The sequence below is a fragment of the Nicotiana tomentosiformis genome, chromosome 2 (assembly GCF_000390325.3).
Source record: "Nicotiana tomentosiformis chromosome 2, ASM39032v3, whole genome shotgun sequence".
Taxonomy (NCBI): domain Eukaryota; kingdom Viridiplantae; phylum Streptophyta; class Magnoliopsida; order Solanales; family Solanaceae; genus Nicotiana; species Nicotiana tomentosiformis.
The window spans coordinates 117,217,163-117,289,251 of record NC_090813.1 but is presented as its reverse complement, the minus strand read 5'-3'; the positions used below and the strand labels follow the sequence as shown (position 1 = coordinate 117,289,251).

Genomic DNA, 72,089 nt, shown 5'->3' with positions numbered 1-72,089 from the left:
TTTCTTTTCCATTTCTTGCCTCTCTACTCACCCTCATTTGATACCTTGCTATGATATAGATCCGAATCATACTCGGGGTACTCGGGACCCTGTCCGAATATACCAACAAGTACCGAAATATAATACGGACTTACTTGGGATTTCAAATCACGTCAAACAACATTGAATTACAATTCATACCTTGATTCGGACTTGTGAGTTTCAAATTTTTCAATTTATAAAACTCGTGCCGAAACATTTCAAATGAGTCCGGAATGACTTCAAATTTTGCACACGAGTCATAAATGACATAACTAAGTTATTCAAATTTCCAGAAACAAAATCCGATCTTGATATCATCCAAGTCCACTTATGGTCAAATTTATGAATATTTCAAGAACTTCATTTTCCAACTTTTCGTCGAAATATGACGAATTGTCCTACGGACTTCCAAATCCAAATACGAACATATGCCTAAGTACGAAATCACCATACGAAGCTATTGACATCATCAAAATTCTATTCCGGAGTCGTTTGCTTAAAAGTCAAACTCCGGCCAACTCTTTTCATTTAAGCTTCAAAAATAAGAATCGTTTTTCCAAATTGATCCTGAATCATCTGTAAACCAAATTCGACAACACACGTAAGTCATAGTACCTAATGCGAAGCTGCTCAAGGTATTAAACCACCAAATGAGTTGCTAATTCTAAAAATAACAAGTCGGGTCGTTACACTTACCCCAGGTTGTGTGGTGAAATTCCTCTCAAAAGTCGCCCAACCCAAGCTCCAAAATCGGAAAAATGGGTGAAAATATCAAACCCTCAAACTTAAAGGGTTCTCCGCTGTCGCGATTTCCGCTTCTGCGGCCCATAAGGTCGCACTTGCGAGAGTCGGTTATACGGTCCGTATGCGCACCTGTGAGAGCCACTTCTACGGTCCATATGCGCACCTGCGAGAGCCGCTTCTATGCTTGCCTGGCCGCTTTTGCGGCGTCGTACTTGCGGCCTTTTTCCGCATGTGCGATTATACCAGCAACCAGAAAAATCCCAGCATTCCCTTAGTTCAAAAATAGATCTGTTAAGCATCCGAAATAAACCCAAGACCCCTGGGACCCCAACCAAACATACCAACAAGTCCTAAAACATCATACAAACTTAGTCGAGCCTTTAAATCACATCAAACAATGCTAAAAATACGAATCACCCTCCAATTCAAACTTAATGAACTTTGAAACTTCAAACTTCTACAATCGATGCCGAAACCTACCAAATCACGTCCGATTGACCTCAAATTTTGCACACAAGTTATAATTGACATTACAAACCTACTCCAACTTCCGAAATTGAAATCCGACCCCGATATCAAAAAGTCCACTCCCGGTCAAACTTCTCAAAATCATCCAAATTTCCAACTTTTGCCAATTGACGCCGAAATGACCTATGGACCTCCAAATCAACACCCGGACATGCTCATAAGATTAGAATCACGATACGAAATTATTTCTAGGCTTGAAATTCCAAACAGACCTTGATAACATAAAAATCCATTCCAACCCAAACTTAGGAAATTATTAAGCCTTCAAAATACTAACTTTTCGTGGTAAGTGTCGAAATACTCCAAGGCCACCCGATACTTGACCCAAACATATGCCTAAGTCTGAAATCATCACATGAACCTATTGGAACCTTCAAATCTCGATTCCGAGGTCGTTTACTATAAATCCAAATATTAGTCAATTCTTCCAACTTAAAGCTTCTAAATTTAGAATTTCCTTCCCGAATCAACTCCAAACATCCCGAAATTCGATTCCGACCACACGTACAAGTCATAATATCTGAAGTGAAGCTACTCAAGGCCTCAAATCGACGAACGATGCGCTAGAGCTCAAAATGACCTATCGGGTCGTTACACTACCGGGTTCCGAGATGCGAGCCTCGCATTGACTTTTGGTTGACCTTTTAATGTAAAATTTTAAGTTGACATTTTATTATCCGGAATTATTTTCAATGAATTTTAATGATGTTATACAATTAATTTGGATAGATTTGAGCTTTCCGGAGGTCAATTCAATCAAGAAGGCTATTTTAAAATATCGACGTAACTTCAAATAAAAGGTAAGTATCTTGCCTAACCTTGAGTAGGGGAATTACTCCTTAGGCATTGAGTCGTATGTTCCATTTGTGAAATGTGAAAATCCGTATATGCGAGGTGACGAGTACGTACTTGGCTTATATGTGCAAATTATACTGATTAAAATTCTTAGACACCCTTAAATATTAAATTGAAAATTTTTTGGCACTTACTTAATCAATGTATGAGGCGGTACCTCAGGAGTGCCCTTTGTTAAAATTTATTTATGATTTGGGATTACGAGACGGTACCTCGGGAGTGCCCTATGTTGATATTTCTCTATGGTTGTACTAGCCTTTGGTTATTTTATTTTTCTGTGATATGTAAATTCTTGTGTTCTTCCGTGATGTATTATTTGATTTTATTATGTGTTTAGTATTCCTTGTTGTATTGTGTTAGCTTTGGATCTTCATACGAGACTCTGAGGATTTTTGTTTATTGTTTTTACTGGTTTTTGAGGTTTGATTATTTTGAATAAAAGAAATTGCTATTATGTTTTAATTTAATAAATTTTACATCCAAATCAGTAGCTATCGGATGCTTTATTTTAATTAAAATGTCATTTTCTTCACCCCAAACGAGTTCAAAAATAAACTCATTTCTTTGTTGATTTCTTACTTGGTTTAAAAATTATAAACTTACTTTATTGAAAATAAATTGATCCTGCGGATCATATATACATTGATATTTTGGTACGTGAGTTGTTCGTGCGTTTGTAATAAAGATATGGGCATGAGGTGCCATGAAAATAGGAAAGTGGGTTGAGACCCGTATTTTTATGATTATGAAATGAGGTGTCACGGAGCGACTTTTATTTGAAAGAATTATATTCGAAAGATTTTTATTTGAAAAACTTATATGTGAAATATTTATATTTGAAGTACTTACATTTGAAAGATGTATATTTGAGGGACTTAATTAATTGGTTGTAATTGTGTTCCTTATTCGTTTGAGCAATATTTATGGTATTTTTGCTGCCTAGCTGTTTATATCACTAGTTGATTATTATTGCTATTACTGCTATTTGTCTTTCTATTATTTTATTATGCTATATTACGCAGGTTAGTTGACTAGTGAATGTCTTGACTGTACCCCATCACTACTCCACCGAGGTTAGTCTTGATACTTACTGGGTACCGACTGTGGTGTACTCATACTACACTTTTGCACATTTTGTGTAGAGCCAGGTATTAGAGATATCGGATTCGGGCAGAGGTTAGAGTGTGATCGCAAGCATTAAGGTAGAGCTACTTGGTAGTCGCAGTCCCTTGGAGTCTTTTCATTTTATTGTTCTGTCAACTCTTATTCGAACAGTATTGTATATTCGATCCTTGAGATCATCGCATGTATTCAGTTAAAGTTCGTGACTCAGTCTTGGGAGGTTGTTATAATTATTTTCGCTATTGGTTTCGATTATCTATATAAACAAAAATGGCTCGAAATATAATTGTAATCGGCTTACCTAGTCTTAGAGACTAAATATCATCACGACGCCTGTGGTGGCATTTTGGATCGTGGCAAAATGAGGGGTTAGTTTTCGGAACCCAAACTAGTTTGGGTCCCTTTCTATAGGCAAGAGGATAAATCAGATTCTTTTTAGCCCAACTTGGCAGCCTATTTTTCCCTAGAATAAATTTTTTGTTCTTTTGATCTGCCTTCTCTTTGACAGTGCATTCACTCATACAGTGATCAGTGTTACCACAGTGTGTGCAAATCTTGTTCTCAGGGAGTGTGAGATGCTTACTTTTGGGATCCCACTTAGGTGCAGAGTTCCCAAAACCAAGTCCTCTTCTGTTGCTACTATGATGTTCTTGTAGCCATGAAAATGCATCGGATGACCTGTTCCATTTACAAGTTATGTCTAGCTCATGCTTGACCTTGTTCAAATCCTCCTTTAGGACTCTTACCTGTTCATCCCTCTTATACAACTCATCTTTCATTTTTCCTACATTTTTTTCAAAAGTGAGTTGTGTGTGATCATCTATAATTTTACCTGTTCCTAATTTCAACTTTAGATTTTCATATCTAAGTTCTAGGACAGTTGTGTCAACTGCATGAACCTGGTTCTTCAACACAGTATTTTCACTTTCAATTTCACAAGCCCTAAGTTCCAGGTTTTTGTACTTACCTTTCAAAATCACACATTCTTTTGGCAGGTATTCCTTTCCATTATTCACATCCTCAGATTTATCAATTAGCTCTAATAGTAACTCAGATAACCTTTCTTTAGACAAAAAATTAATCTTTTCTTTGAAATGAAAGACACTTACCTCAGTTTCTTCATCAGATTCTCCAATGGCCATAAGTTCTCGTTCATCATCATCATCATCATCTGATCGCTTTCATCTGAGATTTCACCCCAAGTAGCGACTATAAATTTGGTTGATCCTTCGCTGTTTTTTTTCTTGGGTTGAACATGTTTCTTCGTTCATCTCTTTCATTCTTCCACTCAATTTCCCATAAAGGATAGTTTTTGATGTGGTGATCCATCTTTCCACACTTGTAGCAGCCATCATTGGTTTGCTTCTCAAGAGCCTTTGCTCTACTGTAGCTTCCACTTCTTGAAGAACCCTTTTCTCTCCTCAGCTACTTCCTGATGCCTTTGGTGATCATAGTCATTTCATCATCTTCCAGATCAGAACCTTTAGTGATTCTGAGCACCGCACTCCTTTCCTTCTTAGGTACATCAATTTTTATGGTTTGTCTCCTAAGTTCATCGGCAGTGAGATTCCCAATCGATTCATCTAGTGGGAGAGTGGCAATATCCTTTGACTCCTAGATGGCAGTGATCTTGCTTTCTCAAGTGATTGGCAAGACCCTAGTAAGTATCTTCTCAACCCTCTCTTCTTCAGAAATAATTCTTCCAAGAGATTTTAGTTCATTTGTCAGTGTAGTAAACCTTGTGTACATCTCTTAAATGGTTTCTCCATCCTCCATAGCAAAGTTCTCATACTAAGAGTACAGTAGAGTTCCTCCAGATCTCTTCACATGAGTAGTTCCTTCATGGGCCACTTGCAATGTTTTCCACATTTGCTTTGCATTGGAACAACCTTGGATTCGGTTGTACTCATCTGGGCCAAGTCCAAAAACAAGCCATTTCTTGGCTTTAGCATTCTTCTCCCACTTCTTCAAGTCCTCAGCAGTGCAATCCGCTCTTTACTTTGGCACATCTACTCCTTCAGCATTTTTCTTCAAGTTAGCCAGTGGACCATCAGCGACAATGTCCCATAGATCATAGTCCTTTCCTTGAACATGATCTCTCATTTTGTTCTTCCACCAATAGTATTACTGGCCATTAAAGAGAGGTGGCCTAGAAATGGATTGCCCTTCCCAGCTTCCAGATGGTGCACTCATCTTGATATTCTCCTAAGGTGTTAGCCTCTTCAAGGATAACCCGCTCTGATACCAATTGATGTTTTATACTTCAGTACCACACAAGAGGGGAGGTGATTTGTGTGGCCTCCAATTTTTCGCGTGCACAGACTATAGAAGGACCTAGTTCTTCTATGTGTTCCTTATACTACTGTTGCGGAATAATAAATGCGAAAAGTAAAGGATAAAAGTATTTTTACGTGAAAAATACCTGGCTCAAAAGGTGAAAAAATCACGACCCAGTATGATTTTTTCCAACACTTTACTAAATCGCGGATCCATAAACAGCATTTACAAAACTCTTTATAAACCTAAGGATTACCTTTAACCCTTTGTGGAACCCAGCCTCTAGCTATTGCGACAACTTCAAGTTAACTCTAATTTGAATACTACACTCAAAGTACCTAATACAATTGCTTCTAGATAAAGCTGAAAGGTACAACTCAAAAGTTCTACTACAATGAAACTAGAATAAAAGACAGACACTTGGAACTGGTTCTTCTATCTGGTTCATGTAGCTTCAAGTTCGCACACTTGAATCACATAAAAATTGCTTGTAAAATGCCTTGCTATTTTGCTCTCAACTCACGTTTAACTTCAGCATTTGTGCGTGACTGTAAAATGAGAGCATCCTGACATATATAGAGTTAGTAGAATTGGAAATAACTAGAGTTCTAATGCTATACTCTTCCTTGGTGGGAGAGTTCTAGTTATCTTCAACTTCTAACTCTTCCTTTATATAGGATAGAGTTCTCTTCGAGTAAGAAATCATTCTCCTTATCACTTATGCAACATTTTCATTCAGTAGATATCAGATATAACGAATTAAGTTTATCTCCTACACGCGCATATCTTGTGCTCGAATCTGCCCGTGTCTGTGTACACTGTGATGGCTCTGGTTCATGCTTGAGTTCATTTGTCAATCATCAAAACAAACTTCACTTAGGCCAACAGCTTATTGTAACCTTTTCCGTTGGATCTTAAAGACGGCATATTTTTCAGATATTTTTTTACTGAGAAATTGGTCTCGTGGATTTATCTGACCTCATTTGCAACCAACAATTTATATGATGAAGAAAAGTAAAAAAGACCGTTATTTATGTTCCAATTGTTAAAAAAATGCACTTCCCTGTTTCATTCTAAGGATTTAATTTAAGTTAGAAGCACTAGGTGAAAAAATAAAATATGGTAAAATTATTTTCAGACGAGACAAAGTAACTAATTTTGTTAGTTTAGGAAACTTCCATACTGAAAAACCTTTTCCCATGTAAGATGGGAAAAGGTTAATTTGCCTATGTATGTATATCTAATGCAATTACTCAGTGTCTTTACGTACTCATCATTACCTTTACTTTCTTTCGTCCAAAGTAGAGCTTAGGGCTTTTACTTCTTCTGCGTCGATAGTTACGTTCTCCCTAGGGTTTAGTTACGTTATGGCGATCCTTTGTAGTTCTCAGCAAAAAGTATTTGGCCAAGTCACGGAGAAACTAGCTTGTTGCAAGAAGAGGAAGATCTCGGATACCACTTATGATATAATTGATGTTAAGGAGTTGGAAAAAACAAACAAAGAATTGCGGGCTGCGATACGCCAATGTAATCTTGAAATCCCAACAAAATGTTCTTGGGAAAGTGTTTAATGAAAAAGAGATGAAAAAGAAAACTAAATTGTGGGAGAAGCAATTGCGAGAAGAGAAAGCAAAGTCACAGCGGCAAAGAGACAGAGAAGCGGCACGGATCGCCATTGAAAGCATAATAAGGACAGTTGATTTTGATGATGATATGCAAGCTGAAAGAGAACTGTCGATGATCATGGGTGCTACAAGTTCTTGGTAGTTAAAAAGTTCGCATGTTCGATTCTACTTCTTTCGTTCTGATGTTGGTATTTATTTGCATGTTTTATATCAAGTTTTTCTACCCTATATAGAGAATAATAGAGTCACTCCAAAGATCTCCGTTAGGAAAGCCAAATATTTAGGTTGTTTAGACTTTGGATCCTCGTAAAATAGTTACCTGAAATAATTGTAATAGTCTATAATATTTTTATTTTATACACAACTTTACGCATATTGTTCCATTTTTATCTCCTGCTGGATTGCTGTAATGCTTCTATATACTAATTACTAATTAGAGCTCAGGACTGTTTCGCCTCATTGAAGCGTTATTGACTACATTCGTAGCTGTTTTTATGTTGGTATAATATATCTCGTACTTTCTCTGTCCCAATTTATATGACACTTTTCATTTTATCGAGATTTAAATTTCTTCATTTTGACCGTGAATTTGGACATCCTATCTTTAAAACTTTTAAGATAAAACTTACATATTTAAAAACTACGTAAAAATTGCTATAAGTCACAATAATTAATTAATAAATTAAAATATTTAAAAGCACATTAAAAATCACGGTCAAATAAGGATTCATTTGTTTCTCTAAATTCGAACATATTCACATGAATGGGGACGGAAGGAGTATCATACTAGCTAGCTACTGATTAAAATCATACTTATTTCTTTTGTGATGCATTTGGAAACATAATATGGAAATTAACCGAAGAAGACTTTCCTCTCCAGCTGAGAATTCTGCTTCACATTCCACCTGTCTTAGTCTTCAAGCTCTAATTAGGCTAGCTACTTACCTTGTAAAAAACAATAACATGATCTCTATTACTGTCCTGTTATGTTATTTCTACATCCCTGTGTGCATTTAAAAGACTTGGAAGAACGAAAGGTGAAAGATAAGGTTTGAACTATGACATAATTAGTGGACCTGACGATAAAAATGACATTGTATAGCCGCTCTCAAAATAATAGTCGAAAAAATATATATTTTGTGTATATATACATTATGTATGTTATATACAAAAATTATACAAATTTTATACACTTTTTCGACTATCGAATATAAATAATTTCTGACGGGGCTAAAAATGAAAAAAGCCCAAAAACATACAAACATCTCTTTTAATTAGCTTTACTTTCAAAATTATAAATCTCACTTTTTATTAAGGATGTGGTATGTAGATATTTTTTAGTTGACTGATAGTGTAAAAAAATTATATGTGTAAAAGTTAAACTCACAAGGAGCATCAGATATCATGACTCAAGAAAAGTTTTAGAGATAGGCTAGCTTCTCTATAGATACCAATACTCAAATTAATTTTAATTATGAATTATTAAAAGGTTATCCATGACTTCCTACAGCCAATATAGTTTCTAGATAAAATTATACATTAAATAAAACGTTATCCGTAACTTACTATATCAAGTATAGCTTGGAGACCAACAATAGATGTTGCATCCCTGTATAATGGGAATCCAATAAAAATGCGTAAACTTTCTATGATTCAAATGCACAAGAAAAGAATCTGCATGCCTTACATGCAAAAAGATAACTCAAATAAAGGAATGCTACTGTGCTTAAATAACCATAATACAGACTAGATCAAGTACTCTTTATATATTTCTGTCGAAAGGGAACTAGAATCAGGTGCCACAGTATATTTCCTTTATGTCACGACCCAAAATCTATTTAAGGTCGTGATGGTGCCGGACACCGCTGTCAGGCAAGCCAACATTATATAATTAATTAAATCTTTTTTTAGTATTTTGAAATCAAAATTTCTTCAATGAAATAATAAAGATAGAATTCAAAGAGTAAATGATAAATATTTTTAGCAACTAAATTTCTAAACAATTCATAATCATTCTCAAAACTCGGTGTCACAAGTGCATAAGCATTTACTAGAAAATTAAAAATAAAATACAGCATCTGTCCAAAATACAAATTAGACAGAAAAATATAATAACTTTGAAGGATACTCTGTTGGCTGCAGATCGTAATATAGAATGCAGCTCACTTATGTCCTCACAATTATTAACCAACCTTTGCGCCCACAAGGCCGCTAGATATATATGTACCTGCACAATAAAATGTGCAGCAAGTGCAGCATGAGTACGAAACAACGTGTACCTAGTAAGTATCAAGCCTAATCTCGAAGAGGTAGAGACGAGATGGCCGACTTTGACACTCACTAAGAGTTAATAATAATAAATGAAATAAAGATAGCAATGTCTAGATCAATATGATTTATAGAATTTACAATGATTTTCTTTACCCAGCAGAAATAATTAAAATCCTTCAATTTCAATAAATTTTTAATTTATCAATTAGCCTCATTTACAGGAATAACCATAATTTCCTTAACAATCAGAGATAATTAATTTTTTCAATTCCAATAATTTCAAATTTATCAATTAAATTCCTTCAGATGTAACAATTCTCAATCTATTAATTAAATTCACAAGTTACAATTAAAATAGCAAAGTATCGTGTAATTTTCATTATTAGGCACGATTTCTGCCGAGGTCGTACGGCCCGATCCAGAGTGTCGTGTACACTGCCGAGGGACGTGCGGCACGATCCATAGATGCATCTATCCTGCCGAGGCGTTCGGCCCGCTCCACAAGAAAGGAGGATATTTTTTTATGTACCTCCGGAATGAGAGTATATTTATTATAAGATAAATTCAAGAGGAAGAACAATTTCTCTTAACAATTAATTAATTTAAACAGAAAATCAAGCATATGAGATTTCCATCCTTTAATATTTTTATCTAACAATTCATAATATATATATATATATATATATATATATATATATATATATATATATATCATCAAATAATATTAATTAAACAAAGAATATAATTTACACAAGTAATTCATGCTTTGAGTCCTAAACTACCCGAATTTTAACATTAATAGTATCTACGCACGGACTCTCGTCACCTCGTGCGTACGTAATCCCCCACAATTAGCAACAATTATTACTTTAATTACCTATGGGGTAATTTCCCCCTCACAAGATTAGACAAGAGACTTACCTCAATTTGCTCCAATTTAACCCACTAGAAGGCATTTTTCCACGATTATTCAACTCTGTCTGGCTCGAATCTAGCCAAAATAATTCGATACAATCACTAAAAAAATATAGGAATCAATTCCAGAAGAAAATACTATATTTTCAATAAAAATCCGAAATTAATTAAAAAATGTCTGTGGGGGCCACGTCTCGGAATGCGGCGAAAGTTATGAAATTCGATGACCCATTCAATTACGAATTCATCATACCAGTTTCACTCAAATCCGACTCTGAATCGATACCGAAATCTCAAAAATTCGTTTCTATAAGATTTCTAAAATTTCTCAAATTTCAATCTCAAAACACTAATTAAATGGTGAAAATAATGACACATTCGTGTATATTGACCAAATCCGAGTTAGAATCACTTATCCAATGTCTTTCCTAGAAAATCTATCAAAAATCACCTCTGCTCAAGCTCCAATTTGTCAAAAATGACGAATGGGACGAATGCCCTCCTTTATAAATCTGCCCAGGCAGCCCTCGATCCTCGGCCTCGATCGTGGTTCGATCATGGTACTCGATTATGGCCTCGATCCTCGGCCCCGATCATGGCCTCGATCCTCGGCCTCGATCATAGCCTCGATCCTCGGCCTCGATCGTGACTTCGATCGTGGCCTCGATCCTCGGCCTCGATCGTGGCTTCGAGCCTTTGTCTTCGATCATGGCTCTCGATCATGACCCTCGAGCCCTGCCTTCGATCATGACCCTCAATTATGGCCTCGGTCTTGGGTCTCGATCCTGAGCCTCGATCTTGGGCTAAAATTTCCAGTAGAAGAGAAAAATTGCAGCAGCTGTTTTAAGTGCAACTTTTGATCCGTTAACCATCCGAAACTCACCCGAGGCCCTCGGGACCTCAACCAAATATACCAACAAGTCCTAAAACATCATACGAACTTATTTGAAACCTCAAATCACATAAAACGACGCTAAAACCACGAATTATGCTCAAATTCAAGCTTAATGAAACTTAAAGTTTCCAACTTCTACATTCGATGTCGAAACCTAACAAATCAAGTCCGATTGACCTCAAATTTTATACACAAGTCATAAATGACATAACGGAGTTATGAAAATTTTTGGAACTGGATTCCGACCCCTATATCAAAAAGTCAATTCCCCGGTCAAACTTCCAAACTTAAATTCTTGTTTTAGCTATTTCAAGCCTATTTTAACTACGGACTTCCAAATAAAATTCCGAACATGCTCCTAAGTCCAAAATCACCGTACGGGGCTATTGGAACCGTTAAATCCCGATTCCGGGGTCGTTTTCTCAAAATGTTGACCGAAGTTAAACTTAGCATTCTAAGGCCAACTTAAGGAACCAAGTGTTCCTATTTCAACCCAAACACTCCCAAATTCCGAACCAACCGTCCTCGCAAGTCATAATTTATAGGGAGTTTTATTTAGGGGAATGGGGTTCTAAAAATCAAAACGACCGGTTGGGTTGTTACACTTTATCTTGTAACGCCTGCACCTAATTAATGTGGATCACAAGGCAGGTTTGCCTAGATTTTGCTTGGATCCAACTGATGTCAATTTTCTCTGGATTATTTGCTGTTGCAAATGATTTGTTGATATCTGCATGTGGACGAACCCAATTACTACAGTGCTTGTGGTGTGTAATTTCCAGACTTATTTTTCCAACAGTTTTCGTGTATATGTTTAACCCCACATGTGTTAGCTTGTTCGCATTTCCGGTCCTAATGCTTGAATAAAAGAGGAGGGATATGGTAGGTTGGCGGTCAACGTAAAAATTAGTAATTTTATGAATAATCATCACAATACCAACTATATCACTGGGACGAGCTCAGCTAGGTACGCGTCGCATTAACTTTCGACCCCAACTTGAGTTTGGGATTGAAACATAATTATTGTTGTTGTTTTTATTTTCTTCACATGTTTCTAATACGAGTTGGAATTACCCTACCTGCCTAGGTATCCTCCACACATGAACACAAAGTTATCACTAGCTGAAGCACTGCACCCTGATGGTTGGTAAGGTTTAATTATTTTAATATGAACTTACAGTTATAGTGGGTAAGGTCTAACAACTTTATTGTTATAGTAGGTAAAATTCAATTAATTTCATATATATGACAACAAATAGTTGTGTATCTTGTGTTTTATAGTGGATAAAGTCAATTGATCATTCGAAATTAACACCTTAGATAATGGTATTTGTCAACAAGCTGTTCTAATTTGATATATAAATATTACAGAAAGATTTACTATTATGTATAATATTAAGAGTTATGAAAATTATAAAGAGTTAAAAGAATATCACGTATTTTGGAATACATCCAAAAATGAGGGGGGAAATAGTCATAATATTGGAAGAGAGTATTATTAACCAAAGAAGAAGGTGATCGAATGATCAAAATAATTAGAGTCTTAATTGCAATTACGTCCCCATGAAACCTCTTTGACAAGAGAAAATAGAAAATCTTGTCAGGCTATATAACAAGGAGAAGAAAAAAAGGTTTGGTTGATTCGACGGGATTTGGTAGGTTTTAAGTTATACAAACTAAAACTATATGGGTTTTTTACCGTATTAATGTAGTTTTAACTTATGATAATAGATTAATTACTATTTTTATTAGTTTATCAATTCATATACATATTATTTTTCTCATTTAATATGGCAATTTTTCTCTTATTCCTTACTGTCATGATTAAGCAGAGAGTAACTTCGATATTTATCATTAAGTATAATATCAGAAACAATTCATACATTTGAATAGTTCAGGTCCATTTTTAAGTAAAAGCATCTTTGTACATGCTTTTTCTATGAAATAAACTCATTTTTCACTATTAAATAGAATATTAATAATTTCACACATTTGAATAACTCAAACATATTTTGAAGTGAAAAAATAAGTTGATCCACTTGGGGCTGCTACACCTTTGGTAACACACGCTCTCTCTCTCTCGCCACTAATAAGTTTAAACCCAAGACTTTTCTATTTATGAGTTCTTTAGTCCTAATCAAAGAATTTGCCCAGACCGTTTAGTTATTATTTGAATTCCTTAATAATAAACATGATAAGTGAAATTTGTTACCCTAAATTTAATTTGATGAATAGCCGCTAACATATTCTTTTAAAATTAGCAGCTCATGACATTGTTTTAGAACGAAACATCATTACCGTTTTGGTTTAATTTGTTCTCTAATTTAGCTTTTTTCTTTTATTATGATCTCAAGTTTGATGGATAGAATATAGCTTTAAAGAGTAATAACAAAATTACCGAACTGCACTAACAGAAATCGGAAATAAAAAACCAAACCATACTGAACTTAAAACCGTACCAAACCAACGGATAGAACGCCCCTAATTCAACATAAATATGCAGTCGTAATAAGAAACAAATCCATCACTTAAATTTTAGTACAACATATATTCGGATGGTGTAGAGAGTCATGAATGCCAAATCCCGACCAAAAGACATTCTTCTACTATTCTTCTGCGGCAGGTTGGGTCAGTCCAGACCGCACCAACATTGCATTCAGAGTTTCAGGTGAGCATGCTTGATACTTGACTTTCCCATTAGAGAGAAATACCTCAGCAAGTTCAAGTTTCTCTGAAGTGAGACTAGTGCTGTCCATCGTCTTACTAAGCACTTTAAGCGCGAGTTGAACGGCCTCTTCCCTTGTGATATCATCCTTGTAATCCTGCTTAAGTATTGACTGAGCAGCCTGGTTGTTTGCTCCGATTGCTGCAGCTTTCCAACCACCATAATTTCCACTTGGGTCGCTCATGTAGAGTTGGAAGCCGTAATTTTTATCCCAACCTGCAAAGAGAAATGAAACACCAAAAGGGCGAAGTCCACCAAACTGTGTGTAACCTTGCTTGGTGTCACATAGTGACTGAACAAGTTGTTCAACTGGCATGGGTTCTTGATAAGCGAACGTATAGCGCTGAGCCTGGACCCTGGCCGTGTTGATCAATATGTTGGCATCAGACATAATTCCAGCTACGGCACACGCCACATGATCATCAATCTTGTACATCTTCTCACTTGATGTTGAGGTCTGAAGCAGCTTAGATGTTACTTTCTTTTCACCCACCAGAACCACCCCATCCTTGGACAAGATGCCTATAGCACTACCTGCGTTTCCAATAGCCTCCATGGCATACTCAACCTGATAGAGACGACCTTCGGGGGAGAAGATTGTTGTACGGCTGTCATACCTTCGTGACATTGTTTCTCAACTGCAGTACACCTGAATATTTTTCATCATTCAGTGAGTTTGTTACATAAAAATTTCAAAGCATGAGAAACTTCGTTTATTCTATTGTACCCATACCATGAATAAGTCCAAACAACAAGTATGCAAGCAAGAGAGAGAAGAAAAAAGGATGTAAAAATTGAGTGAGAACGATATAAGTTGCAAATGAATTGAAGCTGAAAATTGCCATGACCTACAACCTCGGGGAATTTCCTTCTGTAAGGCATAACTTTGGACTTTTGAAGCATGTGTACTGCTAAATTTAGATTTTGAGTTCTAGAATCAGTGACTCTTAAAATTTTCTTGAGGTTAACTCGATGTCCTACTTGTCTTATAAGTACTAGAAGAATAAAAAGTTCTCAACCATCATTTCATGGAGCCCAGAAGGTAGAGGAAAGAAGGCAGCTTAGACACATGAATATTCTTTAAATTTTAAATAAGTGAAGGATTTAATTTTAGATTTGCAGTACTTTTGGGAAGATTTAGTTAGCTGTAATGCAAACTCAGCATTTCCTCCTACTGGTAGCTTATGAACCATAAGTCAAGGGTTGTGTCACATGATTTCTGGACAGTTTCCTTTTCCTTCCACTACAGTTGTTCACGTTAGTGTTAGAGTTTTAGCACCTGCGCAGCCAAAACAACCATAGGTTCTACTAATTTTTAACCTAAACCTCTCTCTTCCACTTCATCCATCAAGCCTTTGATCTCCACTATTCTTATGACAGTTCCAAACAGAAATCACCCTATGAAAAAATCTTTTAGCTATGTAGCAAGTGAATCCCTCATTTATCGTAAATCATGGATGCTTAAAATTGTTTTTGTAATAGATCTAACTTTGGGATCAAGCTTAATGCTTAAACACTTTTCACTAATGAATAATACTATATGCAACCACAATTATGTCTTTCGCTAGAGAGGACGTCCTATGCCACTTTTATTTTCACTAATGAATACAATCATATGCAAACAAGAACATGTTTTCCCTACGGCACTTTTATTTTCACAGAAAGCCAAGGTTCAATTAGTTGTTAACCAAGTGATAGTGGTCAATCAAGGCAGGGTAGAAGGAAGTTGTAATGAAAGACCAACAATCTGTTGAAATCCACTTAGCGAAAAAAAGAGCACAATGAAAGAAAAAGATCTATAAACCTATCAGTTGAGATAAAGTTTAGTCGTGTTAGTACGTTTTCTTTAGGTCCAATGTTTGCTAGGAGTCTTTTGGTAATATTAAAGGTTTACATGCCAGTAAATAACGTAAAAGAACTTATAGTGCAAGAGAAACTAATCTTCTTATGATATTGGAAATAGACGGGTTAAATGGAGCAATGTAGACAATGAGGATTCATATCGACCCCAAGTTGGTTGGGATTGAGGCATAGTTTTTCCTGTTGTAAGTCATAACTGTCAAACAGATAAAACAGGTATATGCAAATAACCCTTTGTGCTTTCGCACAAACAGCAATATTATCTGATTACGCATAGTCCAGCAAGTTACTCACTCTCCCACCTAAGTAGTATACATTGTTTTGCAAGCCATCTCAATCTATGGAATGTATTATCCACTCTACTTGTCTGGGGGAACCTCAGTACAAATTAAACAAAGGGCATAAGAAGAATTTGGTGAACGAATTAACAAAAGGCAAGCCTCAAGTATAAACAGCGCCAAGAGTCTATGCTAGATTGCCAGTAATTGCAAACCAATTCTCTTTCTTAATCAGTTCCTAAACCTAAAAAATGAATACCATTCTGATCTCATGACATTCCACAGCACACACCATATCCGGGGGAAAAACTTCAGACAGCAGAGACGCTTTATTCTACACGAGACGATAAAAGTATCAAGAATATGGATAGAATGCCATTAGCTCATGGTTATTAACACTATGTCTAGAAAGAGAAGAGACAAAAAGAAGTTCTAGCGTTTTCCTTTCCTCTATCAAACGAATCAATATCTACACCATTATATTTCATTGTGTTAACCATTCTCTGGGCATCTCGAAACAAACTAAAAGTAAGGTTAGCAATGTCATGTTTCACGTGGGTTACATACATTTAGAGAGGAAAAACAACATTTACTATTAAGACACCATGGTGGATCAAGGAAAAATTGAAAGACTTCATCATTCAGATGGCAAGAAAGAATTGTCCAAGAAAATAACCAGAAAGGTGGCAGAGGAAATCTTAACTGAGAAAAGCTTGAATTAGATAAGGAGCAGCAACAAGGATGGCCAGAAGAGAGGTACAGGTATAAAAAGTTATTAGTTATGGCACAGTTCTCTTTTCTTCTAATTTTCTCCACACTTGAGGTTGGCCAATCTATATCGTTTGCTATAGATAGGCCTCAAATGTCTATTAAACCAAAGAAGCTGGTTGACAATGGGAACTAAAGACACAATGGGGAGCAAATAGAGCTAATGCTACAGATTGAGCAATGATGATTAGGAGGATTATCTTCTTGATCAAGTCCAACACCTTTGAGGTCCAAAAAGGCAAGGATCCTTCTGAATATCCTGTCCAATTTGTGGAAATGGGAAAGGAGAGAGGATCCTTAGCTAGGGAGGTTTGTGGATAACGATCTCATGATGCAAGCTGTAGATGAGAGAGACTATTTAAGTCGGGGCCAAAAGCCAAAAGGCAATAGGACTAGGGACATTATGGAATTTATGGTACTTCTTAGCATTTAGACCCAAAAAGGAGAAAGGAATGAGCATGTGCACTATTGCTTATGAAGTTCCAGAGGAATTGTGAAAAACTTGGGAGGGAAAATTATTTGTGGAGAAGAGCTCTACTTCGAGTGACAGCAGACTCACGAAGATTGTAGACTCTGGAAGCACCTTCGCCTGTAGGCCATAGCAAAGTAGAAAAACCACATCGTCGTGGGTCTTATTGACAGAGTTAAGATGTGGTTAGAGTTGCCTGCTAGAATAAGATGGCTACAATTGTCAGACTGAAGGTTAGTACCACCAGTATCTGCTTCATTTCTTGCAACCAAACGATTTTAAGGATTGATCAATTGTCCACTAATTGGATGTAAATACATTTCGGACTTGGTAAAGGGACCTCCAGAAATTTTTCAAGAGAAGAGCTTAACGTTATCCAAGGTTTATCATATACTAGATATCATTTCCAATAAATAAAACCATAATGATTAGGCAGGGGACTCTTTAGTAAAGCACCCTTACTGGATACAACACCTAAAGCATTACAAAAAAGAAGAGATAACGAGAGGAACTAGAGAATTGGGAATTAACTAAGCCAAGTGGGTATCTCATTTAAACTCAGTAAAAAGTGCTGCAATCTTGCAGCTTTGATTTGACATGCCTTCAACTGATCAGGCACTATTGTTTACTACTAGGGGGAACAATCACTGTGGACAAACACTAACTACATCTCTCTCCTTTTCAACACTTGAAGCTCCAAATGAGGTCAGTACACATAATTCAATACATTATAACCTAACTCCACACTCGGAGCCATCCTAGAGAAGACAGACTTCATGGACATCTCAAATGAAGAAATCTTTCTAAATTGGCTCGGCCATTCAAAGCCCTCATACGGCACATGTGGTGCTAAACATGATTAATCTTTTAGATTAATCGCCAGAGACCATGGCTTAAATACCTAAATCAGGTAATACAGCCCTTTGAATTTTCTTAGACATCCCTAGTCATATTTTGAGTCTTCTACTTCATAATATCCACCTATGACCTAACTTCCCTACCAAGTAATTCCCAAAAGCTAAACCGCTTCCATTGTTTATCTTAACGAATTTTGACTCTTTTTTCTCCAATTAAATCAACTCTTTACAACAAGAGCTGCTCGAAAGATGTACTTATTACACTATTAGTAAATAATTTAACCTTAATTTGAAATATTTTTATCCTAAAAAATAAAATAAAGGAGAAAGAAGAGTAATGCTCGGAATAAACTAAACTTACTATCAACTACATGCTTTCCCATGTAAACCCTCCTACCATATACTTCGTAAAAAACATAAATCAAGAACTTCAACTAATTTACTTATCTAATAACACAAACCCATCATTGATTTCGTGCAAAAAAAACTCAGGAAAAACATACCTTTACCATAATTACCAAGAAATTTGGGGGAAAACAATTCAACCATGGCGTAATTTCTCGATTAAATGCATAAAATTCACGGTAAAATAAACAACCATGTTGCAGTTTGCTTAAGTGGGTAACGAAAGGAAAAGAAAGAGAGATACCTGGGATGTGAGATCTAAGAGAAGCACAATGAAAGAGTCGAGCTTACTGTTGTTTCTGTATACTTTAGTACTAAAGCTAGTCTTTTTGCGCAAGCTTTTGAAACGGGCCTGAAAGGCTATTGGGCTCATTGACCCAATCAAGATATAGCCAGTGGCTGCAATAATGGGCTAAAGCTAAACATTTTGAAAAGAATAACGATGAATTTTCATAAATCACTATAGTTTAGAGTCTAGTAGTTATAGTTTGTCTAATTACTATTCTTAACTATTGTTCAATTATTACTAACTTGTATCACTTGTATTCAAACGTGCAATTCGCTAACTCAAGACATTCGCTAACTAAATGGGCGCTCTAATCAATTGAGCTACGAGAGCTTGTTACTCTCTTATTTCAGTACAAAATAATTAATCTCTTGTTTTATGAATTAGTTATAAAATTCAAGTATATCCATGAATGGTAGATTTGCTGAAAGTATAGCTACGAATGATAAATATATTGTATATGTTTGATGTGTCGCGTAATTTAAATAGTCATCCACCCAATTGTCGCTTTAATTAAAAATAACTAATGAATATATATATATATATATATATATATATATATATATATATATATATATATATATATATATATATATATGTATAATCATATATAATTAATATATAATCTATGTATACCTGTTAGAAAAAATAAACAGTGAATCCGACTAGCTATATGCAGTAAGATCCCTTCTAAGAACAGGAATGTCCTATTATAACACATTACTCCCAAAAATTTTAAATATTATTTAAATTTTTCTTCTTCTATGTTGGTCTAGTTTTAAAAGTCAAGGGGCTTATGTACAAACTCACAATCAATCAATGTACAGTTTTATCTTATTAAAAGATATTGGTTTAAATAGGATGGATGGCAATTGGCAAGCCTACTTCGAAAATTAACTACCGTTTGAGACTACAGTCTGCAAATTGGTGCATAGAAAACAAATGTTTTTATTTTTTGTTTAAGGTGTCAACTTGGTTAGTCTATTAAATACGCCTAGAAAGTCTATTGGCATGGCATTGGCCATTGAGAAACTCAAGCAAGCCAAATCAGTTAATAGGTGCTTTAAACTTCAAAATCAGGCCAAGCTCTTTTTTTTTTCTGTGTGTGTGTGTGATAGCATTAGTTAAGAGATATGTCTGTCATAAAACAAAGAAATATATCATTGTATTCCACAATAATTACTACTACAGTTGAAAGACCATTTGATGCTAATTGTTTGTAAACAATTTTGCATCATCTAACAAGATCTATATATCTCTATCAATTTCTCTCACACTTGATGAAGAAAGAGATACACAACAAACAGGGCAAAACTCTATTGGCAATAAGATTTCACGTGACCCTCCGAATTGCTTAGGTCTATTGCTTTGAATGCCGTGACTAATTCATAATTTAAATTTGATGGGTTCGAATTTAACGATTCTTAGTACTGGGATCATTGTATGATTATATGTTAAAACTATTGATAAAAATAATTCATTTCAAAAGATATTTTGGACTAGTATGTATCTTCTTGCATGAAGTCATATGTCTATGTGTCAATATCTTCAAGGAAACTTAGCCAATTTTCATGCTAAATAACAAGTGGCATATATGAGAACAAGTGTCCAATACACTTGTCTTATTTCTAGCCATCCTTAAAGCCTATATATAGGCTCATCAGTAGACTTCCAAAGATAATCAGAAATATTTTTATTTCTTTCCTTCCTTCCTATACGTTTTGTTAGTATGCTTTCCAACCAAAGCTTTATTAGTAATCTCCCTTAATCATTAGCTATTATTCCCTAATAGCTAGCTATTGAAAATTATAGAAAACCTTTATTCTTTCTTTAAGAAATTCCTATTCTAATTAATCCTTAAGATTTGTTGGTGTATTATATTTGTTGACTCAGGTATCCTCTTAAATTGAGGCTTTGAGAAAACTCTACTTGAATCCATTTAAATTTTTTTTACCGACAAACCTGTGAAAGGTCGCTTGTTTAATCTTGGGGAAATATTTTAACATTTCATATTGCTGAAATAGTTTCTTAGGACAGTGTCCAACACACTCAAGCCAATTTGTGTTTGCTCACAAATAATATTATTGCACTATTATCGTTATTTCCTCGTGTCATTTTCCTACAATCTAAAAAACTATGGCAAGTAATACTACTACAGAAATTTTTTATGGTGCTACCAATCTTGATGTTGTCTTCGCTGCTACTACATCTGAAATAATATGGCCAATGTGAGAGATTAGGTGATAGATTCTGGTGTTACTAGGTACATTTGTGCAAACAAAAATAAATTTTTTCTTACATCCAAGTTGAAGAAGGAGAAGAAATGATTTATCTTGGTGACTCAAGAACAACTCGCTTTCTTGGAAAAGGAAAAATTCTTCTCAAACTCACCTTTGGTAAAACTCTAACATATACCTAATATCCAAACTAATTTGGTTTCTGTGGGATTATTAAGAAAGGTTAGAGTGAAGTTTTTCTTTGAAAATGATGAGGTCGTACTGAACAAAAATAATATTTTTATGGGCAATAGATATTGTAATCATGGTTTATTTTTGCTTAATATTTCTAATACTAGCAATGAAAATGCATTTTCTTCTGCCTATATGGTTGAGTCTATTTCTTTATGGCATGCTAGACTAGGACATGTTAATGTCGCATATATAAGAAAAATGCAGTCACTAGGCTTAATATCTGGTTTAGACTCAAATAATATTAACAAGTGTGAAATATGTGTTGAAGCTAAAAGTATTAGAAAGACTTATTTTTCTGTAAATAGAGAAATTAAATTATTATCCTTGATTCACACTGATTTAGGCGATCTAAAGCATACTATGACTAGAGATGGTAAAAGATATTATGTGACTTTTATTGATGATTTTTCTAGATTTACTAAGTTGTATTTGCTTAAAAATAAAGATGATGCCTTTAATACTTTTATTTCTTATAAAACTGAGGTTGAAAATCAACTTAATAGAAAAATCAAGAGAATTAGATATGATAGAGGAGGAGAATATTTATCTTTGAATGATTTTTGTGAAAAGAATGGAATTATTCATGAAGTAACTTCACCTTATTCCCCTGAGTCAAATGGAGTAGCTGAAATAAAAAATAGAACACTGAAAGAGATGATGAACTATATGTTAGTTAGTTCTAATGCTCCTGATAATTTGTGGGGTGAAACTATATTATCTACATGTCACTTATAAAATAGAATACCACATAGAAGAACTGGCAAAACTCCGTATGAATTGTGGAAGGGTTATAAACCTAACTTGGAATATCTAAAAGTGTGGGGGTGCCTTGCTAAAGTTCTATAGCCTGAACCCAAAAAGAGAAAAATGGGTTCTAAAATAGTTGACTGTATGCTTATTGGATATGCTGAACATAGTGCTGCATATAGATTTCTTGTTTTAAAAAGTGATGTCCTTGATTGCAATACTATAATTGAGACAAAGAATGTTGAGTTCTTTGAATATATTTATCCATTGTCTAATAAAATTTCTCATACACTTGTTGAAACAGATAATAAAACTACCTCTAACGAGGAACTGAGAAGGAGCAAAAGGCCTAGGAAGAAATATTTTTCTTATGGAAATGATTTTTTAACTTTTCTTGTCGATAATGAACCATCAAATTATTTTGAAGCTATATCTTCTTCAGAAGCTAATTATTGGAAAGAGGCAATAAAAGTTGAAATTAATTTTATCATGAAAAATAATACATGGATTTTAACTGATTTACCTCCTGGTGCAAAAACTATTGGTTGTAAATGAATTTTCAAAAAGAAATTTAATCTTGATGAATCTTTAGATAAATATAAAGCTCGGTTAGTAGCAAAAGAATTTTCTCAAAAGCAAAATATAGATTATTTTGATACATTTGCACCAGTGACTAGAATATCTTCTGTTCGAGTTTTAATTGCCTTAGCTTCAATCCGTAAGCTTTTTATCCATCAAATGGATGTCAAAATAGCTTTTTAAAATGGTGATTTAGAAGAAGAGATTTATATGGTTCAACCTGAAGGTTGTGTCATTCCTGTACAAGAAAATAAAGTTTGTAAATTAATTTATGATTTTAAACAAGCTCCTAAGCAGTGATATGAGAAATTTGAACAAGTTTTACTGAAAGACAATTTTTCTTCAGTTGAGGTGGATAAATGTATTTATACTAAAGTGGTAGACAATGATTATGGGATAACATGTCTATATGTTGATGACATGCTTATATTTGGTACAAGTTTAAATATTATGCAAAGTACTAAATTATTTTTGTGTGCTAATTTTGATATGAAAAATCTGGTAAAGTAAATACAATATTGGGAGTTAAAGTTATAAGGAGTGAAGATGGCATAATGGTATCACAAGAACATTATGTTGAGAAACTTCTTAAGAAGTTTGAATATTTTAATATCACACTTGTGAGCACTCCTTTTGATACTAACTTTCAGTTGAAAAAGAATAACGATGACCCAGTTGCTCAGTCTAAATATGCTTAGATTATTGGGAGTCTGATGTATTTAATGAATTTTACAAGACCTGATATAGCATATGTTGTGTGTAGACTGAGTAGATATACTCGTAATCCCAACAACGAGCATTGGTCTGTATTAGCTAGACTAATAAAATATTTGCGAGGAACCATGAATTACGGTATCCTATATAGTGGATTTCCTTCTATTTTAGAATAGTACAGTGAAGCAAACTGGTTCTCTGATTCAGATAGACAAAATCCACTACATATGTATCATTTGTGTGTCACATATGTATCATATTTGTATCAATTATGTATCACATGTATACCTGTATATGAGATACATGCATGATACATGTTTGATATATGTGTCGCATAAGCTTTTTTGAACTCGATTTAATTACGAATTTTGATACAAAACCAGTCCAAATCACCTCCAATCTTGCTCAAATTTTGTATATTGACTTATCTATATGTTTTCAATAAATTTCAACTATACCCACTGAAAAAGTTTCTTTTTTGCTTAGATTTTTGGAATATTGTATTTTGTTTTGTATTTCATCACCTTATTTGCTACCTCATCCATGAAATTTCCTTTCTGTCTTACATCTAATTTTGCTAATCACGTTTAAAAATATAAAAGGAGATTTTTGCATGTGATTCTTTGGGAAAAAGAACCTTATTTATTTAGTTTTTTAATTTTTATATGTGTTTGGCTAATTTTTATATGTATTTTGTTGAGAAACTTCTTAAGAAGTTTGAATATTTTAATATCACACTTGTGAGCACTCCTTTTGATGCTAACTCTCAGTTGAAAAAGAATAACGATGACCCAGTTGCTCAGTCTAAATATGCTCAGATTATTGAAAGTCTGATATATTTAATAGATTTTACAAGACCTGATATAGCATATGTTGTGTGTAGACTGAGTAGATATACTCATAATCCCAACAACGAGCATTGGTCTGCATTAGCTAGACTAATAAAATATTTGCGAAGAACCATGAATTACGGTATCCTATATAGTGGATTTCCTTCTACTTTAGAAGGGTACAGTGAAGCAAACTGGTTCTCTGATTCAGATAGACAAAATCCACTAGTGGTTATGTATTCACCCTTGGTGGTGGTGCAATATCGTGGAAATCAGCTAAACAGACGATCATAGATAGATCGACTATGGAATCAGAGTTTGTAGCTCTGAGTTAGCTAGTTCTGAGGCTGAGTGGCTAAGAAACTTCTTAACTAATATCCCTTTAATAAAGGACGTATTCCCTTCTATGTCTATGCACTGTGATTGTCAAGCGGCAATAGCTATTGCAAAGAATAAATCTTATAATTCTAAAAGTCGACACATGAAACTAAGACATGATGCCATAAAATAACTATTGAGAGATGGAATAATTTCCATTGACTATGTGAAGTCAGAAATACATTTGGTCGATCCTCTGACTAAACCTGTGGGAAGAAAATTAATTCTTCAAACCTCAAAAGAGATGGGGTTAAGGCCGACATGTTGTCAATAGAGATGGTAACCTAACCTATGTGATTGGAGATCCCATGAAGTAGGTTCATATGGGTAATAGCAAGTCGATATTAGCACTGAAGTACTAAAAGAGAGTGCTTGACTGCTACTAATTGAGAGACTGAATTATAACACTTAATGAATTCATATTCCTTATGGATGATGTATTTAAAAGCAGTATACACTCGATGAATTCACCTATATGAGAGTGGAGTGAGGCGCTCCTATGAGATTTGGCCTAGTCTCTAGAGCTCTCATGAATAACCAGGCACGCGCATAGCCCCGTGGCGCAAAATCGCATTGAAGAGCAAAATTATGAGGGTTGAAATGTGATTGATGAAATCTCTAACTTACAATAAGAATTATTGGTTCAAAGAAATATTATATTTCACCAGTAATTCAGTGAGTTAAGTTTTATTGGTCTAAGTTTGGTTCATATCCCTGAAGATACCAAACCCATTACATTTAGACCATGCAAATCAAGCACGTCTTACTCTTTCCTACTTTGCATTCCTAAAATATCTTTTGATGTGGGGGATTGTTGATAAAAATAATTCATTTCAAAAGATATTTTGGACTAGTATGTGTCTTCTTGCATGAAGTCATATGTCCATGTGGCAATATCTTCAAGGAAACTTAACCAATTGTCATACTAAATGCTTTAGTAATCTCCCTTAATCACTAGCTATTATTACGGGTGTTCAAAACCAAACCGAAACCGAAAATCGAACCGAAACCAAAGCTTAATAACTTATTGGTATTGGGTTAACAGTTTAACGGACGGGGAATAGATTGAAAATTTTCTATTAACGGCTTATCGGTTTGGGGGCGGATTATTCAATTTTCTTAACGGATAATCCATTAACCCGTTATATATATATATATATATATATATATATATATATATATATATTGAGAATACATATATATATAAAATTTATTTTTATCCATATTACTGCTCTGGACAATTGTACGAAGTGCAAAGTGAATTGTACTGATTTATTTTTATCCATAAATATGAATTGATATTCTTGGATGTTGTTTCTTCTAAGTAGTGGGTTAATTAGTTATCTGGGCAGAGGTGTTATCCAAACAGGTTTTTAATTATTACTCTCATCTTGTATGTATGGCACTTTTAACTTTGACCCAACAAGCTTGTTCACTGGAACGAGTTTCATATATTGAAGAAAGGTCTCAAATGTGTTACTGCTACCGGAACTCGTGCAGATATGAAATGTTATCTTTCCGTGTCTTATATTTTTACTTCGGTTTATTACACGATTTACTAATTAAAAAAGCATAATCTAATTCGATAACCGCCCGATAATAGCTAAACTGATACCAACCCGCCTGATATCTTATCGGGTGGCTAGCGGATTAATACATTTAAAAACCGATAACCGATAAGGCGAACCGTTAAGAGTAAATAACCGCCCGCTCTGCCCGACAAGCAGCCCTAGCTATTATTCCCTAATAGCTAGCCATTCAAAATATAGAAAACCTTAATTCTTTCTTCAAGAAATTCCTATTCTAATTATTCCTTAAGATTTGTTAGTGTATTATTTTTGCTGATTCATGTATTCTCTTAAATAGAGGTAGACTTGTTTAATCCTGGGAAAATATTTTACATTGCTGAAATAGTTTCTTAGGACAATGCCCAGCACTACTCAAGCAAATTTATGTATCTGCTCCCAAATAATATTATTGCAATATTATCGTTATTTTCTCGTGTCATTTTCGTACAAAAACTATGGGTCGTACCTAGCTAATTTTTGTATAAAATCAATTTTCACATATATATATATATTTATACTTCGTCTCGAAAATATTGGGTTAAACCCGACAACTAAGGGCTTCTGAAACCCGCGGCGCAAAATCGCATTGAAGAGCAAAATTATGAGGGTTGAAATGTGATTGATGAAATCTCTAACTTACAATAAGAATTATTGGTTCAAAGAAATATTATATTTCACCAGTAATTCAGTGAGTTAAGTTTTATTGGTCTAAGTTTGGTTCATATCCCTGAAGACACCAAACCCATTACATTTAGACCATGCAAATCCAGCACGTCTTACTCTTTCCTACTTTGCATTCCTAAAATATCTTTTGATGTGGGGGATTGTTGATAAAAATAATTCATTTCAAAAGATATTTTGGACTAGTATGTGTCTTCTTGCATGAAGTCATATGTCCATGTGGCAATATCTTCAAGGAAACTTAACCAATTGTCATACTAAATGCTTTAGTAATCTCCCTTAATCACTAGCTATTATTACGGGTGTTCAAAACCAAACCGAAATCGAAAATCGAACCGAAACCAAAGCTTAATAACTTATTGGTATTGGGTTAACAGTTTAACGGACGGGGAATAGATTGAAAATTTTCTATTAACGGCTTATCGGTTTGGGGGCGGATTATTCAATTTTCTTAACGGATAATCCATTAACCCGTTATATATATATATATATATATATATATATATATATATATATATATATATATATATATATATATATATATATATATATATATATATATATATATATAATTTATTTTTATCCATATTACTGCTCTGGACAATTGTACGAAGTGCAAAGTGAATTGTACTGATTTATTTCCATAAATATGAATTGATATTCTTGGATGTTGTTTCTTCTAAGTAGTGGGTTAATTAGTTATCTGGGCAGAGGTGTTATCCAAACAGGTTTTTAATTATTACTCCCATCTTGTATGTATGACACTTTTAACTTTGACCCAACAAGCTTGTTCACTGAAACTAGTTTCATATATTGAAGAAAGGTCTCAAATGTGTTACTGCTGCCGGAACTCATGCAGATATGAAATGTTATCTTTCCGTGTCTTATATTTTTACTTCGGTTTATTACACGATTTACTAATTAAAAAAGCACAATCTAATTCGATAACCGCCCGATAATAGCTAAACTGATACCAACCCGCCCGATATCTTATCGGGTGGCTAGCGGATTAATACATTTAAAAACCGATAACCGATAAGGCAAACCGTTAAGAGTAAATAACCGCCCGCTCCGCCCGACAAGCAGCCCTAGCTATTATTCCCTAATAGCTAGCCATTCAAAATATAGAAAACCTTAATTCTTTCTTCAAGAAATTCCTATTCTAATTATTCCTTAAGATTTGTTAGTGTATTATTTTTGCTGATTCATGTATTCTCTTAAATAGAGGTAGACTTGTTTAATCCTGGGAAAATATTTCACATTGCTGAAATAATTTCTTAGGACAATGCCCAGCACTACTCAAGCAAATTTATGTATCTGCTCCCAAATAATATTATTGCAATATTATCGTTATTTTCTCGTGTCATTTTCGTACAAAAACTATGGGTCGTACCTAGCTAATTTTTGTATAAAATCAATTTTCACATATATATATATATATATATTTATACTTCGTCTCGAAAATATTGGGTTAAACCCGACAACTAAGGGCTTCTGAAAATATTTAATTCATAAGCGGGCCTATGTTTTGAGTAAAGGGATGACCAGACCTCGTTAACATCGGCATATATATATATATATATATATATATATATATATATACTAGTATCTATGAACGTGCGTTGCACGTTAATAATGTCACGTAATGATTTAAACATTTATTTATATGAAGGAAAAATAAAATTTAATTAATGAGAGAAATTTTATGTATAATAATTTAACAATCATCTAAATGTTGAAAAATATTATTACATTAGCATAATACATGAATTTAAAATAAAAGGACATCATCAAAACTTACACAAATGATCAATTTTGTCATATTAGTTAGATAATTATGTATTATGGTTTAAAAGTATTTAATGTGATGATATCTTAACGAACACTTCTTTGTGGACAATATTTTTTTGTGTTTGTTTCCTACTAATACTTTGGTTGCTCTGCCTTAACCAAAACTCTTGTTGTCGATCTTGATATCCCTCTTGAAAGTGCAACATACAGTTATTCGTAATATAGTCCAATATTTAGGATATTTGTCCCTGTGCTTTATTTGTTATATTTGCAAAACTTAAACATACTAAAAATTTATTTTCACACAAATTTAGAAGGATATACTTTAGTTTCGGAAGACGAAAGTTGAATTCAGGGATAATAATATACTTAAAAACACATTGACCAGTATCATAAGTTTTTCATACATGACGTTATTGTCAAAACTTCTATACCATTTGTGTGCTATTACATAAGCTATTCAACGTATCTATATTTTTCAGTAGCATGACGTACATTATTTTTTCAAAATTAACCTATATACAATGGAAGATCAATTTTAACTTAGTCTATTATATATACGGTGACACTAACATATGTAAGAAATAATAAACTTGACAACAAATATGTATGGTAGAAGAACATTTGGTATTAAAGTATTTAAGTATTCTTATTGGTAGTAATTATTGGTATTATTTTCTGATGAGTCAAAAACTGAAAAATATTTTATTTTTACTATAAAATTTTGCAATCAACCTTTTATTTAGTTGATCAACATATTCATTTCTGCTAGCTAAGATATCTTTTTAATTCTATCATGCGATTTGCACAAATTGCGTTTTAATCTAATGATAGAAATATTTCTCTTATTAATGCACTACTATTACTATTGGGATTAATAATCAAGTGTTCAGGGAAAAATAAATTATCTTTTATTGGATGCTCTTATTTGTTTCCGACATGAAGCAAAAAGACGCTGAATACTGGATCTGTTTTTACTTTATATTTCTTGTCAGTTGAATCTTTTTCATTTGAGGCTAGAAGTATAACTTTGGCAAGCTAGCTTTTACAGTCTCTGTTTTTGTCAATTTTGGAACTACTGGTAGTACTTGACATAAATCACCTCCCAAACTATTAATTTTCCACTAAACGGTTTATTAATATCTAATATATCTCTAGAACTCCGTTAGACACTTAGCCATAAGTGCTTCATTCCATATTATCAATTATTTTTCCTTATAAATTTAGCATCATTGCTCTGCTTTGATATACTTGTGATGGTTATTTAAGTTGTTTGAAAAGGTATATCAAATTTAAAGTGAGTGACCTCACAATAAAATCGTTGTTGGTACACCACTTGCTATTATTGCTAACAGTGTCATGCCTCTTGATATGATATTTGCAAGTAATGCATGACATAGAAATATTATTTCGATTCTGCCGGAGGCATCTACAAAGAATAATTCCGTTATAGCAGAGTCAACTCTTTATAATATAGTCTTGAAAGTTTGTTCTTGTTTTGGATTTAGTTTTGATTGTGCTTCCTTAGACACTTGTATAGCATTTTGATTCTTAATAATATATTAACCTTTTTAATTTTATTCTAACGCTCTTTTTATGGAATAAGATTATGTACCCTAAGTTTTTTTTAACTTGAATAAGAATTTTGCTCATATAATGAATTTAAAAAATAATTTAATTGGATTCTCTTGCTAAATAATTAATTAAAAGATTTAATTATTTGATTTTAACATAAAAATAATTTACTATATGTTGATTCAGAACTTAATATTAGTTCATATCTTGTTTTGAATATTTAATCTTAAAATTAATTTTATCCACTATAAATTTTATTTTCAAAGAGTAAAAGATTAATATGACATTTTACTTTTAGATCCTTATGTCTATAGAATTATTAGTAGTATTGACTCTTACTAGCCATTTGTTTCTCTTCTCACACATTTATATTCTTAAATATCTTTTAGTTGTTGTTTAATAATTGGGTATTTTTTAATATTACGCGAAAAATTGATAAAAAAATATTACTTGAGTAGAAAAATAGTTCAAATATAATATAAAAATATATTATCGTGGGGGTATTTTTATTTTCAATTTTAACTCTTTATGCAGTTCATTTAATATTACTTTTAATTTTTTTGGTATTGGACATTATGGAGTGGTAATGTATTGCCAATACAGAGGATTCTGATAAAATTGATTTTATTAAACTTTCCTACATATTTTTAATAAGATTTTAATAGATAAATTTTATTAATTTTAAAATATTAAATATTAAAAATTAGCATAGAAGGTATTGTAGTCCAAAAAATAAGTTATTGCAGTTATGCCCTTTACCTATGAGTTCTTATATTTAATATTTTAGGGCTATTTTGGTATATTAATATTATATCTATGCTTTTATAATAATATATGCTCTCATTTTTCTAAATAAATTTTGACAATATAATACATTATCAAATTAAATTAGTAAGAGGACAGTATAATATGTTTCGAATTAAATTAGTAATAGAATTTTTTAAGAAGTATATCCTAAAAGTAATAGGATTACATGACTAAAGATATTTACTAGTTCAATTTTATATGAATTAGACAACCTGAAAGTAATTATACTAATAGAATTTCTAAAGGTAATCATGTAGGATTCTAACGTGTAGTATTATGTCCTAAAACTAATAGGATTATAAGGCTAATATCTAGAATTCTAGTTATGCTCTTTTATTATGAGTTATTATGCTTAATATTATAAAATTATTTTTTGTAAGTCAACATTATATTTATGCTTTTATAATAATATATATATATATATATATATATATATATATTAAAGATGATCATATATTTTGTTTAGAACTCTTAAGATTAAAAGTATTCATTTACCTCCGCAACCATGAAAGCCTGGGTCCGGGCCGCACTAGCCCCTATTTGCATGTCCCCCTCAGATGTTCGATAACTCTTAAATTAGCATGGAATTGAAGATTCTTATCGAACTCTCGACAAATGAAATCCCAACAGATTTTGTTCCCATCCGAAGGAAATAGGATGTTGTAGCTAGCTAATTTTATGTGTAGGACCTTAGATACTTTAAATTTGGAACTATAGTATTATTCTACCGGAGTAATAGCCTATTTGACAAATCTTCTAAAATCTGTTTATTTTGAAAACTATTATTTTTTAAAGTGCTTTTCAAAAAAGTATTTTTGACAAGAATTGATTTGTGTTTGGCTAATTAATTTAAAAAATACTTTTGAGCAGTAATTAGTGTTTGACCAAACTTTTGAAAATTAGTTTCAAGTGTATTTTTCTCAATTGTGTTTCTCAGAAAAGTGCTTTTGGGGAGAAACTATATTTTTCTGCTTCTCAAAAACTGTTTATGCTTCTCCTCAAAAGTATTTTTTTTCCTTATAAAAGCTTGGTCAAACACCTCATTTTTTTGCCAAAAGCACTTTTGGCACCAAAAAAAACACTTTGGGTCCAAAATTAAGCAGGCTATAAACCTTATATAGATATATATACCTGAACGGGAAACTTTTGCCTTTCTTCTCCTCTTATCAATGTGAAATTCCCAAAACGTGCGTTAGAACTTTTTCTGTAACGAAAACTTCTTCACGTGAGACCATTCCTAATGTTAGAATTTTTTTTTACTGTACTGTGTACATTGATAATGTAAAAAAAAATCAATTTTACTGACTATTTATTTGACAAGTATGAATTAGTAACATGCAGTTACACATGATAATTGACTCATTACGATGGAAAAATTCATTTGATAAATCTTTTATATTGTCACAACATATAATTAAATCATTACTAATAGTATTCCCCGCATGACGTAATTCCTTAGCAACCGGACAGTAGTTTTGAATTTTATTTTTTGATTGCTAACATTTGGACAGTAGTTTTTGCTAGTTTTGAATTTTATTTTTTGATTGCTAACATTTGGACAGTAGTTTTTGCTAGTCTCACTCATCCTCTTCTGGTTCTTTATAGTTTACACAGATTGTTAAAGGAAAGACAAAATATAACAACAATAATAATATATTTAGTGTGACCTACAAACAACAACAATAACAATAATATATCTAGTGTGACCCACAACTGAGGTTTAGGGAGATTGATATGTACGTAGACTTTATCCTCTAACTTCTGAAAGTAGAAAAAATATTTTTGATAGACAGACGAAATATAACAGACACATGAAAACCAAAATAACCTTACATTAAACAATTAGGAGAATGTAATGGATCCATATTTACTAAATGTAACAATAATCCGATATTAAATCAAACTTAAGAATTACAGCTGATTCATGAAACAAAAAAATGGAAAATAAAAAAGAGAGGTTCCAGATTGCTATTACAAAATAGATAATGAAAAGAAAAGGCTAAGTTCTAGCTTAGCCTAACTACTACATACTCCTGCTATTTATATATTTTTCTATTTTCTTCAACACTCTAATATTTTAATGAATTTTCTCAACACGGATCCTACGATCATATATTGATATTTCCTCACTTTAACAATTGACTCAAATACCAGCCCAATAGTATAATTGGTAAAGTGCAGGTTCATAGCAGATAAGTTACAATGAAGCAGACAGCCCTAGTATTCTACTTTTTTTCAAATATGATTCTTCCAATACTTATACTTTATTGTAGTCAAAGCCACCAAGTTGGACTAACTAAACTCTTTTTTCAAATCACAGCCAATAATTTATCAATCAACTGTCCTAGAAAAACAGAAGATGAGCCATTTTCCTTCCAAACTTCCTTGCATTTTTCACTCATCTTCTTAAACCTTTGTCTCACCTCACCCTCACCATCCATCAAATTTTTAACCCCATTTGCCACTTTCTCTGATGAAACCAATGTGGTACCATCTCTATAATCCATTGTGATTTCCACAGCCAAATTTAACTCTTTCACCATCTCAAATGCATTCAAGTGTTGCTCAGCATATACAGGCCATGTCCCAATTGGCACCCCATAGTATAAACTTTCAAGAATTGAATTCCAACCACAATGTGACACAAATCCTCCAATGGCTTTGTGGGCCAAGATTGTCACTTGTGGGACCAACCCACATATTAAACCTTTCCCTTTTGTTGCTTCTAAAAAACCATATGGTAAAATTTCCTCTAGATTAGTATAATCATTTGGAAGTTCTCTCTTGTCCTTCGGTGCTTCCCTAATTGCCCACAAAAAAGGATACCCTGATTTTTCCAAACCTTTTGCTATTTCTTTCACTTGTGAAATATTAAGACTTCCCATACTTCCAAAACTCAAGAAAAGTACTGATGATGGAGCTTGATTATCAAGCCATTTCATTACATTTTCATGACCCCACAAATCTTGATGCCATTGAGCTGGTCCATTATGGTCTAGCACTGGTCCAATAGGATAAACTGGTGGTACAACATCAGCAACAGCACTTGCCAGTGAGTTTAAACAATAAGATTCAAGTTCTTGAAATGTATTTACAACAATACCCTTGGTTTCTTTGTACCTTCTTGCATGATGTAGGAACCAAGAGTAACCATCTATTTTTCTCTTTAGCATAAATGAAGGGAAACAATTTACAGGGACAGGATTGGAAAAACCAAGAATATTGAAATGAGTGGCTGAATCTTTGAACTCAGTGTTAACACTAACTTGAGCATCTAAACTTGAGAGGTGACACATGAAGCTTAAGAAAGTAGCAGGGGAAGCAAAGTAAAGATAACATGGGATGTTTAGTTCCTTAGCAACATCAATAAATGGAGTACAAAACATGTCAATAAAGAATCCAACAACTTGGCCCGAGTCTGAGTCTGAGTCTGAAATAAGGTTAACAAGTGCATCTTTGACTTGTGATGTATGATTTTGTATCAATAGTGATAAGAAGCCTATAGTGGCATCAAATTGATCGAGGGACGGCGGATCCGCCGTGGGGAGGGAGAGGAAATGGACGTTTCCGGTGGTGGCGGTGGCGGCGAGGAAGTCATTGTAGGATTGAACAAGTGGCCTTTGAGGGATGTTGATTAAGAGTATGGTGGCTGAAAAGTTTTGGTTTGTTTGAGTCAAGTGTTTAGCAAACTCAATGGTTGGAACAAGGTTGCCAAGTGCTGGTGTTGAAATGAACACTACCTTTGCTTTTTTCATGGTTGGTTTTTTAGTCTTTGATTTTTTGTTTGAAGTAATTGGAGATAAGGTGGTCACTATATAAAGTGTTGTCTTCTATCTATAGCCCCTTGTTTTGGAATCTTTCTTTAGGTAGGTCATAAATAAATGAACATCACAGTAGTACACCCTAAGAAAGTTATAATAATAAATAAATGGTGAGTTCATTAGGTAGGTCATTCTATATATTCGATTTTCAATTGGTAGTAGGTGGGACTCGCACGGGTGGACCCACATTGCATATAGATGTTCGTAACACGCAACGGAAGATAATAACAATTCTGTGAAGATCTTTTCGTGTTTAAAATTTATTTATATGTCAAAGATCGGATCTGATATGTACCTGATAAAGAGAGTCTCGTTTCAAAATTTCTTTGATAGTGCGAAGACTCTATGCGTATTCACACCGAGACCGATCCTTGCTATCAGCTCTTTGATCAATGAAACACGCGAACAAACTGAAAGAAAAATTGTGTTGAAACTTTTCTTAAAAATCTCAACACAAAGGTAGAAGAACAAGAAATATTTTTCTTGTAATTGTATTTTCTCTCTTGGCTTTGTATTGCACTCCCACTGTCACAAAGTTTCTTCTCAAGAAATAATAATAATAATAATAATAATAATAATAATAATAATAATAATAATGCTGCAATTTTTTTCTTCATCACCCTTTACATAGTATCACCTATAAACCCTTTTTCTATTTGATTGAGGTGATGATTTATTTTGGGTAAAAATTTAATTCCAAAATTAAACTTCATGGAATAATTAAGGAAAAATTTACAATCCCATTATAAATGGGAAGATGCCGCAACGTCCTTGGGGCTTTCACGTAATGTCTTTATGGACTTTCTGTCAATCCAATTTCAATTGGAATTCATAACTCTTTATCAATATTATATTTTATATACATCTCTTATATAAAATAATATTAATTATATATATCACATATATATTTCAACCAAAAGATATAATTTAATTTATTCACAATATTAATCATATTTTCTGTGCTAGCAAAGAATATAATAATATTTCATTTGGACTAATAACTAAATTTATTTGATTAATTAAATTCTTTAATTTAATCATCAAATAATAATAAAGTAATTAATCATTTAGCAAAGATCAGAACACTCGTTAGTGTGCGACCCTATAGGTTCAATACTAAGCCGGTAGTAAGTTGATCACATCAATATATTAATCAAGGGTGGCGTCTAGCAACACTCCTTAACGGCCGGATAGAATGAAGTATACAATTTACTCTCAAGAACCCGTAGAAGAATAATGTAGTAATTTCTTCTGTCCTTATAACTCTAGGTCACCCTAGGATATGGTTCAACTGTCAAATCCTGATAGGCGACCAACTATGCGTTCATGTCAAATATAATCGACCATTGAATGACCTAAGAAACTCTTTTCTTCTTTCATTCAATTGCCCTGACCAAGGTCTTAATTTGGTCGTTTATAATTCATGACAACATGGAACTTAAACTCATTACCAAGAGTTGACAGATTCCATCTTGATCAATCACTAATTTTACAAGCATTTAATCGTACCCAATATTCTTTCAACTATCGCCTTAGGGCCATAGGTGTCTAGTATCAAAGCACAATAAATAACTTGTCAATTACTATGATGATCTGAGGTCATAGAAAATTCTTACATCACATTCTTCAAGAGAATATCCTATTGACAGTTTATGGTAATTCTAACCATTAGGAATTATCCAATGAGTCGGTTCAATGATCTTATCTTTATATGCATCATCTATTTATGTGATTTAGTTAATGTGATCAATTAATCTTCATCCCATAAAGACGATTACATAAATATTGATCTAGTCGGATTACTAATGTCCAAATTAATAATCCTACGATCAAGAACAAATTTAGATTAAGTTGTAAGAGACTATACTCTCGTTATCAAGATCTCCATCACTATGACAAGTCTCAACATTTAATCAAGAACCTTATTAAATTAATAAAGCAATTAATAATAACTATGATAAAAGAATATCAAATGTCATATATTTTATATCAAATAACGTTCACAAAAATATGTTCAAATCATCAAATATGAGAATGAATCTAGGGTATATCTACTATATCCCTAACAGTTGAATCCGCTTAGTCAAAAAATATCATTATTTTTATGTGAAAATTATATTGGTGAGAAACAAATTACGTATAAATATAACAAGTTGAACCCGCTTGACGCATACAAAGAATTGGCGTGATTGCTCAAGCGGGGTCATCTTAAGTTGCATGTCGAGTTCGAGTCGCTGCTGTTAGAATTTTGCAAGCACTTTTTTCTTATTTTAAAAGTGGTTAGATTTAGTGCACTTATTGCGTTCAATTCTTCTGAACTACCATTTTAAAAGTTCCCAATTGAAGGTATTGTACAATTTATCAATAGTGATTATCTTTTATTGTTTCTTCAAATATTCTTCTGTCTTAAATTTACACCTTTTTAATTTGAGTGTTTCAAATATTTCGTACTGTTTTCCTTACCAATTCCTAGTTGTTGCTTCCTCACAGTTTCTTGTTTAATTATTTCAAATTCTTATACTATTAAAATCTTTAATTTTATGTTAGTTTTTAGTTCTATTAATTGTTAGCACTGATTAGATTATTACAATGAATATTTTAGCGCATGTTAATTTGTTAAATTTAATAAATAAGTAGATTACTTAGTATTTTGGTATAGATTGAATTGATTTGAGTGAAGTAAAACAGTTTTAAAAAATTAAAGTTTAATAAATGGTTATATTTTAAAAGGTACATATATAGATTTGTTGTTACTTTTTTTTTTTGGAGCATGGCATCAAAAGAAAATAAAGAGTAAACACAAATACTTGTTGAGGTTTGTTATGAAATAACATAAAGAGCGGAGGGTGAAACTCGTTTGTTTCTCTAGTAATATTACTTCTACTGTTAGATAAATTTTAATATCTGTCTGAACCCGCTTGCACAAAAGTTTTGGTCCGTCACTGGATGAGAGTAGAGATAAAAATTGTTGTTTACCACAATATAAGTTGAGTATGTCATAGTATAAGTTGAGTATGTCTGAGTTTTGAGGTGCAATCACCTTTAATTAGAGAGTGTTTAACTTCAATATGAGATTTTTGAACACGAATTTCAATTTAATCGAACCTTACTACGAGTAACGAATATCAAATCAGAAATCAAAACAAAATATCATGTAGGACAAAGGCTATCATCTTAATCAATGTAGAAATAAATAAATAAATAAATAAAAAGAAAAATGGGAAAGGCAAAAGTTATGCATGGGAATAGTACTCCAAGCTAACAATAAACTTTAGTCTAGCAGGCTTTTCAAATTCGATATTCCTATTATGTTTGTTTTCTGTTTTTAAGCCAAGTCATCTTTGACCAATATTTATGATTATTTTTAAAAATTAAAGTTGCTTTTGATGTTGGATTATTTTATGCGGTACTGAATGATCTAAGCTTCATTTTTTTCTTTCAAAAACTAAGGTGAGTATTGTATCGGGTAAATTATGTTATGACACGTGGCCGTACGAGAAAGGGACATGTGGAACCCAAGACAGGGGGTGACTAAAGACTGAAAATAACTGTTTCATTTGTCACCGGGAAGAATAATGCTCATAAAGATGTGATAAATGCTATTCTTCTCGTAGCATTCAATAGAGAATATTAATAGCATTAAGAGCAGTTACCCATTACAAGGAATTTATCATTTATGTTCACCGTTACATCATCATCAATGCCCCTAATAATTGACATTAAAGAAGGGAACGACCCTAGGACCTTATTCATAACTATAAATAGTGAGCTCAGTTGTCATGGTAAAGGACATGAGTTTTCTGGCAAACTTACACTATATTTTATACAAAGCTCAATCCAATATTATCTTCTGATTTCTCGATTCATTTGTTATTGTGCCCGAAAATCTTGTTCCCGAAATTGTTGCTTTGTTGTTTCGTCTATATCTTAAGGCTGAGTATTGCGTAACTCTTCAATTATTTATTTATTTCAGGATCAAATTAATTCACTTATCTAGAAACCACGTATAAATTTAACTGTACCATTTTACGGATAAACAGTTTACCACCCACCGTGGGGCCTAGATAGCTGTGTAATTAAATTGATCCTTGCCTTTTTTACTAACGTGTTTTGATCATTTTTGTCTTAGAAAAAAATCATAAGAAATGGAAGACAACACTGTTAATGACATATACAACCCCAAGATTCGAGGGGATTAGCCTCATTCCGAGGACTCAATCAGCGACACCCATAACGAAGGGAGTGACATTATACCAGTGCATAACAGGGAGTATCCTCGACATGTTCGGGGGACCACTCCCGATGACGCTGGTGAGGAGTATGTCGTCGATGCGGTAAGGGTCTTGCAAGAGCAGCAAGCGATCATTCTAGACCACCTCACGCGACAGTATAAAGTTATGACGGAGTTGAAGCAAGCGTTGTCAAGAGCTTCAAATAATATAAACAGACGAGATCTGATCCCTTCCGGGATTCCCACGAATCAAACAACGCGGAGGATCGACAACAACACTCATAAGGGTGAAATTGGTTTCGATAGGGCGGGGGGAACGGATCCGGCCTCAACAACGAGAATGATTCTTTCAAGAATGAACTTTTACGGTTCACGATAGAAGTAAACGCCTGTATGGACCAGATCCTGGGCGCGCCACCAGTGCTGAAAGGCCCGAACTCGAAGAAATATACGAAATTGCCGTACAAGCCAAGTACGACACTAGAGTTAATCCCGAAGCGGTTCAAAATGCCTGAAATGCCAAAGTATGACGGAACTTTAGACCCCAGGAGCATATTACCACCTACACAACAACGATAAAAGGGAATGATTTAGCTCCTCACAAAATTGAATCTGTGTTGCTGAAGAAATTTGAAGAAACCCTTACGAGGGGGTCCTTGACGTGGTATTCGTTGTTACCCGAGCATTCCATAGATTCCTTCGAAATGCTTGCGGATTCATTCATCAAGGCTTATGTCGGGGCAAGAAAAGTACAAGCCCGAAAGGCTGACATATTCAAGATAGCGCAAAGAGAGTCTGAGCTGCTATGAGAATTCGTTACCCGATTACAGAAGGAGAGAATGTTGCTCCCGGCTATCCCGGATGAATGGGTGACTGAGGCGTTCACCAAAGGATTGAATCCGAGGAGTTCAGACGCTTCCCAAAAATTGAAAGAGAGCCTAATCGAGTTTCAAGCAACAACCTGGGTGGACGTCCACAATCGGTATGAATCAAAAATAAGGATCGGAGATGATCAGGTTGGTTTTCCATCGTCGACCAAAGGACGGGAAAAGAATAAGGAAAAATCAAAGGATGATTATGACGCGGACATGCAGACTTCGAGGGGCCAGTTTTTGCCTTACGAATGAATTGAAGGGCGCAACAGAGGTTTACGGACAACTGACAGGTTCACGATCGACAGGAGGACCGACCGAGGTCGGAATAATGGATCACTGCAGGATAAAGAAGTGGTAGGATCACGGGATCCTTCCTACCCTAAATTATCAGAATACAACTTCAATGTCAGTATAGTGGAATTGGTATCGGTCATGAGAAACATCAAAGAATCACAGTTCCCAAGATCGATGAGATCAGATTCTAACCAGAGGGATCCTAACTTGTAGTGTGAATATCACAGGACGAATTACTGCTACCACACAACGACGCATTGGTAATTTCTTTAAATGTTCTAGATTTTAAGATTAAATGTGTTTTAGTGGATACAGGGAGTTTGGCTAATATCATACAATAGAGAGTATTAGAGCAAGCTAAACTCATTGGAAGCATTATTCCAGCCACAAAGCTCCTTGCCAGATTCAACCTCACAAGTGTGACAACTCGGGGAGAAATTTTATTACTCACAAACGCTAAAGGAGTAATGAAAACAACTCTTTTCGAAAGGGTAGATGGTGATATGGGATACAACATCATTCTGGGAAGGCCATGGTTGCATGAGATGAAAGTTGTACCATCAACATACCATCAATTATTGAAGTTTCCAACACCCGATGGAATTAAGCAGATAGGGGGTGACCAACCGGTAGAAAGAGAGATGAATGCAATTTTGGTCTCTAGTAGCAAAGGAAAGGAACACGTGGCATAGCAATTACAGGGCCCGACACCTACTCCTGTACTAGATGAAATTAGCCAGGCGTTGGAAGATAATCAGGTGGCAAGATATTTCCAAGTTCTAGAAGAGACCGATGCGATGAAGTCCACAACAGAAGTGCTGGAGCAAGTGGCATTTTTCGAGGAATTCCTAGAAAGGAAATTCCACCTAGGGACACGACTGCACCCAGAACTCATATCTGACTTCATTAAATTCCTTAAATCCAATGCTAATTGTTTTTTATGGTCGCATGAGGGTATGACAGGTATCCCGACATAAGTAGCCGTACACAAGTTAAGCTTGGATCCTAACTTACCTCAGGTAAGACAAAAGAAGCACCCGATCGCCGAAGCCAGGAATAAATTCGTCAAAGAAGAGGTAACCCGCTTACTTAATACGGTTCGATCCGAGAGGTAAGATATCCATACTGGCTAGCTAATGTATTAGTAGTTCCTAAAAAGAACAATCAGTTTCGCATATGCGTAGATTATAAAGATCTTAATAAGGCGTGCCCAAAAGACTCGTTTCCACTGCCAAACATCGATCAAATAGTTGATGCCACGACCGTGCATAAGTTAATGAGTTTCCTCGATGCTTATTCTGGGTACAACCAAAATAAGATGAACACGGAAGATCAGGAATTTTTTTTGTTTATAACGAATTTTGATATATATTGATCGGGTTGAAAAACGTCGGAGCCAATTATTAACGGCTCGTGAACAAGATGTTTGAAAATCAAATAGAAAAAACTATGGAAGTTTATATAGAAGATATGTTTGTTAAGTCTTCAAATGAAGGTGATCATCTTAAACATATGCAAGAGCCTTTCGACATCCTAAGGAAGCATAATATGAAGCTTAATCCCGAGAAATACGCGTTCGGGGTCAGTTTTGGTAAGTTTATGGGATTTCGAGGGGGATTGAAGTAAACCCCGATAAGATCAAGGCCATAGGGGATATCCCAGAACAACTGACAAGCGTGAAGGAAGTCCAAAGTCTTACGTGGAGATTGGCAGCTTTGAGCAGATTCATTTTCCGATCGTCAAAAAAGTGTCATCGTTTCTTCGCACTGCTCAAAAATAAAAATAATTTCGAATTGACCCCGGAGTGCCAACAGGATTTGAGGGATTTAAAGAAGTACCTGTCAAGCCCTTCATTGCTTTTAAAACCAAAAGAAGGGGAAACATTGTTGGTTTACCTCACGGTCTCGGAAGTTACGGTAAGTATTGTTTTAGTCTGATAAGACAAAAGTACGCAATCTCACATTTATTATGTTAGTAAAGTTTTAACGGGAGCAGAAAATTATTACCCACATTTGGAAAAACTAGCCTTAGCTCTCGTAGTCGCCGCTTGAAAGCTGAGGCCCTATTTCCAATGCCACCCGATAGTCGTGGTGTCTACTTTCCCTTTGCAAAACATCATCCATAAACCCAAGCTCTCGGGTAGATTGGCCAAATGGGCCATCGAAATGAGTGAGTTTGACATAGAATATACGTCGAGGACTGCAATTAAGTCGCAAGTCTTGGCTGACTTCGTGGCCGATTTCAGTTCAGGATTATTGCCTCAGGCAACCAAGGAAGAAATGATGATGTCAGAACCGACATCAAGGGTTTGGACCTTATTTACGGATGGAGCCTCCAACGTGAAAGGATCCGGGCTCGGTATAGTCTTAATTATGCCTTCGGGGAAAACCCTGAGGAAATCCATCAGGACGATCCATTTAACTAACAATGAAGCAGGGTATGAAGCTTTGATTGCAGGACTTGAGTTGGGCCAGGGACTTGACTCAAAGGTCATCGAAATCAAATGCGACTCACAGTTGGTGGTAAATCAGGTCTATGGGATGTTCGAGACCAAAGAGGAGAGCATGCAACAATATGTGGTAAAGGTTTAATCTATGATGGCGCGATTCCGAGAGTGGTCAATTACTCATATCCCAAGGGAATAAAATGCAGAAGCAGAAGCATTGGCAAACCTAGGATCATCAACAAGAACAGAGGGATCAGAGTCCGGGTCGGTAGTACAACTGATGAACTCAGTCCTGGCTATAGATGGTTACTACGAGGTAAATTCAACTAGTCTGGTCTGGGACTGGAGGAATGAAATCATCGATTATCTTGAACATGGGAAGCTACCTGAAGACCCTAAAATATCACGAGCGTCGCGCGCTAAAGCAGCGCGATATAACTTCAAGGGAGGCCAATTGTATAGAAAAGAAGCATTTGCTCTCGAAGCAGGACCAGAGCCACCTGTTCGAGTAAGCGCCTCCTGAAGCAGCCTCGCTGTATCAGCAGGATCAACCAAGGCATCCTCCTCGGGAACAACAACAGAGCCCGCAAGTAAATGTAATTTCATAGACACGTTAGAAGTTATCAATCAAGTTCTTTACATGAAAAATTGAAACAAGATGAGTTTGAATTATAATGATTCTTAGCCTTCCACCTGTATTTAGGGGCCAGTTCTTTCCACAAGTGAGTCTCAGATGTCGTAACGTGCAAAATATTTTGTACCCACCGGTCTAAACCTTCAATCACCAGTGGGACCAATCGAGTTGCTGAAACAAACGAAGGATGGAGGATTAATACGGCCATTAAATTTTTTTTAGTAAAAGAAAATACAAAACAAAGAGCTTACGAGTGCGGTTCTAAGCGGCCGGAAAGGATGAAGTCGTTATCGGAATGGTATCATTGGTGGCAATTGCAACTAACCGTTTCATCCACCCACGGCCATTGTCATCATCCATGCTAGACAATAAATCATAGTGGCCACGCTTGTAGAGGTTTTATCATTCCCCCGCAGAATATTTTGGGAGAATAAAGATTCATCATGTGAGCTAAGGTTAGCTCCTCTCTAGTTTCCTGGCACAAACGCCAAAGGCAAGCAACCATCCTCCATACATAAGGACTTACTTATGCCAAACATACCTGGTAACGAAGGCAAAACTCCGTAATCATGGAGTCAAGCTCTCCGCTCAAAGAAAACGCACCCAAAGTAAAGGGATACGTGTAAATATATGTAAAACCCTGCTTGGGAAGGGTGACTCGCTCTGATAGATCAGGAGTGATAATTTCTAAGTCATGGCAGCGACAGTCTTCCTTCACATCAGGAATGCTCGAAGGAAGGCTCGAAGGGCGTATGGAATAAGGATATCTGCTAACAGCCCATGTACGATAATTAGCGGTAGGGAATTTCTCATCAAAGTCTTTTGTGGTAATAAGACTTCTAGGGATGATGGAGCCCACTGTTGGAGGAGCAAATTCCTCGGCTTTGTTTTTGCTTTTTGAGGAACCGATACGTTTTGAGGAAGAAGTCATTGTAAGAAAGAAAGGGTCTTTCGTTTGAAGAGAATTAGTAAAAAGATGAAGAAACAATATGCAAGTTAGATGAAGGAAGTCTGAAAAGTTATGAAGTATAAGGGTGGAAGTTGATAAGTATAAGTAAAGGTTTTGGCAGCTAAATTCATGGCTGGGATTACCTCGATAATCGGTAAAATATGTGCTGAATCATGGGAGGACGCGTGCTCAGGGCATTAAATGCAGAGAGATATGCGTCTAATCAACCGTCAGAAGCCTTCAGAGGGAATTATAATAATTCCCGCCAAAAGAGTGTTTCTACCAACTTCCCGGTAACACAAAGTTATGTCGCCGGAAAGTAGGGGGACTATCTGTATTGGGTAAAATATGTTATGACACGTGGCCATCCGAGAAAGGGATACGTGGAACCCAAGACAGGGGGATGACTAAAGACTGAAGACAACTATTTCGTTTGTCACCAGAAAGAATAATGCTCATAAAGATGTGATAAATGCTCTTCTCCCGGTAGCATTCAATAGAGAATATTCATAGCATTAGGAGCAGTTACTCATTACAAGGAATTTATCATTTATGTTCACCATTACATCATCATCAATGCCACTCATAATTGACATTAAAGAAGGGAACGACCCTAGGACATTCTTCATAACTATAAATAGTGAGCTCAGTTGTCATTGTAAAGGACATGAATTTTTTGGCAAACTTACACTATATTTTATACAAAGCTCAATCCAATATTATCTTCTGATTTCTCGATTCTTTTATTGTTATGCCGGGAAATATTATTCCTGGGATTGTTTCTTCTGCTATTTCATCTACATCTTATGGCTAAGTATTACGTAAATCTTCAATTATGTAACGACCCAAACCAATGGGCCGCGACGGGCACCCGGTGCCTTACCTAACCGAGCACCAACGCAACGTATCTTTCTTATCATACCATCATGGTTAAATGGGCCAGAAGGGTCGTCATGATATAACCAGAATAAAACATAAGGGAATACTCGACATAGGACGACCCAACATGCTACGGGCCTATAAGGCCGACATGATTATTGGTACACTCAAAACATAGGCCATATAAGTATCCATATACATGAGATATGTGTACAAGCCTCTAAGAGTGCATAAATGTCATAAAGGTCGGGACAAGGCCCCGCCATACCAATCAATACTTGTCGAAATCATACTGACCAAATAGGCAACTCCGGAGCAAGTGAAGTGTACCAACACCTTCCGCTGAGCTGATAGCCTACTAAGAGGACTCTCAACCTGTCTATCGGGACCTGCGGGCATGAAACACAGCATCCCCAGGCAAAAGGGATGTCAGTACAAATAAAGTACCGAGTATGTAAGGCATGAAAGCAGTATATAAAAGACATGAAAGAAATATGGAGTAAAAAACTCAACCTGCAAGTCTGAATAGCTTTGTGAATCATGAAACATTTATAATGTCATGCATATGCGTATAAATGTCATATCATGCATAGGTATATGCGTACATAACATCATCAAGCCTCTGAGGGCATCCCATCATATCATCCGGCCTCTGTGAGCGAAATTATCAACGTAGACCAACTAATCAGGTGGAGGTGCATATATAACGCTATAACCTTTCCCCATATCCCATATACATATAATAACGCATATATAACGACATCTGGTCATGGGTCAATGTACATGTATAAATGAATGCAATGTATATGAAGTAAGTTAATAATATCTCTCAGGATGTCATAAGATCGATATGCCTTTCGTTAATATCATGAAATAAACTTTATCAACTTATGTATTTTTTGAGACCCATAAACAGATGATATAATAATAGGATACATGGGGAATCAAGAACATAGGCACCCCTAGTACTTCTAAGAATAGATTCATTTGTGAATGTTCCGCGTTTGCTCGTTTCGTTTGTATCATATGGATCATGGCAAAAGGAAATAAGGGATAGCCTTAACATACCTTAGATCCATTGAGTCCTTAATACCTTCCAAGAAGCTCTTCAAACAACTCAACTCAATCTACCATAGCATAAGGAGATTCAAAATCAGTGTGCTGAGTAAAGGCTAAGTCCACAACTTAAACTAGTAACTCGTTTACGTAAATTTGGGCAGCATCTCCCCTGTAAAAAGAGCCTCCTCCAATCTAGTAATACATAATTATCAATAACAAGACACCATATAATAACAACAAGTCACAACTACTTCACGACGAGCGGCAATCTCCGATTGAAACCTGTATATCCCATATCATCCCTTATAAACTTCTTAATATAACTTAACAGTATCATTAACATGATAATGAAGTCATTCATCAATGATTCCATCCTTATACCATATATTTATAACAAAGAAAATAATCCACAACTCCAATTATCCTCAATTAGCAACTTTATTCACTAGTCCATGTCTAGCTCATCCATTTAACTTAATCAACATCAAGATAACCTTAAGCACATGAAAGAACACAATATAATTACCTCCTACAGTGTATTCAAGTCGAAATCCATGTTATATTTAGCTTACAACAACCCAACACACCCCAATCACTTCATACCCAAAACGACAACTATAGTAGTGTCAAACACCCCGAAAATATTACAAAGAACAACTAATCCACTATTTCGCCATTATGTGGTGTTTTTCCATACCATTTTTCCTCCAAAACTCCATTAAACATTATAAAAATAGACATCCCAAAAAAATAATGCGAAATAGCCCACAAAACAGTCCACTACAAGTCGAATAACTCGAACTCACGGCTTCTGATTACCGTCCCGTGAGTTCTAACTATTAGGAAACGAATTTATCAACCTTCCTTGATATTTAAAATCTTAAATACAGAATGTGGGAATTTTCCTAACTATTAAATACCTTCCAAAACTCAAACTACAAAGAAGAAGAGAGGCGATATAGCGATACTTACGTCGTAGGGATCGTTCTAATGTTATCGCTTCATGATTTCGTACCCGGGATGTTAATCTTCTTTGAAACCCTTGTAGAGAGATTAAGGGTATGTTTATGGGTCTTATTTGGTAGTGGTTTCTGGAAAAATAAAGAAAGAGACGACATAAGGGATATAAATATCCATTTTGTTGAAAAGTCAAAAAGGTGCTACTTGGCATCCTAGCATTGCCCTTCTTCCAATACTTATATCTTTTTATCCGGATGTCGTATGAGCGAACGGTTAAAAGCATTGTAAACTAAATTCCAAGACCTTCAATTTGGTATATACTATGTCAGAAAAAATACCTGATATAACACACGAATTATGTTGATCAAAAAACTTTATTACAAGCCAAATCCTTAGTCGATTTTCCGCAACCTAAATTCGATTTTTTCCAAACTTTATATTTTATATCCAAACATCATATATAATCATATTATGATCTTAAACTCAATTAGATCATGATTAACAAGTCTCATATTTATTACATCACCTTGGGACAAAAGGGTGTATCAAATTATTTATTTATTTCAGGATCAAATTAATTCATTTATCTAGAAACCACGTATAAATTCAATTATACCGTTTTACGGGTAAACAAGTATCATATTATGAAATTTCTTACAAAAATAAAAAAGTCAAATTGGCTCTTTGATTAGGAGAATGTCACGACCCAATTCTCCTATAGGCGTTAGGCAAGCTAATAGTGAATTAAACTATGTTATGTCTCTTTTAATAAGTTTTCAAGTAATTAAATTCTATTTAATAATAAATTAAGGAGTGAGAAATTTAATAACTGAAATGAAGACAACTGAATGGAAATCATGATGATACAAGTACTTCAAAATCATAAAGTCTACTAGTGTGTGTGTCAAGACCTGGTGTCACAAGTGTATGAGTAACTAGTAGAATATACAAAACTCGAACTACAGTCCGAAATAAAATAGACAGAATATAAGTACAAAGAGAGACTCTAGGGTCTGCAGAATGGCTCAGGAAGCAGCTCACCACTAGGCCTCAGGATATCTGAGATACGCATTGGTAGGACCGCCAGATTCACCTGTCTTAGATCCTGTACGGTTAGTGCATAAGTGTAGCGTGAGTACATAAACAACATGTACCCAGTAAGTATCAAGTCTAATTTTGAAGAATTAGTGATGAGGGGTCGACATCGACACTTACTATGGGCTACCAATAAAAGTACAGAAGTTCTAAATAAGCATGGGTTATGTAATCAAAATAATAACTAAATAACAAGCAGGAAGTAAATTATTCTTTCACACATGGTAAGTCCCAAATTAATTCTATCATGCATACTTTTAACCTCTCAAGCCATAAAATGATATCAAATATATAATTAAACTCTGAGTATTAACACGCACGATTATGCCGAGATCGTACGGCCTAATCCAGAATAATGTGTACACTGCTGAGGGTTGAGCGACACGAACCCTAGATGCATCTATCTACTGCCGAGACATTCGTCCCGCTCCACAAGAAGAGAGGATACTTTATGAGTATTTGACTTAAACGTTATTAAAGGCTAACACACAATATAGTACAAATTCCATTAACGGTCTTTCACAATTCCTCTTACAAGTTCTAATAAAATTTAGGCACTTTAGTTAACAAATAGGGTGCGACATTTCAAGTAATTCATGATTTGGGTCCTAAACTACCCGGACATAGCATAAATAGTAGCTACGCACGGACTCTCGTCACTTCATATGTACGTAGCCCCCACAATTAGAGGCAAACATTAATCTAAATCACCTATGGGGTAAAATCCCCTCTTACAAGGTTAGACAAGAGACTTACCTTATCTTAAAGCTCACTTTTCGGCCTCAAATTCACTCCAAAGCCTCAACACGGTGTCGAACCATCCGAAACTAGTCAAATGTTGTATAAATCAATCAATATATGTTCAAAAGTTCATATTCTAACTATTAGAGTGATTACCTAACCCCAATTGAAGGATCCCTAAAATTCATCCCGAGGCCCACAAACCCAAATTTCGGAAATTTTCAAAAAAAGTTTTACCCATAACCTCACGAACTCAAATATATAATTTTTTACTCAATTCCATAACTATTTTCGTGATTAAATCCCAATTTTATCAAAATCTAGGGTTATTCATCTAAACCCATAATTTTCATAAATTTTCATGTTAAAATCTACCCATGATCTATTTATTAAATTCACATTGCATAGAAATTACTTATCTCAATTAACTAGGTGGAAATCCCCCTCTTTAAAGCTCCAAAATCGCCGAAGTGTGTAATAAATGAACTCAAAATATCCTAAGTCCCGTTTTAACCTCCAGCGATTTTGCACCTGCGGTCACTGGGCCACATTTGAGGCTCCGCATCTATGGAATATTCATCGCAGATGTGGTCCTCCCTTGGTTGGCCTAAGTCCGCATCTGCGGAATGTGTGTCGTTTATGTATGTCGCTCCTGCGGAAGATGAGCCGCGCCTGCGTAAGTCTCGCTTCTGCGGTCACTTGACCGCTTCTGCGGCTCCGCATCTGCAGTCACCTTGTCTTCATCTGTGGTTTCTGGCTGCCCATGCTGGGCCGCTTCTGCGAGCTCGCACCTGTGGTTGGGTTACACTGGAAGCTGGGTGCTTTAGCTGTTCCCCCATGGCTATGCCAATAAGTTTGAAATCATAAAACGGACTCGCTCGCACCCTCGGAACGCGGAAAACAATATCAAAATTAAGAATCACACCCCAAACCAAATTGAATCAACTTATGAACTTCAAGTTCTTCCAACTTACTCTGAACGCGCCGAAACATACTTAAACTACTCGGAATGACACCAAATTTTGCGTGCAAGTCTTAAATCACCATACGGAACTATTCCCCGGCTCAGAATGCCAAACAGACCTCGATAACACCAAAACCTGCTCCAACCCAAATTTAAGGAACTTTTAACCCTTCAATAAGCAAACTTTCAACCTTAAGCGCTGAAACACTCCCGGGTCATCCAAAACCCGATACAAATATATGCCCAAGTCCAAAATCATCATACAAACCTATTGGAACCGTCAAATCCTGGTTTCGATATCGTTTACTCAAAATGTTGACCAAAGTCAAACTTAGCCTTTTAAAGGCCAACTAAGGAACTGAGCGTTCCGATTTCAATCCGAACCCTTTCAAATCTCGAACTAACAATCCCCGTAAGTCATAAAACAGTAAAAGCACATACGGAGAGTCTTATTTAGGGGAACATGGACCTAGAAAGCAAAACGACCGGTCGGGTCGTTATAATCTCCACCTCTTAAACAAACGTTCCTTCTCGAACAGTCTAGAATCATACCTGAAATGCCGAATAAGTGTGGATATCTGCTCCTGATGTCCTCCTCGGCCTCCCAAGTCGCCTCGAGACTGGTTGGACCCTCCACTGAACCTTTACTGCATAAATCTTCTTGGAGCTCAACTGGCGAACCTTCCTATCATCAATGGCAACTGGCTTCTCCTCATAACCTAGGTTCTCATCTAACTGAACCGTGTTGTAGTCCAACACATGCATCCTGTTAGCATGATACCTCCAGAGCATAGACACGTGGAAAACCGGATGAACTCCCAATAGACTGGGAGGCAAAGCAAGCTCATAAGCAACCTTCCCAGCTTGTCTCAACAAATCAAATGGACCTATGAACCTTGGGCTCAACTTGCCCTTCTTTCCGAACCTCATGATCCCCTTCATCGACGAGACTTTCAAGAGAACCTTCTCGCCTACCATAAACAATAAATCACGTGCCTTCTGATCTGCGTAACTCTTCTGTCTAGACTGTGTTGTGCGAAATCGCTCCTGAATCAACTTTACCTTTTCTAAGGCATCCGTCACCAAATCAGTACCATATAACTTAGCCTCACCGGGCTCAAACCGTCCGATGGGAGAACGATATCGCCGACCATATAAAGCCTCAAATGGGGCCATCTCGATGCCGGACTGATAACTGTTGTTGTAAGAAAACTCAGCCAAAGTCAAGAACCAATCCCACTGCCTTCCAAAGTCAATCACACATGCTTTGAGCATATCCTCCAAGATTTGAACTGTCTGCTCCGATTGCCCGTCAGTCTGCGGATGAAAGGTTGTGTTAAGCTCTACATGGTTCCCCAACTCACTCTATACTACTCTCCAGAAATGCGAAGTAAACTGAGGGCCTCTACCTGATATAATGAAAACATGCACACCATGCAATCGAACAATCTCAAGGATGTAAATCTGGGCCAACCTCTCTGAAGAGTACGTGGTCACAACCAGGATGAAATGTGCCGACTTGGTCAACCTGTCAATAATAACCCAAACTACATCAAACTTCCGCAAGGTCCACGGCAACTCAACTACGAAGTCCATAGTAATGCGCTCCCATTTCCACTCAAGTATCATCATCTGCTGAAGTAGGACACCTGGCCTATGATGCTCATACTTAGACCTGCTGGCAATTTAGGCACCTCACCACACACTCGATTATGTCCTTATTCATCTGCCGCCACCAATAATGCTACCTCAGGTCGCGATACATCTTCGTAGCACCTGGATAAATAGAATACCGAGAACTGTGTGCCTCCTCTAGGATCTTTTCCCTCAAGCCATCAATATTAGGAACACATAGGCGACCTTAGAGTCACATAATACCATCCTCACCGATAGTAAAATCCTTGGCACCACCCTATAGTACCATCCCTCTAAGAATCGACAAGTGCGGATCCTCAAACTGGCGAACCTTAATATGCTCGAATAGTGAAGACTGAGCAATGACGCATGCAAGAACTCGGATGGGCTATGAAATATCCAACCTCACAAGTCTGTTTGCCAAGGACTGAATGTCCAAAGCTAGTGGCCTCTCCTCAACTGAAATGAAAGTCAAACTACCCATACTCCCTGCCTTTCTGCTCAAGGAATCTGAAACTACATTCGCCTTGCCCGCATGATAAAGGATGGTAATATCATAGTCTTTTAGTAACTCAAGCCACCTGCGCTGCCTCAAATTGAGATCCATCTACTTGAACAAGTGCTTCAAGCTGCGATGATCGGTGTAAACCTTACATGACACCCCATAAAGATAATGCCTATAGATCTTAAAAGCATGAACAATCACGGCCAACTCCAAATCACGTACATGGTAATTCTTCTCATGGGCTTCAACTGGCATGAAGTATATTCAATAACCCACCCCTCCTGCATCAATACACAACCCAAACCAACGCGTGAAGCATCGCAATACATAATATACATCCCTGAATCGGAAGGTAACACTAACACTGGTGTTGAAGTCAATGCGGTCTTGAGCTTCTAAAAGCTCGCCTTGCAATCATCGGACCATCAGAACAGATCACCCTTCTGAGTCAATCTAGTCAAAGGTGATGCAATAGATGAGAAGCCCTCCACAAACCGACGATAATAACGTGCTAGCCCCAGGAAGCTATTAATCTCAGTAGATGTGGTAGGACGAGGCCAACTCTGAACTGTCTTAAACTTCTTAGAGTTTACCTTAATACCCTCGTCTGATACAACATGACCCAAGACTACCACAGAATCTAACCAGAACTCACACTTGGAGAACTTAGCATATACCTTCTGTTCCCGCAAGGTTTGAAGCACCGTTCTCAAATGCTGCTCATGCTCCTCCATGTTACGTGAGTAGATCAAAATGTCATCAATGAAGACAATGACAAATGAATCAATGTATGGCCTGAACACACGATTCATCAAATCCATAAATATCACCGGGGCGTTAGTCAAACTGAAGGACATCAGTAGAAACTCATAATGGCCATATCTAGTCCGAAAAGCAGTCTTCGGAACATCCGAATCCTGAATCTTCAGCTGATGGTACCCCGATCTTAAGTCGATCTTAGAGACACCCTGGCACTATGTAAATGGTCAAACAAATCATTAATATGCGGCAACGGGTACTTGTTCTTGATGGTAACTTTGTTCAACTGGCGGTAATCAATGCACATCCGCATAGTCCCATCTTTCTTCTTCACAAATAACACTGGTGCACCCCAAGGCGATACACTCGGCCTGACGAACCCTTTTGCTAGCAACTCTTCAAGCTGCTCCTTCATATCTTTTGTAGCCATACGGTATGACGTGATAGATATAGGTTGGGTACCTGGAGCCAAATCAATACAAAAATCGATATCACGATCTGGTGGCATGCCTGGAAGATCAAAAGGAAACACACCTAAGAACTCCTGGACCACAGGCACTGAATCAATCGTCGGAGTCTCTGTGGTAGTATCCCGAACATAGGCTAGATAATCCAAACAACCCTTCTCGACCATGTGTCGAGCCTTTAGAAAAGAAATAACCTGACTAGATGCACTGACAGATGAACTCTTCCACTCCAATCTAGAAAACTCTAGCATCACCAAGGTAACAGTCTTGGCATGGAAATCAAGGATGGAGTGATATGGAGATAACCAATCCATGCCTAGGATGACCTCAAAGTCGGTCATATCAAGTAACAGAAGATCCGCTCTAGTCTCATAACCACAGAATATAACAATGCACGACCGGTAGATCCGATCCACAATAACAGAATCGCCCATTGGAGTGGACACATAAATAGGAGTACCCAAGGACTCACTAGAAACACCCAAGAAATGAGCAAACAGAGACGAAACATATGAATACGCAGACCGTGGGTCAAATAGTACCGAAGCATCCCTATCGCAGATAGAAATAATACATATGATCACGGAATCTGAGGCCAATGCATTTGGTCTGGCCGAAAAAGAATAGAACCTAGCTGGAGCACCACCTGACTAGCCTCCACCCGGCTAGCCTCCACCTCTAGGACGACCCCTACCCAGCTGCCCTACGCCTCTGGGTAGTCGGACGGTTGGTGGGGCAGATGGTGCTAGAATAATAGGTTGCTGACCCTGATGTACTGCCTTGCCCCGAAGCCTAGGGCAGAACCTCCACACATGACTGAGATCCCCGCACTCGAAACAACCTCTCGGTACGGTGGACTGCTGACCTGAAGTCTGACCCTGATGGCCTGAATACCCACTCGAAGAACCCTGGATAGATGGTGGGCGGTAAGAACTCTCTGGCATGGCACTGAAATAAGGTCGCACTGGAGCACCCCGAGAAGGCGGTGGTGCTGGATAGGTGGGCCTGCTAGGCTGGCCCCTCACGAACTAAGCAGTGCCCTAATCCGGGGCACCACTGAACTCTCCAGAATATCAAAACTGCTTATCCCTCGTCGCCTACTCTCGGCTCTGCGCTGACGGACACCATCGATCCTTTGAGCTATCTCCACAGCCGACCCGTAAGAAGTCTCCATCTCCTCCTCTCTAGCCATGGTGGCCTGGATACCAGGGTGCAACCCGGCAACAAACCTCTACACTCTCTCCGCATCGGTAGGAAGTATCATAAATGCATGGCGAGACAACTCAGAGAATCTCGCCTCATAGTCGTTCACTGACATCTGACCCTGCTGGAGCTGCTCAAACTGAAACCGCAACTCTTCCCTCTGAGAGGGTGGAATATATCTATCGAAGAAGAGGCATGTGAACAGATCCCAAGTCATGGGAGGGGAACCCGTTGGTCTACCAAGAAGATAGGACTGCCACCATCTACGGGCCCAGCCCTCCAGCTGAAAGGTAGTAAAATCCATCCCATGGGACTCCAATATCCTCATGTTGCAGTCTGTCCCTGCACCAATCAATAGTTTTGGGGGTCCTCATGTCGCTAACCTCTAAAGGCAGGAGGATGAAGCCTGGTCTATCTGTCCAATAGCTTCTGAGGATCACCGGTCGCAGCTGGTCTGGGCTCAGGTATAGCTGTTACAACTGGCTGAGATCCACTCACGGGTAGTGCGCTCGGGGTCTGATACTCGGCAGTTGCATGCCCTGGAGCCTGAGCGGTAGAGTGATCATCACGTTGGTTATTTGGAAGTTGCAAGCCCTAATACGGGGAGGGACTATAGTACTTGCATACCCTTTATTCGGCAACACCCGGTGTGGAGCCGCTCGTGGTGGAGGTGGGGGTGGAGCGGGTACATTGTCTTAAGGTGGTCGGCCTCGTCTATTGGCTTGAGGTTCAAGAGGGACCTCATCCAATTGATCATCCTCAACATCCACATCCCCCACAACTATGTTTTCTAGCTCGTTGTTTGCCATGACTACACCTACAATATTCATACGTTAGTAACAAGGAAGGAGAAGAAGATATCCCCAAAACACACCTAAATATATAGCTAACACCGTTTTTTAGCTCCCCGGCAACGGCGCCAAAAATTGATCTCGTCCAATTTCACTCCTCTATTCGAGGTTATGAAAACGGTTGATGCAATAATAATACCCATCAAGAGTCGAGGTCGAATTTCGCAGGGAGCTATATGTATGGGAGTTAGTAGTATATATCTTAGCATGTGAGTTTGTATATCCAGATTTGCACTTCCGCAAAAATTGGTTGTTTTAAAGTTTAATCTAAAATACAATTGCAATTTAAGAAATAAAACTAGAAGATTGTTTTTGTTGTTTTTCAAATGTTGTAAAAGACCTAGGGCTATAACCTTCGCCTAGGTGTTTGTCTAACGGGTTGTAAACTTTAAAGCTTGTTTTATTGGTCGGGGTGTATTACAGCTATCAACACTCGGTTACCCACTTAATACCTCTCGGTCAGAGAGTGATTTTTTCCAATTTGACTTTCTCATGTCCAAATGGATATTGAACAAAATGGTTGATAAAAAACTCAAGTCAGATTTTTCTATCTCTAGGTTCAACCCATTAATTGGGCTTATCAATCTCTCGATTGACCCAGTTTCTTGCTAGCTAATTTTTCCTAGACTAAGTCTCTTTTTCTCAAGTAGAGACCAAGTCAAATAGGCATGAACTAATGTTTGCAGCCACTAATTCTTCAAATAAAAGCAAGAGCAAGGCTAAATAATAAACACCCAACCATAAACAAGTAATAAATCAAACACCCATTAAGTTTACACAATAAGGTTGAGTCACAACCCTAGTGAAAATCTAGCTACTCATACTTAAAATTGAAGAAATAGAAGAAGAAATGATAGCAAAACCAATATTGCTGAGTAAATTGATAAAATCTATGTTCAAAAAGCTCAAAATAGCAAAACCTATTAAAAAGAGTAAAAGGAACCGTCTGCTGTAGCAGCTGATGTCAAAAATTGACCTAAAAAGGTGAAACTCTTCTATTAATACATGGCTGAAAATTTGGACAAAAATGCCCTTTCGGAGGTTCTGCGGCCGCACAATTCCATGTGCGGTCCGCACTTTTCTTCAGCTTGACAGGATAGGAAGTCTGCGACCGCATAATTCTGAATTGCGGCTGCACTACATTCTTTTTGCGGTCCGTAAAATAGTAATTACGGCCTCATCTTGCTCTTCTGCGGTCCACATAATTGTAACTATGGCCGCACAACTCTTCTTCTGTGACCGCACAATAATTGTACGGTCCGCACTTTTGGTAGACTTGAAATGCAGGTTCTCTGAACTTTGCTCTGACCCAGCTTCTGCGGCCGCACATGAACGCAATTTGCACCAATCTCTGATGGATTTTGCTTCACAACCTACGACCGCAGATGATATTCTGCGGTCCGCACTTCTGAGCTTTTGTGCTTTTTTTGTCCTTGAGTTCAGATTACTCATTCTTGAGTTGGATTTCATCTCGGGGGCTCATCTTTCAATATTCCTACAATGAAGCACCTTTCATCTGTTTTCGGGAACACAATTAAACACTTTTGGACTAAAACGAAAGTTAAAGGGCGCTAATAAGTAGTCAAAATTCCTACTTATCAGAGGGCTCCAGCCCGTGGTAGGGGACAAGGACGTCCCAGAGTTTCTCCAGCTATGCCGCCAGTAGATCCAGTAGAGGATCCTATTATTGAGTAGCAGGGCGAGGTGCCTACAGCAGGGCTAGCCCCGGTGGATTTCATGTCCACACCGGGAGTACAGGAGGTCATGGGTTGTATGCTGCAGTTCATGGATTCTATGACTCAGGCTGGCTTATTTCCAGCAGACTCAACCACATCTCAGGAGCAGTGAGGGTTCTTCACCGGTGCACCAGATCAAAATTCATATAAACATTTGAAGGGGTTCATAGATACGTATTGGGGGAGCAAACAAACAAATATCTCTGAGGATGCTTTGAGGCTAAGGCTTTTTCCTTTCTCTCTATGGGGGAAAGCTTTAGATTGGTTGGAACGCTTGCCAAATCATTCCATTCATACTTGGGATCAACTATGTACTCTCCCGGGTACATGGCTATTCTTCGGGATGAAATTCTAGCATTCAAGCAAGAACCCAATGAATCATTACACGAGATATGGAAAAGAGATAGAACAATGGTTAAAGAGTGCCCCAACAATGATATGACAGAGAATATGATTCAACAAACTTTCTATTGGGAGATCAATACAACCAACCAATGTGTAGTGAATCAACTTGCCGGTGGAAACTTCATAACTATGCCTTATGCGAAGGCATGTGATATTTTGGATGAGATGGAGGATACTTCATCGGCGTGGCAATCTAGAGCCAATGTTCCACAAGGTGACCCCAATGTGATTCTTCTTCATAAAGAGTTACATGATCATGGACAAGCCATATCCGAGTTGACAACCACAATGAACCAATTGGCAAAGGCTCAACTTCAATAAGTGCAAAACCCGAGGCAAGTCAATGCTATGGAGGGAGTCAATATGATGGTGAACAAGTGAAGAACAAAAAGTCCACAAGTGCAACAAAGAGTGGACAATTTTGTGCAAGATGATAGTGGATTTGATCAAGGTGATTCTTACAATTATCAAGAAGAAGAGGTCCAATATGTGAACAATTTTCAAGGGCAAAGAAACAACTTCCAAGGCCCTAGTCAACAACAATGGAGACCTTCAAACAATCAAGGCAATTAGAATTCTCAAAATCAAGGTAATTGGAGTGGCGGAAACAATCAAGGCAATTGGAATAACAACAATCAAGGCAATTGGAGTGGAGGCAACAAAAAAAGGGAATTGGTATAACAATAATAACCAAGGCAATTGGGGAGGCAACAACCAAGGCGGGTGGAACAACAATTAAGGAAATCGGGGATCGGGTTTTCAAAGGCCCCCAATGTTTCAACAACCGAGCAACCCACCCCCTTATCCTTCACATGCTCCTAGTTCGTCCAACAATGGCCGTATTGAGAACATGTTCAAATAAATGATGGACAAGAATGTTGATTCTGATTCCCAACTTGCTTCACACAACACATCGATCCGTAATCTAGAGGTGCAAATGGGTCAAATCTCTCAAGCATTAAATTCTCATCCTAAGGGGGTACTACCAACTGATACGGTGGTGAACCCGAAGGGTGGGAACAATACAGGGTATGCCATGGCCATTACTACAAGAAGTGGAAGAGGTGGGAATGCACCTACCTCAAGTCAAAGGCAACTTGTAGATGATGAGTAAGTGGTAGAAGAAGAGGATATCTCGAACAATGTTGCACAAGCAAATGATAAAGTGCGGATTGATATTGATGACACGGTGGAAGAGTCTCAAGAGGATGTGAACCCATCTAAGGATCATGTGATTGACATACCAGAATCGGTATTGCAAAAGGCTAAGGCACCATTGCCTATGACACCTTTATCCATATCCTCAAAGGCTTGCCAAGAAAAATGGTGAGATTCAATTCAAAAAGTTCATTGATATAATGAAGAGACTCTCGATAAATGTGCCATTAGTTGAAGCCTTAGAGCAAATTCATGGTTATGCCAAGTTTATGAAGGACTTTTTGACAAAGAAGCGGTCGATAAATTTTGAAACTATCAAAGTCACTTACCAAGTGAGTGCAATTGTGCATTCGATGGCTCCTAAGTTGGAAGATCGCGGTGCTTTCACAATCCCTTGTACCATTGGAAGTGCCGAGTTTGCAAAAGCTCTTTGTGATCTTAGGGCAAGTATCAATTTGATGCCCTATTCGGTTTTCAAGATATTGGGAATTGGGCAACCAAGACCCACATCTATGAGCTTACAAATGGTCGATCGTACAATGAAGAGACCATTGGGGGTGATTGAAGATGTATTGGTTCGAGTTGACAAGTTCATTCTCCCGACGGATTTTGTTATTCTTGATTGTAAAGTGGACTATGAGATGTCGATTATTCTTGGTAGACCTTTCCTTGCTACGGGGAAGGCTCTTATTGATGTGGAAGCCGGAGAACTCACTTTTCGGGTGGGTGTTGAAAAGGTAGTAGTCCATGTGTACAAATCTATGAGGTAACCGAATATCAATGAAGTTTGTTCTTTCGTGGACTTGGTGACCGATGTGATTATTGATGATACAAGTGCCACGATTAATGTGGGTGATATGTTAGAGGCCGTCTTGCTCAATTTTGATGATGATGAGATGGATGGCTTCATGGAATGTGTTAATTCTTTGCAAGGAATGGGTCGTACAACTATGCACCCCGAAAACTTTCCTTGGATCTTGAGAATAGGAAAACTCCTCCTATAAAGCCTTTAATTGAAGAGCCTACTATCTTGGAGTTGAAGCCATTGCCTCCACATCTCAGGTATGAATGCCTTGGCCCTTGTTCTACTTTACCGGTTATTCTTTCCTCTTGTTTGACTAACGTGCAGGTTGACTCTACATTGGCGGTGCTCCACAAGAGGAAGAAAGCTATTGGGTGGACTTTGGCGGATATCCGGGGAATAAGCCCTGTATTTTGCATGCACAAGATTAACTTAGAGGAAGATGCCAAACCCTCCATTGAACATCAAAGGAGACTCAATAAAGCCATGCAAGACGTGGTCGAAAAGGAGATCATCAAGTGGTTAGATGTCGGGGTTTACTACCCTATTTCTCACAGTTTGTAGACTTCTCCGATGTAATGTGTTCCGAAGAAGGGGGCATAATTATGGTCACCAATGATAAGAACGAGTTGATTCCAAAGGGAACGGTGACCGGGTGGAGAGTGTGTATGGACTATCGGAAGCTAAACAAAGTCACAAGGAAAGACCATTTCCCACTCCCCTTTCTTGACCAAATGCTTGATAGGTTGGCCGACTGTGCTTTCTATTGCTTTCTAGATGGATATTCGAGCTACAACCAAATCCTTATTGCCCCGAAAGATCAAGAGAAAACAACTTTCACTTGTCCTTATGGCACTTTCGCTTTCAAGCAGATGCCATTTGGCTTATGCAATGCACCGGCAACTTTTCAATGGTGTATGATGGCGATCTTTACGGACATGGTAGAGGGCTACCTTTGAATTCTTCATGGATGACTTTTCGGTAGTCGGGGATTCCTTTGATGATTTCTTGGCAAATTTGGATAAAGTATGGGCAAGGTGTGAAGAAACGAACTTGGTGTTGAATTGCGAGAAATGACATTTCATGGTCGAGGAGGGCATTGTCCTTGGCCACAAAATTTCAAAGAAGGGCATTGAGGTCGACAAGGCAAAGATAGAGGTGATTTCTAAACTTCTACCTCCAATATCAGTGAAAGGAGTGAGAAGTTTCTTGGGTCACGCGGGGTTCTATCGGCGCTTCATAAAGGATTTTTTCAAAGTGATGAGCCCCTTATACAAGCTTTTAGAGAAAGATGCTAAATTTCACTTCAATGATGATTGCACGAGAGCCTTTGAATTGCTAAAGTTTAACTTGACTACTACTCCCATTATCACCGCTCCTAATTGGAGTATTCCTTTTGAGCTCATATGTGATATTAGTGATGTAGTGGTTGGAGCAGTTTTGGGGCAACATATCAATAAAATTTTTCATCCGGTCTACTATGCTAGTAAGACCATGAATGATGCCCAAGTCAATTACATTGTTACAGATAAAGAGCTCCTCGCCATTGTGTTTGCAATTGCGAAGTTCCGCCCATACCTGATGGGTGCAAAGGTTTTGTTCATACGGACTATGCTGCTCTTCGTTATCTTATGAGCAAGAAAGATTAAAAATCTATGTTGATGAGATGGGTGCTATTGTTGCAAGAGTTTGATATTGACATTCAATATCGGAAATGGAGTGAAAATCAAGTGGCGGGCCACTTGTCTCGTTTCGAGGAGGAGGGAAGGCCGCATGATGGCCTTGAGATCAATGACTCCTTCCGCGATGAGAAACTCTTGTCCATTTCAATGAAGGAGGTGCCATGGTTCGCCGATCTAGCAAACTTCCTTGTGTGTGGAATCATCCCGGATGAGTTCTCTTCAAATCAAAGGAAGAAGCTCAAATGGGATTGTCAAGATTATTATTTGGACGAGCCTTACCTCTTCCGGATTTGCACAGATGGGGTAATTAGAAGATGTGTACCGGATGAAGAGAAAAATGTTATTCTTGAGGCTTGCCATTCTTCGCCTTATGGTGGTTACCATGGCGGAGCAAGAACGGTGACTAAAGTGCTAAGTTGTGATTTCTATTGGCCCACTCTCTACAAAGATGCAAGTGATATGGTGAAAAGATATGATGAATGCCAATGGGCCGGTGGAATATCGAAGAAGAATGAAATGCCTCTCACTACCATTTTAGAAATCGATATCTTTGATGTGTGGTATATTAACTTCATGGGTCCTTTTGTGAGTTCTTATGGAAACACCTACATTTTGGTCGCGGTTGATTATGTGTCTAAATGGATTGAGGCCTTTGCTCTACCCAACAGTTAAGTGAGGAGTGTGGTGGCATTCTTGAAGAAGAATATTTTCGCAAGATTTGGTACTCCGCGGGCTATCATAAGCAATGGGGGGTCGCATTTTTGCAACAAGGCTTTTGACACTTTGCTTAGCAAGTATAGTATTACTCATAAAGTTATGACTCCCTATCATCCTCAAGCTAGCGGTCAAGTGGAAGTCTCCAACAGGGAGATAAAGAGTATCTTGTCCAAAACAGTGAATGCTAACCTGACGGATTGGTCAAAGAAGCTTGATGATGCACTATGGTATTATAGGACTGCTTTCAAAACTCCTATTGGTATGTCTCCATACCGGTTGGTGTTTGGCAAAGCTTGTCATCTTCTGGTGGAACTTGAGCACAAAGCCATGTGGGCTTTAAAGAAGTTGAATCTTAATAGGGATGCAATCACTAACTTGCGGGTTGCACATTTGAATGAATTGGATGAGTTTCGGTACCATGCATATGCAAGTTCGTCCTTGTACAAAGAGATAATGAAGTACCTTCATGACAAATATATCTGAAACAAGGAGTTCAAGGTGGGCGATCTTATTTTGTTGTTCAACTCACGATTGAAGATGTTTCCCGAAAAGCTGAAATCCAAATAGAGTGATCCCTTTGAAATTGTGGGTATGACACTTTTTGGTGCATTGTACTTGAATATAAAAAATGATGAGGTATTCCAAGTCAATGGTCATCGGGTGAAGCATTATTTGGGACAAGCTGATGATGGCCACGTGGTAGCAGTTATTCATTTAAAGTGATGGTAATCTGCGTCGTGCCGCAACGTTAAATCAGGCGCTTCTTGGGAGGCAGCCCATGTTTTATTTTTATTTTTCTTTTCTTCTTTTGTAGATAGGTGTTATTTTGTGCTAAATGGATTTGAAGTGTGTTGCAGGAAAGAGTGTGCTTTACAGGAACTGTGCTTAGAAAATTGGCTAAGTGTGAAAAAAGTGCGGACTACATATTTTGAATGATATAACAGAAGGGAACTGCGGTCGCAAAATTCTTGTGCGGACCGCACAAATTGAGATGGAAAATTGCAAACTCTCTGAAGTTTGATCTGTCAGAGAAATGACCAATCTGCGGCCGCACATCAAATTTTGTGGTCCGCAGTCAAAATCTGCGGTCTCACCCCAAATTGTGCGGACCGCGGATCAACAAAGGCTTTTGTATATCCAGATAAACTGTAATGGGTCAATTGCTAATTGCTTTATGGGAACTAGATAAACTAATTGGCATGCTTAATTGTTAATACCATATTGAATCTGTGCAAAACTTGAATGATTTGGTTTTGAAATCTGCGGCCGCACAACAAATTGTGCGGTCCGTAGAAGTAGAGAATAGGGTTCTTGGTTCAATCATGATTCTGCGGCCGCACTTGAAATTGTGCGAACCGTAGAAATTCCATCGCGGCCGCAGAAAAGTGTGTATGGCAGCAGAACAGACCAATCTCTATCATCATAGAGTTGATACTTTTGGGATGTCTAATGTGCGGCCACAAACATAATTGTGGGGACCGTACTTCAATTCTGTGGTCGCACTAAAAATTGTGCGGACTGCAGTCCCATTTCCGCGGTCACAATTTCTAATTGTGTTGTCCGCACAACCAAGTCTACGACCGCACTTGTAATTATGCGGACCACACTTCCCCACCCTGTACTCATGTTCTACATTGTGTTATACTGTCTGTTTGAAATTGAACCACAACTAAATGCTGCTATTGCTTGTTACAGAAAATGGTTAGATCTCGTGGCCACGGTGACACTTCAAAGGGGAGGGGTGAACCTTCCAGAGGTCAAGGCAAAAGCACTTTACCCCTCGCCCTCTAGAATATAATCACCAAGAAAGCTACAGCATGCCGAGGAAGACAGGCCAAGCCCTCCGAAGCTAGTTTATATGCCCCATCTCGGGAAGCATCGGAGGGCGACTCAGTGCAAGAGCAACCTGTTCTCCAATCACATCCACAACAACCACAGGGAAGATATCAACTCCGGGACGAGCCTTCCTCCTCACATAGCACCTCTGAGGGTTCGGAGAGTGCAAGTCAGGCTTCAGAGCCCTCTTCTACACATGTACCTAAGGGACCAGCAGTTACTATTAATGATATTCCAGATGATAGCCGAGGCGGTGATACTACAGTTGTCAGCCTTGAGAGGTCGAAGAAGAAAGAGGTCTGGGAGGACCGTTTTGTGAGTCTAGCTGCCTTCACCAGCTTTCGTAGGTGGTGTCCGGTGAGATCGCTCACTCTTGAGCGACAATTCCAGCTTAAAGATCTTGACAAGTATAATCCAGTCATGTTGAGACAGTTTCGAGAGAGGAAGGGGTGGATGTGGTTCACCCAGTCAGTTGTGGACGCCAATAAGTATTTAGTACGAAAGTTCTATGCCAATGTGGCACACATAAAGAAAGGGACCAAAGTTACAAAAGTGAGAAATCTGAAGGTGCGGTTTGACCAACACACACTGAACTCCTACTTGGGGTTTGTGGACGTTGAGCCGACACAGTATTTGGAGAAGCTGACGATGGGTGATGCATCTCGCCCATGGCTAGCTGAGCTTCTGGTATCCCTGGGGCCACCACCACCATGGATCACCGCAGGGGTTCCTATTCATCGGAACACCTTAAATTTCGAGGCGAAGGGATGGCAGACCTTCGTATGCAGCAGACTAGACCCGTGCCACAATGAAACCAACCTACCTATTCCACGGGCAGTTCTAGTCGCCTATATTATGGTCGGGTACCCGATCAATGTGGGTGCCGTGATGTCGGCCAACATGTCAGTGGTAGCCAGGAAAGATGATACCTCCTACCCGTATCCCAACACCATCACTGAGTACCTTATGGATGCACGGGTAGGGCCCATAGATTATGACATAAAGGTTCGGGCGAAGAAGCCCTTCTCTTGGTATTCTCTGATGGATGCACATAACCCAAAGAGAAAGGGTCAGCCGACTACCACCATAGGCCAGTCTGATGAGCCATCGGTGGTGGGTAAAGAGACAGATGATATGCCATCCACGTCAGTAGAGCCTTCTACCAGGACAGCTTCCATACCTCCACCTTCAGCCTCAGTGCCTCCTACCTAGGCTTTGAAGCCGGTACCTAATCCATCTGCTCCTAGACACTGGCGAGCCTCAACAACTGGATTAAGACAGCTACTACAAAGCTGATTGACATATCCAGTCATGTTGTAGCACAGTCATCCTCTCCGGCAGTTGATGAAACTTTGAAGAAACTCCTGGAAAATCAAAACATGATCATGGCCACTTTAGTGCAGCATGGGGCAGTGATCGAAGAGTTGGGAAAAGAGGTAAAGAAAATGAGAAAGCGGCAGTGTCTAAGAAGTCAGTGGACAAGCTTCAGAGCCAAGTTACAAAGCTTGCACCAGCCGGCGACATTCCATTTGATATGTTGATAGACCCGCACCACCCAAGCCCACCTCCTACAACACTAGTTGGCCAGTCTGAGGAGCCAGACATTGCTGCTGACACTACTGAGGCAGTCCGTCAGATGTTCGCCAACCCAGCCACTCCCGGACTTGAGGATGATGAGATCCAATTGGATAAGGCTGAGGTCGAAGCCACTACTGGGGACACAGAGATGGCCATAGAGCCGTAGGGAGTTTTCTTCACTCTCACCCTTATCTTACTCTTATGTTGTTAAGCATTGGGGACAATGCTTATTTTTATTGGGGGTGGAGTTTCTTTGACACATTGTGATGATTCTGTATTTTGATAATTACGAGACATTTGGCCTGAAATTAACTTATTACTATTTTCTTCCGCTTTCTCATTATGTATATATTCCCTCTTATCTCCCATTATGTATATTTGTTTAGCTTTCAATGGTTCTTTTGTTTTATAGCTTTTTTATCTTTATGTTTGTCTTCTTTTTGAATTAGTAGATTCTTATTGATTTAATAACTTCTTTTTATGTCTTAGTAGATAATAAGCCTTTGGTTTTCTTAATGTCACGGTTCTTTCCAAAGGTGATTTTTGTGTGAACCATGTGGCTCTTCCCAATGATGGATGGCGTGACAACCTTCTTAAGGGATTCAGTCCGTTTTTGGTGTTTAGGTAATAATAGTAGTAGTAATGAATTAAAAAAAAGACCTAATTGAGTCATGCTCGAAGAGTTAAATATGATTCACTTGGTACCAACACACTTAACTGCATACTTATGGTTAAAAATAAGGTTTTTGGAAAGAAATAGCTCTAGTTAGTAACCTTGTGACTCTTGTGTTAACTTAAGCTATCATCAAGTGGTTTAATCGAACCATAGTGATTTTCAATCTTGAATATGATTATTGTGGGCCCTCAACTCTATCCTCTTTAACAATCCAGTTGCGTGAGAGGTGAGATGTTGTTGTTGCAAGTCTAAGTACCTGTGCTAATGGTCTAGAACTTGCCTCAAATGCATTTCTAGGCGAAATTTTAAGTTTTGCTTGGCTTGAGAAGTGATTATAGGCTTTTCTTGACCCGCTTGAAATTTTCTATTGCTCACCAATATTGTTATCCCTAGTCAACCCATTCAAGCCTAAAACATTTCTCATTTGATAACCATGTTACGAGCCTTTACCCGTTGTGTCGTGACCATCTCTTGGCACCCGAGCTTTCCTTAACACTCTTGTAAAACAATTAGCTAAAGTTGTAAGCTTGGGGAAGAGACGAGGGATTTGAAAAATATGTCAAGGCACAAAAGAGAAAAATAAATGAAGAGAAGGAAAGGAAAGAAAAGAAATAACAAAAAGAAAAATGCAAAAGGAAAGTGAATAAGTTGAAGAGTTGAAAGGGATTCAAAGAAAAGTAATGATGCAAAGCATGGAGAAATCAAAGGAGAAAATGAATATCATGACCAAGAAAGAGTGATGTTAAGCCTCTCTAGTCGCCCTAAGAAAAATACAATGCCTCAAATAATTGGCAAAGCATGAGCCGAGAAAATAAAATGGAGTGCTTACGGAAAGATGAACTCGTTCTATCATAGCATATCCAACCTTAGTCCAAAAGCCTTTATTACATTCTAAAAAAGCCCTATGTTATTTCAAGCCGAGTGAGCTTATATTAGTGGTGATTTAGTCCAAAAGCGTTTAATTGTGTACCGCATGTTCTGAAAAACATCCATCAGAGATTGGTGCAAACTGCGTTCATGTGCGGCCGCAGAAGCTGTGTCAGAGCAAAATTCAGAGAACCTGCATTTCAAGTCTACCAAAAGTGCAGACCGTACAATTATTGTGCGGTCGCAGAAGAAGAGTTGTGCGGCCGCAGTTACAATTGTGCGAACCGCAGAAGAGCAAGGTGCGGCCACAGTTACTATTCTGCGGACCGCAGAAAGAATGCAGTGCGGCCGCAATTCAGAATGCGGTCGCAGACTTCCTATCCTTTCAAGCTGAAGAAAAGTGCGGATCACACATGCAATTGTGCGGCCGCAGAACCTCCGAAAGGGCATTTTTGTCCAAAATTTCCAGCCCTATATAAATAAAAGAGTTTCATTTTTTTAGAGCAATTTTTGACATTAGCTGCTACTATAGACGGTTCTTTTTACTCTTTTTAGTAGTTTTTGCTATTTTGAGCTTTTTGAACATAGAGTTTATCAATTTAATTAGCAATATTGGTTTTATTATCATTTCTTCTCCTATTTCTTCCATTTTAAGTATGAGTTGCTAGATTTTCACTAGGATTGTGACCCAACCCTATTGTGTAAACTTAATGGGTGTTTGATTTATTGCTTGTTTATGGTTGGGTGTTTATTATTTAGCCTTGTTCTTACTTTTATTTGAAGAATTAATGGTTGTAAATATTAGTTCATACCTATTTGATTTGGTCTCTACTTGAGAAAAAGAAACTTAGCCTAGGAAAATTAAAGGGTTGAACCTAGAGATAGTAAAACCCGACTTGAGTTTTTTTATCAACCGTTTTGTTCAATACCCATTTGAACTTGAGAAATCCAAATTGGGAAAAATCACTCTCTGACCGAGAGGTATTAAGTGGGTAACTGAGTGTTGATAGCTATAATACATCCCGACCAATAAAACAAGCTTTAAAGTTTACAACCTATTAGGCAAATACCTAGGCGAAGGTTATAGCCATAGGTCTTTTACAACATTTGAAAAATAACAAAAACAATCTTCTAGTTTTATTTCTTAAATTGCAATTGTATTTTAGATTAAACTTTAAAACAACCAATTTTTGCAGAAATGCAAATCTGGATATACAAACTCACACGCTAAGATATATACTACTAACTCACATACATATAGCTTCTTGTAAAATTTGATCCCGACTCTTGTTGGGTATTACTATTGCAACGGTCGTTTTCATAACGTTGAATAGAGGAGTGAAATTGGACGAGATCACCCTCTCTTGGCCTCTACCTCGGCCTCTAGCAAAAGGGGGAGAAACTCATCCATGGTCTGGAACATCTGCTACGCATGTTCTCACCCTCTATGAAAGAATACGAGAAAGATACTTAGTACCACATCAACTGCACGATAGGAGATGAAGAAATAGTAGTTTCCTAACACCCTATATCCACTCAAAGATAAATATGGACGTCTCCACACCGATCCGCAAGACTCAATTAGGCTTGCTCATAACTTGTGAGACCTATGTGTACCTAGTGCTCTGATACCATGTTGTCACGACCCAATTCTCCTATAGGCCGTGATGGCGCCCAACGTTACCGCTAGGCAAGCCAACAGTGAATTAAACCATGTTATGTCTCTTTTAATAAGTTTCAAGTAATTAAATTCTATTTAATAATAAATTAAGGAGTGAGAAATTTAATAACTTAAATGAAGACAACTGAATGGAAATCATGATGATACAAGTACTCCAAAACCATAAAGTCTACTAGTGTGTGTGCCAAAACCTGGTGTCACAAGTGTATGAGCAACTAGTAGAATATACAAAACTCTAACTACTGTCCGAAATAAAATAGACAGAATATAAGTACAAAGAGAGACTCTAGGGGATGCAGAACAGCTCAAGAAGCAGCTCACCACTAGGCCTCGGGATATTGGGATGCGCGTCGGTAGGACCGCCAGATGCACCTGTCTCAGATCCTGCACGGTTAGTGCAGAAGTGTAGCGTGAGTACATAAACAACATGTAACCAGTAATTATCAAGTCTAACCTCAAATAAATAGTGACGAGTGGTCGAAATCGACACTTAATATGGGCTACCAATAAAAGTACAGAAGTTCTAAATAAGCATGAGTGATGTAATCAAAATAATAATTAAATAATAAGCAGGAAGTAAATAATTCTTTCACACATGGTAAGTCCCAAATTAATTCCATCATGCATACTTTTACCCTCTCAAACCATGAAATGATATCAAATATATAATTAAACTCTAAGTATTAACACACACGATTATGCTGAGATTGTACGGCCCAATCCAGAATAATATGTACATTGCCGAGGGTTGAGCGGCATGAACCATAGATGCATCTATCTACTGCCGAGGCATTCGGCCCGCTCCACAAGAAGAGAAGATACTTTATGAGTATTTGACTTAAACGTTATTAAAGGCTAACACACAATGTCGTACAAATTCCATTAATGGTCTTTCACAACTCCTCTTACAAGTTCTAATAAAATTTAGGCACTTTAGTTAACAAATAGAGTGCGACATTTCAAGTAATTCATGATTTGGGACCTAAACTACCCGGACATAGCATAAATAGTAGCTACGCACTAACTCTCGTCACTTCGTACGTACGTAGCCCCCACAATTAGAGGCATACATTAATCTAAATCACCTATGGGATAAAATTCCCTCTTACAAGGTTAGACAAGAGACTTACCTCGTCTCAAAGCTCACTATGTTGTATAAATCAATCAATATATGTTCAAAAGTTCATATTCTAACTATTAGAGTGATTACCCAACCTAATTGAAGGATCCCTAAAATTCATCCCCGGGCCTACGTGTCCGGATTCCAGAAATATTTGAAGAAAGTTGTTACCCATAACCTCATGAACTCAAATATATAAATTTTTACTCAATTTCGTACCATTTTCGTAGTTAAATCCTAGTTTTATCAAAACCTAGGGTTATTCATCTAAACCTATAATTTTCACAAAATTTCATATTAAAATCTACCCATGATCTATGTATTAAACTCACATTGCATAGAAATTACTTACCTCAATTAACTATATGGAAATCGGTGTAATAAATGAACTCAAAATATCCTAAGTCCCATTTTAAATGGACCACTCTGCCTCCAGCGATTTCGCACCTGCGGTCGCCGGGCCGCATCTGCGGAATATTCATCGTAGATGCGGTCCTCCCTTGGCTGACCTAAGTCCGCATCTGCAGAATGAGTGTCGCTTCTGCGATGCCGCTCCTGCGGCAGATGAGTCGCACCTGCGCAAGTCTCGCTTCTGCGGTCCCTTGACCGCTTCTGCGGCTCCGCATCTGCGGTCGCCTTGTCCGTATCTGTGGTTTCTGGCTGCTCATGCTGGGCTGCTTCTGCGGCTATTGGCTTGCTTCTGCGAGCTCGCACCTGCGGTTGGCCCTCCGAACGTGCGGTTACACCAGAAGTTGGGAGCTTTAGTTGTTCACCCATGGCTATGCGACCTCCACGCATTGTTTGAATGGCATCTGGGGCCCCAAGGCCCCGTCCAAACATGCCAACAAGTTTGAAATCATAAAAAGGACTTGCTCGCACCCTAGGAACATGGAAAACAATATCAAAACTATGAATCACACCCCAAACCAAATTGAATCAACTTATGAACTTCAAGTTCTTCCAACTTACTCTGAACGCACCGAAACATACTTAAACTACTCAGAATGATACCAAATTTTGTGTGCAAGTCTTAAATAACCATACAGAACTATTCCCCAGCTCGGAATCCCAAACGGACCTCGATAACACCAAAACCTACTCCAACCCAAATTTAAGGAACTTTTAACCCTTTAATAAGCAAACTTTCAACCTTAAGCGCCGAAACGCTCCTGAGTCATCTAAAATCCGATCCGAACATACCTCTAAGTCTAAAATCATCATACAAACCTATTGGAACCGTCAAATCCCGGTTCCAAGGTCGTTTACTCAAAATATTGAGCAAAGCCAACTTAGCCTTTTAAAGGCCAACTAAGGAATTGAGCGTTTCGATTTCAACCTGAACCCTTCCAAATCACGAACTAACCATCCACGTAAGAATAAAACAGTAAAAGTACATACGGGGAGTCTTATTTAGGAGAACGGAGACCTAGAAGGCAAAAATACTGGTCGGGTCCTTACAGAGAAAATTAAATTAACTCATTAATTTTGCATGCAAGAACCAGCATAAAAATTTGAATACTCCCGATTAGGAGTGTTCATGGTTCGGTTTGGATCATTTTTTTCGTAAAAAGAAACCAAACCAAGTAAGTCGGTTTTTCAAATATTGGAATCAAATCAAACCAATTAACTCAGGGTTTTAGCGATTCAGTTTATGTTTGTTTTTATAGATTTTTTGGTTTTTATCGGTTTTTTCTTAAAGATGAGATATACACTACCAAACACATTCCGGCGACTACATTTTCAATGTAACACTATCAAACTAATTGCTCTTTGAGAAATCTATCATTTACCAAGATATATTGATGATAATTGAATCAACAGTGATAAATATTTTAAGGAGTCAATTTGTAATGACTCAACCGGTTATTTTGACTTTTAGAACCTCGTTTCCTAAAATAAAACTTCTTGTATGTGTTTTTAATAATTTATGACTTACGGAAAAGGTTGGTTTGGGATTTGGAAGTGTTTGGGTTGGAATCAGAACACTTGGTTCCTTAAGTTAGCCTTAAAAGGGCCAAGTTTGACTTCGGTCAATATTTTTAGAAAACGACCCCGGAATCGGGATTTTACGGTTCCAATAGCTCCGTATGGTAATTTTGGACTTAGGAGCGTGTTTAAAATTTTATTTGGAAGTACGTAGTTGAATTAGGCTTGAAATGGCTAAACAAGAATTTAAGTTTGGAAGTTTGACCGGGGAGTTTACTTTTTTGATACCGGAGTCGGAATACAGTTCCGAAAGTTTTCATAGCTTCGTTATGTCATTTATGACCTGTGTGCAAAATTTGAGGTCAATCGGACTTGATTTGATAGGTTTCGACATCAAATGTAGAAGTTGGAAATTTTAAGTTTCATTAAGCTTGAATTGGAACATAATTCGTGGTTATAACGTTGTTTTATGTGATTTGAGGTTTCAAATAAGTT

General features: G+C 37.1%; 3 protein-coding genes across 3 annotated transcripts; all 3 read right to left on the bottom strand.

The window, feature by feature from the left end:
- Nucleotides 1–13,673: 13,673 nt before the first annotated feature.
- Nucleotides 13,674–18,981, bottom strand: LOC104093495 (proteasome subunit alpha type-4). The gene is made up of 2 exons (XM_009599242.4): nucleotides 18,860–18,981; nucleotides 13,674–14,627 (listed from the first exon to the last, which is right to left on the bottom strand). The coding sequence occupies exon 2, from the start codon at nucleotides 14,604–14,606 to the stop codon at nucleotides 13,860–13,862; it is 747 nt and encodes a 248-aa protein (XP_009597537.1). The 5' UTR covers nucleotides 14,607–14,627; nucleotides 18,860–18,981; the 3' UTR covers nucleotides 13,674–13,859.
- Nucleotides 18,982–32,908: 13,927 nt separating this feature from the next.
- On the bottom strand, nucleotides 32,909–34,868 carry LOC104118701 (UDP-glycosyltransferase 43-like). The gene has a single exon (XM_009630006.4). It carries the CDS (start codon nucleotides 34,795–34,797, stop codon nucleotides 33,352–33,354), a length of 1,446 nt encoding a protein of 481 aa, XP_009628301.1. The 5' UTR covers nucleotides 34,798–34,868; the 3' UTR covers nucleotides 32,909–33,351.
- A 19,719-nt stretch (nucleotides 34,869–54,587) lies between these two features.
- LOC138905474 (uncharacterized) lies at nucleotides 54,588–55,368 on the bottom strand. Its single transcript, XM_070193997.1, has 3 exons — nucleotides 55,300–55,368; nucleotides 55,000–55,153; nucleotides 54,588–54,901 (listed from the first exon to the last, which is right to left on the bottom strand). The coding sequence occupies exons 1-3, from the start codon at nucleotides 55,366–55,368 to the stop codon at nucleotides 54,588–54,590; spliced, it is 537 nt and encodes a 178-aa protein (XP_070050098.1).
- Between the last annotated feature and the right edge of the window lie 16,721 nt (nucleotides 55,369–72,089).

Coding starts and splice junctions, on each gene's coding strand:
- LOC104118701 (XM_009630006.4), bottom strand. CDS start 34,797: ATGAAAAAAGCAAAGGTAGTGTTCATTTCAACACCAGCACTTGGCAAC.
- LOC138905474 (XM_070193997.1), bottom strand. CDS start 55,368: ATGGCAAACAACGAGCTAGAAAACATAGTTGTGGGGGATGTGGATGTT. Junction 55,154..55,299: donor AGGATGATCAATTGGATGAG/GTCCCTCTTGAA, acceptor TCCCCGTATTAG/GGCTTGCAACTTCCAAATAA. Junction 54,902..54,999: donor GCCCAGACCAGCTGCGACCG/GTGATCCTCAGA, acceptor TGATTGGTGCAG/GGACAGACTGCAACATGAGG.
- LOC104093495 (XM_009599242.4), bottom strand. CDS start 14,606: ATGTCACGAAGGTATGACAGCCGTACAACAATCTTCTCCCCCGAAGGT.